Here is a 72,089-nt window from a genome sequence, read left to right as displayed (position 1 = left end):
TTCTTAAAAGGACCGTTGAGGAGCTTAGCACACAGTTTACATTCTAGGTCGTTTGAGGCATAGAGTATATCTTGAATTTATTTTAGAGGGCATGTACTATTCACAAACCTTGTTTATCCAAGTAGTAATTCTATATTTTAAAATACTTATTTAATACATTTATGATGTATTTGGGAACCTCCTATTTTGTAAAATTTAGTATATATTTATTTGAATGAGGATATTTTAATGATGATTTCAATGTGGATTTTAAAGGAAAATTTGGGTTAGCTTCTTCGGTGATTCCGTGTAATGCTTTAATTCTTCGTTTTTAGATCATATCGAATTAGGGTGTTACAATTCAATTCATTAATGTGTTTAAGATCAACCGAGGTGAATGTGTATTTGATGGTTTAAATAAAAGGCTTCATTACAAAATACGTTCTCAAACTATACTACTTTTTCCAAATATGTGTCAAAACTTTTTTCAATCATCTAGATGCTTAGCATTACAAATGTTACCACTTTAGGAGTCCGGGATGTAATGGCCGTTAAAAAATTCTGTTAAGTGACACATATCACAAAATTGGTAATTTTGAATTTTAAAAAAAATAAAATATATTTATAAAAACCCAAATTTTTTCTAAGTACAAAAATCAAAACCTATATAAATTCAAAATCACTAACCCTAATCTCCCATGCCAGCCACAACCACCATCGTCAACGCCACACTTACCTTCTCCTTGGTCGACTGTTGTCTCTCTTGTCGTCGTGCGCATGTTGGATCGTCTAAGTGTCACGAATTTGGGGTTTAAGTTTGTTAAAGATCTAATCTTAGGCCGTAATTTTTCCTTTTCGTTTGTCGGAGACGCAACGTTTATGGTCGAGTTTAGTTTGTCGTAGGGTGAAGGTTTTGGTTGGAGGTCTGATCGACATCAAATGGAGACAATCAGCGTGAGGTTTAGGGATTGAAATTGGGGTTTCAATGTTTTGAGTTTTTTAAGTTTTAAAATTTTTGTTTTTTAAAATGTATAATTTTTTATTTTAAATAAAAATTTTGAAATCACCATAACATTACATGTGTCACTTAACAGTGGAATTTAACACCTAAAATGATAATGTTTGTAACGTTAGACACGTGAATGATTCAAAAAGTATTTAGTTACATATTTAAAAAAATAGTATAATTTGAATACTTATTTTATAATTAATCCTAAATAAAATGGTTTGTGGTAAACTTTTGTTGTTTATCAAGATCCCATTTGTCACGTGACTGATGAGATGGATTGAAAGATGTACACAAGAAACGTTCACTCAAGCACTATTCATTTTGTGGAATTTTAGGGCAACACGTTTTTTATAACGAGTAGCATCAATCTTATTGCTTCTATGTACGACTCTAAATTTGTTTTTAATAATTTAGGACATTCAAATCATGCTTATATTTTAAACTTTTCCCTCAGATTACTTATACTTCAAATCTCGAGTTTTTAATATTTTATTAAAATATTTATCATGTTTTAAAATTTCACAGAAAAGAACATTTCAGCATGCTATCTTATTTTAAAAATTATTTCATTTTCAGACCAAACCATATCTGCTAGACCGGACGGACAACGTTACACCAGATTATTTGGGCATTTGATGAGAAAAGGATAGTTACTTGAAGGATTGGAAATCCCGAAACAGCACATGTGGTTGCTGTGAAGGAGTGTTAAGATTTCTTGGCCATCAGAAATTCTGAAAAAATCAAAGGGTGAGGGTTTTTCAAGATATTTTACAAGAAATGTTTACATTTTCCCAAAGTCTCTCAAAGATTCTAACCAAAAAAAAAGGGGGGGGGATTTGTGGAGTATGATCTTTTAGCAAATTGCTTGCAGGTCCACTGACCAACTTCGTAATAAACTAGTAATTGTATCAATATATTGAAATTTACTCGATCAGAAGCAAAATCATTTTAATAAATATCGCAGGGTACACATTCGTAATAAACATAATGTAGTTTTTCAATGCATTTTGAAATTTCTTAATCGGACGTCGAAAACTCAAGATATGTTTATTTTAGACAATACGTGCAAAAAAAAGATACGAGCATATTACGAGAATTTTATTTTATTAAAAAATTTAATATTTTTATTAAATATTTGTAATTAATTTCAGCTTTGTACTTTTCATAATGCATTTAAAGTAATTTAGGATCTTTTTATTATTTTAAGATATTTTCTTTTAATTAGTACATCCACACTAACGAAAAGATGTTAGAATTTTCTCTTTTAAGGTTTTTGGGACTCTATAAATAGACATTCATCTTAGATAAATGACACATTATTTTGGAGATAATTTTTTAGATGTAATTTTTTAGAGAGAGAAAAAGAAAAGATTTGTGACTTGAAAAAAATATGACAAAAATACATACAATAAAAGATTTTTTCTTCAAATGGAAGTTTTTTTTTTATTTATTCTTCTCATTATTTTAGTTCTGTTTAAAAATTTCATCGGATGGGAATAAGCAGATGAACGAGAAAAAGGTATTCGGATAGATTGTCTCAAGTAGCCTTCCTTGAGGTTTCAATGTGGATAATAACAAATTATTTTTTATTATTTTACCTTTTTTTATCGATCTAAATTTTTTATTTGAAAATCATGTCGAAAGAGAGAAACTCGATGAACAAGTAAAATATTTTATATTGAATCTAGATAGATTTAGCCTTCATTGAGATTTCCAGAAAAAAATGATGATGAATCTTAAGTGGAAAAATATTTATTTTTATTTACATTTTTTAGAAAAAAAAATGAATTAATATTTTGAGATTTTTGAATTTATACTCAATTAAATGAGTTGATGACCCAATTTGGATCTTTATTGGATCCATGTGTTTTCACACATGTAGAAGATAATTGTTTCCATTAAATTATTTTGGAAATTTGTTTTGGGTCTCGTTCCCATAATCCCATTTTAATTTCTTTCAAATTAATTTTTTTTTTTTTTTATTCATTTTACATTTTTTTTCTTTTTTAAGTTTGTCTAATTTATATTTTCTTTTCTTATTTTCTTTTTTCCATTAATTTAATGTTACTTTGGGAATTATTATCTTATAAATGTTATTTCTTTAACTTTGTCATAATATAATTGTTATAATTTTATTTTATTTTATTAGTTTTACATTTTTATTTTATTAATTTAATTTCCTTTTATTTCATTTATTTTTTAATTTGATTTTTTTATTTTTTCCATGTTTAATTTATTTTTTTATTGAACTTAACAATTTATTCTAACTTGATTCTTTTTCCTTTTTTCATTAAATATTCTAAAAGTTTTCTTTATTTTTATTCTTTCCTTCTTTTTATTTTCTTAATATTTATAATCACTCATTTGTTTATTTTATCATAAGTATTTGTATTTATTTATTTCAATTGACTTTTTAAACTTTCCATTTTCTATTTATTTAATTTCAATATTAATTTATTTTGTTATATATGGTTTATATTTTTTACGTTGGTACCCGTGACTCATTTACTTTGCTTTTACAGATTAAAAACAATTAGTTGACCATATTCCCATATGTAATGGGGTGAGGGGGAGATAAGGTAGTAGGCTGCCCCCAACGTCAGGTTGAGAGCAGCTTCCGTGGAAGACCTCCGACAGTCAGAATTATAAATTGTCCACTGTGAGACTCGATCCCACAACCACAAGGTTAAGAGCCTTGCTTTTACAGATTAGAATTAGTCATATTGTTTTTAAAAATCATAACTTCCTTTGTCTCACAGTTACAAATTCTCAAAGGTAAGTAACTTTAATCTTCTCTTTAATTTGGCCTCAAACTTTATTTTTAATATAATCACTCTTTACTTCAAATTGTTCAAAGTTTTTTTATTATATGCATGTATTTTTTTATTATTTGCATTGTAATTCTAACAAGTTAATTAAATTGATTATTTTATTTTATTCTTTTAAACTTTTTAATAATATTCTACGAAGCATTTTTTATTGCATGACGTTTATATTTAATTTCAAAGCATGATAGTCTCATCTGCATCGAAGAGGGCTTTCCTAATCCACCTAGTATGCCTGATTTTGATAATTTAAAGTAAATAAATACTCTCAAGTGAAACTAATCAAAATAACGACATCTTAAAATTAAAAAAGGATGGTAGAAAGAGAAATATCTTCATATTTAGATTTATCGAAAATGAGCCTCTCGACCCTATTTGATGGTTTATTTTTTGTACTTATCAATATTTGAAAATTCTCCATCTATCTTAAAGGCTCGATAATTTTATTTAATAAGAATTTTGCTTATTGCATAACCTTAGATAAATTAATACGATGACATTGATATTTCTTGTTTCTTTCTGAATATTGAAAATCGTCACTCTACTTTATATTAGACGGTGTTTCCGGTTTGAAATGTTGAAATACCGACAATTTAACTTCAAATTTTTGAGAAGAAGATTAGTGATTCACCACTTTGGTTGAAAATTAGAGGGATGTCACTCTACCTTATATTAAGTGGTTAACTTTCTCTAGTGAAATGCATGAATCGTTATTTTTCTCTCTTTAATTTTAATAGGTTAAATGACATTGTATTCATTTAACTAAAGAGTGGATCATTAATTAAATTAAAATTAAAATTAAAATTTATAAATTTCATTGCAAATTCAATAATTAATCGACTAGGTACTGATTTCTGGGTGTTGTGGATGCGCTAATTCTTCCCCACACATAATCGATTCTCGAACTTGTTTTTTCTAGAACATAAGCCTAAAGTTTTTTTAATAATTTTTTTTAAATTTTATTAAAATGACAAAATTTTTGGGTGATTCAATCACACCTTAAACAAAGATTGGTGGCAACTCCCTCGAATCACGTTTTTGTTTTAAAACCCAATTTTAGTCGAAGGAAACCCCTTAAAATTAATTTCTCTATTTTTAAGACATTGCGACAGCTTGATAACTCCAATGGGGAGTTTAGAGAGTCACGCCATTAGTTGATTAATTATTGTCTTTGCAATGGAAATTAGGAATTCAACTTTATTTAATTTTGATCATTTTGGTTGTTATTGTTTGTTTGCATTCATTCTTTTGTATTGATCTTTTGTGTTGTCAAACAATTATTCTAAGTCCAGAATGAATTATTATGACATGCTTAAGATGCCCGACAGGATTACTAAGTATTCTTAGACGGTTGTTATGGCAATACTACTAAGCGTTAACTACAACCCTTGGTTTGTCAGACTGTTGTTATAGCAATACCTCTCAGCGTAAACTATAGTCATTTTCTATCCTACTTAAGCGTCCATCCCTTTTAGTCGATTGAAACCAGCTCCTTATCTCTAAGGTAGATAAGTTCAAACATCACCATCTCGGATCCATTCCATTGTTCCATAGATCTATCTTAATTCTCTTGAATCTAAGAATCACTATCTAGACAAAATACAATCTCTCGACATTCTTACATTGCCAAGACATGTTTCACCAAGACCCCAGGCAATCTCTCGAAGCTCTTACAGTGTCAAGGTAAAATATTCAAATAATGAACAAAACAGTCATAAGCAAAATCATAAAGCCGAAAATAATTGTCTAGGCAAAACAAAGATTAACACCAAGTAAGACAATCATGGTGCTATAAAAAAGTCATCCAAGTATCATCGTTTAATACAACCCCAAATACATAAAGAAGTTAAGAACAAAGGAAGAACGACTCCCAAAATCGGGGGCTCTGTCGTGACAATTCTGATCAGCACCGCGCCTGCCTTGGTGATTAGTCTCTCTCGAGACCTTATCACCGCTCTGCTAGAGCCTGGCTATGGAGGACACCAAGGAAGATTCGTTGGTAAACGATGGGGAAGTACTACAGTTGCTAGCTCACACTTTCAGTAAAGCTCTCTAACTTCCTTTCCCCCTTTCTTTGGTAGCTACGGTTAAATATTTATAGAGGGGAATCTCCTAGGGTTTCACATGCGTGGAGATTCCTTAAATAATAGTTATTGTATTGTCCATACTAAAAAGGAAAGGTTGCTAGCGGCTGTCAGAATTTTGAGGGCTTGCTTGCACGTGAAGGAAGTCATCTAGCTGGCTTGTGACACAGGCAATTTCATATCCGCTTCAGACTTTCCAAATAAACCTTGCCTTAACGAGATAAATCTGCTCCACACGTTCTTTAACTTCTCTATTCCTTTAGCCCTTACAAATTACGTTATCGCGACTGAAATGTTTTTCCTTCGTAAATTTCCTGCACATTCATAATCCACACAAACCTTTTATCCTCAGCAGCATCAGTTAAACCAAATAAATCTTGCGAGGCAAAACTTATCCACCACAAGCAAATATAACCTAAATGCTACTAAAATATTGTGCATACTTTGTTTAAACAAGCAATAACTTAAGTGAAAAGACTAGAAATTGAGTCTTTTTACAGAGTTATCACTTTGACAAGTAACAAGATTACACCCCCTAAAAATAGATCCCTTTGATCTTTCACCCAAGATAAGATCCCTTGATTTAATGCCAAAAAATCACTTGATTATAATTCGTCGAAAGATGACTACAAAGTCACACTCTATCCCTCTCAGGCATAAAGAAGATCTTCTTTCGATATAAGTTACAAGTGAAGTACGAGTCTTCTTGCAAGCAGGTAAGATAAGGTGTTCGTTATACAAAACATTGCTAGACCGTTTAGATTGTAGTTTTATACTGAATCGCTCACCACCTGAGCTTTTTTACACAAAATCCTTTCCATTACTTTAGTTTATCAGGTCAACTCAATCTGAAGACACACTCTCATACTCAAGCATGATCCTGTCTCCCTGAGCCAGGTGCAGAAACTAGTCCCTCAACTCATCCATATAGACATCTCTAATATAGTTCTTGTTGGGATTTTCGGAAGCTCGAATCGATAACCGGAACGGTTTGTAAAGAGGGGTCAGAACGGTTTTGTGTTTAGGGAGTAAGGAGATTGAAAGATAGAGAATTGCATAGCAATTTATAGTGGTTCGACTTTCTCAACCAAAGTCTACGTCCACTACCTTAGCTCCTCACCAAGGATTTTCCAACAAATTCACTAATTTGTTCTTTCTTTTGAGGATAAAGAGTAACCTTACAAACTCCCTAGTTTTTCCGGGCTAAACTAGAACCTTTCCCTAGCTTTTACACGGGATAAGCTAGAACCTTTCCCCTTTACAAAAGGATAAAATAAGTAAACAAGAAAACCTCTCAAAGGTAGGTGTTTACAAGAATTAAGCTCACAAGAACAAAATATTTACAAGAGAAAGATGAAATAAGAATGAAAAACTCTTCTCTTGTGTTTGATTGCTTGGATGATTGTTCTCTTCCTTCTTCAAGTTTCCTTAGCTTGTATTTATAGTTTGGAATGTGTTTGATGTTGTATATAGCCGTTGGGGATGTTTTGGAGCCATTTGGGGATGATTTTTCTACTCAAAAAGGCTGCCATAACATGATGCATCGGTGCACTATCAAGGTGCATCGATACCCCTTCATTAAATTCAAATAAACTAGTCGTTGCAGCCTTTATGCATGGATGCATGGCAGGATGTATCAATGCATGCATTCGATGTTTGAGTGCATGGATGCATTGCATGATGCATCGATGCATTAGTACAGGTGCATGGATGCACTGCATGGATGCACTACAGGGATGCATGGATGCACTTTGTCACCCTTTAGCGTTTTGGTTCAAATCTGATTTTAATTGACTTTGAATTATTTTTGAAACCTTTTAAAACTTTGAATAAATTCAATTAAGTCCAAAAATATTTTGTAAATTCAATTCAAGTCCAAAAACATTTTGCCTTAAATTGTTATATCAAAACATAGTTCAACAATCTCCCCCTTTTTGATATAACAAAACATTTGAAAAATTGTTTTTGGCAAAACTCCCCCTTAATAAATTGTTTAATGAAAAATATATCAATTGTTAAAAATTGTTGGAAAATATATGAAAATGTTAAGCTCCCCCTTTTTCATTTAGAAATTGAATTTTTCAAACCAAACTTCTCTCCCTTTTTGTTATATCAAAAATAATTCGATCTTTGAAGTTCAAAATAACTTTGGAGAGTAAGTGATAAATTTGACATTTAAAAATCATTTGAAAAATTAAAGCTCCCCCTCAATAAATGCATTCCAAACAAAATTTTGCTTTAAGAAATTGACACTTAAACAAAATTGAATTCCAAGCTTAACTTTTAAATCAAAATTTTCGTTTTCAAAACTTTCAATTTTTATTTTTGAAAGCTCTAAATCCTTTTTCAAAATTTCATTTTGGCTTTCAAAATCTATTTTTGTTTTCAAAAGAAAATCATTTTCATTTTTAAATTTTGAAATCATTTTCTTATATTTGGAGTTCATGGTCTCAAACTCTGAATATAACCTATTAAAAGCATCTTGTAACTCATCAAACGTATATGAATTAAATTCAATTGAGTTAGAAGATACCTCGGGCTCTTCACGAGCCATTAGAGACACAACCTTTGTTGGTTCTTCTTTCTTATTTCCATGGATTTCCTCGAGCTTATTCCAAAGCTCATTGGAACTTGAACATGAAGAAACTCCTTCATAGATTTCAGGACCAAATGCACACAACACCATGTGCATGGCCTTGGCATTAAGTTGAGCTTTCTTCCGTTCTTTGTCACTCCGCTTCTCCTTCTTATTTGGAGAAGAGTAGCCATTCTCGATTATCTCCCATGCATCAAGATCATTGGATTGGATGAATACCTTCATTAATTTCTTCCAATGATGATAGTTGACTTCATTGAAGTATAGAGGCTTGTTCGTTGGTAGGGAGTCTTCCATGTGGAACGAGCCGGAGGTAGAAGCCATCTTCTCGGTTGTGTCAGGAATTGGTAGAGCTTCTTTGAGGATCTTCTCAAGGTGGTTAAACCTTCTTAATGAGTTAGGCTCTGATGCCAATTGTTGGGATTTTCGGAAGCTCGAATTGACAACCGGAACGGTTTACAAAGAGGGGTTGGAACAGTTTTGTGTTTAGGGAGTAAGGAGATTGAAAGATATAGAATTACACAGCGATTTATAGCGATTCGACTTTCTCAAACAAAATCTACGTCCACTACCTTAGCTCCTCAATAAAGGATTTTCCAACAAATTCACTAATTTGTTCTTTCTTTTGAGGATAAAGAGTAACCTTACAAACTCCCTAGTTTTTCCGGGCTAAACTAGAACATTTCCCTAGCTTTTACACGGGATAAGCTAGAACATTTCCCCTTTACAAAAGGATAAAATAAGTAAACAAGAAAACCTCTTAAATGTAGGTGTTTACAAGAATTAATTCACAAGAACAAAATATTTACAAGAGAAAGATGAAATAAGAATGAAAAACTCTTCTCTTGTGTTTGATTGCTTGGATAGTTGTTCTCTTCCTTCTTCAAGTGTCCTTAGCTTGTATTTATAGCTTGGAATGTGTTTGATGTAGTATATAGCCATTGGGGATGTTTTGGAGCCGTTTGGGGATGATTTTTCTACTCAAAAAGGCTGCCCATAACATGATGCATCGGTGCACTATCAAGGTGCATCGATACCCCTTCATTAAATTCAAATAAACTAGCCGTTGCAGCCTGCATGGATGCATGGATGCATGGCAGGATGCATCGATGCACTAAGTGCATTCGATGTTTGAGTGCATGGATGCATTGCATGATGCATCGATGCATTAGTGCAGGTGTATGGATGCACTGCAGGGATGCATGGATGCACTTTGTCACCCTTTAGCATTTTGGCTCAAATCCGATTTTAATGGACTTTGAATTATTTTTGAAACCTTTTAAAACTTTGAATAAATTCAATTAAGTCCAAAAATATTTTGTAAATTCAATTCAAGTCCAAAAACATTTTGCCTTAAATTGTTATATCAAAACATAGTTCAACACTTCTCTCAGAACTCCGACAGAAAGTACTCCCATGTGGGGTTCTCTATCTCCATTTCCATCTCAATTGTTTCCCGTCAATCGATTGCATCACCCTTCAATAATGTGGTGATGTACTCTAACTTGGACTCAAAGGTGAGGTGCAGTTGGCACAATGTACAAAGTGTCTCCCTAAGCCACTGATATGATGAGATGGTCATCATTCCCAAATTCATATAAATAGGTAGTCTTGTACTTACGGAGCCTCTCGATCGGGTAATCTTGAGGCGCTATATCAGGCAAATATGGAGGTACATGTTGAGGAGGTGGCATGGTAGATACATTAGGAAAAACACAGACTATCTACCTAAGGGTCGATGTCAAGTCTCGGAAGAATATCGCCTCATAGACTCCTACATCTGTCGGTATCTCATACTCAGAATCCAAGATGAATTTATTATCGATATCGCCAGCGAGGGAAGCATGACTCCTTACTCTACCCTCATTACTAGGAATGGGACTGTCGGACATCGTCTAAGTTTGCATTCAAAAATTAAAGAGGGGTTATTATCGTAATTCCAGAAACTTAAGTATTTTTTATACTCTAGGGGCATATAATCATAGAGACACTTACTGACTCTGACCCATGGGTCCTAAGAATGACTAAACTTGGCACTATGATACTACTAAATGTAACATCCTAATCTAATCTAACTCGAAGATCGTACGATTAAAAATATTACACATGCCATCAAAGTGGATAACCCAAAATTTCTTTCGAATTATTTACAAAACATCAATAAAATCATTCTCTATAACATGAATAGAAGATCGTAAATCAAGGTTTAAAAAATATATGAGTCTCCAAATAAGTACGAAATACAACCACTGAGTTTAAAATCAAAACAGAGTTATGACTCGCATTAATACAAGGTCCAAATAAATACATGCCCTCTAATAAACTCAAGACTACTCTGAGAATGACCAATTTGGAATGTATATGTATGATAGGCTCCTTGTTAATCCTATACTAACTTGCGTACAGAAACATATTACGAACGTTGAGCTCATAAGCTCAGTGCCATGGTAATAACTACGCAATACAACTTGCACTAATTACATGAACATGTCAGAGCGTAAAGTCATGGGTATGCAAAAGTATAGAAACAAATATGAAATAGGTCTAGTGGTGTAGTCGAAGAAATTTTCCTATATCTCAGACAACACACTAGCCTACCTAGGTTACTCGATGGTCTCTGTAATATCCCAAATATCATATCAGGGATTATATCGAAAAAAAATTTAAAAATTTAAGATTTAATTTAATAAGTTATAAAAGATGAGAAAAATGATTTGGAATAGTGTTTAGACTAATTTAAATCATTAGACAAGTTAATAGGGCACTTTGGTCTTTTAAGAGGGAAAATGAATTTAAAAGTATATATTAGGGATTTTAAATAGGAAGAAATGAGAAAGTAAAGCATTCCCTATTCTTCTTCTTCACGTTGGTGTGCTCTCCTCTCTAGCATAAGGTAAATTTCCATTAACTAGTGTTTCCTTTAAATTAATGGTTGCTTTGGTAACATTAAGTGATATATATGCTTAAGGAAGGATTAGATGGGATTAAATCGATAAGATAAAGAGAAATAAAGGATATTTTAGAAAATAGGTTTTGAAATGTTAGTATATGAGTGTTTATTAATGTTTATTGGTAGAATTGACTTGTTAAAGAGATAAATGAGAGATTAGAAGCATTGGGTGAGTTTAAAACCAAGTTAGAAATTTTGGTGTGATTCTTAGAATCAAATGATGTTGAGGAATACTAGATGTTTTAAGTAACTAAATGAATGAAAGTTAATATGGTTAAGTAAAGAAGAGATTGGTAGTATTGTGGGAGGTAAGCATAATGAAATTTAACCCTATTTGTGTAATACTCAGGTGGAAAACTGGAAAATCTGGGCATGGGTATCGGTACTGATAGAACGGTACCGATACTATTAGCTAAAATAAGATGAATCAACCAAGTAGTATCGATATTGATTCAATCGGTATCGATATTGGAGGGGGAGTATCGATACCAAAGGGAAGGTATCGATACCATTTTAAAACAGAATATAAAAATAGTATCGAATACCATAGGAGGGTATCAGTACCATAGTATGGTAGTATCGATACCATGGTAGGGGTATCGATACTAAGGAACTAGAAATTGTATTATAGGCTAAGATTACTGTAGAAAAGTTAATAATATGTACTTTTGAGCAATGTTTAAGTATAATTGTTAGGAAATATACTAACAATTGATATTATACATGTATCTAATGGATATGGAATAGATCGAAATCATGCGCCTGAGTTAAGTAAAGCAAAAGGCAAAGGCCAAGTTCCGGAGTAGAAGTTTGTGCGTTTTGCATATCACACCAAGGCGATCAGGTAAGTACAATTATTGAATGCAATCTATCTAAAGACGATATGCAATGAGTCCAATTAGAATGTTTAAATTTTTAAAGTATGTTTTACAGTAGTTACTAAATTGTATTTAATGTATGGAAAGAATATTATGAATGAGTTTTAGGTGGCGTTTGATTCGCTGGAATGTTTCTGAGCGAATTGGAATCTGTAGGAATTGGAATCTGAATCTGAAACCTATTTGGTTGGCAGGAAATTGAATTGGAATCCAATTCCATATTCTATTTGGTTCGCAGACATGTCAAATGAATTTGATTTTAGTAATGTAAAATGACAGAATTGCCCTTCTTGTTTTTTTTTTGCTTAATTTTAGTTTTTTTATAACTTACATGTAGCAATATATTATAAAAATTTAAAAATATTAAATTTTCATTTTATTGATTGATTATTCATTTCAATAAATTATAAAAATCATACTAATAAACATCATAAGTTAAAATCATCCTAATTAAGGATGGACATGGGTCGGGTTGGGTCGGGTTTTTGGTCCACCCGACCCGACCCAAGAACAAGGGAACCTCCACCCGACTTGAACAAGAGAACAAGGGATGGCCATGAATCGGGTTTTTTTCACGTCGGGTGAGGTATTTTTCACCCTAAACCTGAACCCGACCGAATATCACACTTAAAAAAACCCAAACCTGATTTTTTTTAAAAAATCCGACCGATCTCGAAATTTTTTAATAAAAATCCGACCCGAATACCAAAAGATTGACGAGGGTATTATGGTTAAATTTCACATTCCCTCCTCCAAAGAATTTCAATTCCATCATGTTCTAGATGGAATTTACTTTCCCGCCCTTGATGGAATTGGATTCCAATTCCCCCTTTGAAATCTTGAACCAAACATGGGAAAGTGGTGGAATTGGATTCCAATTCTCCCTAATTACTAGGGATTCCAGCGAACCAAACGCCACATTAGAGTATGAAATGCTCTAGAACGAAAGAACAAAAGAATAATACATATGGGTGCATTATTGGCATGAAATGATGCCAAAAGAATAATGCATATGGGTGCATTATCGGCATGAAAGAATGCCAAAAGAATAATGCATATGGGTGCATTATTGGCATGAAAGGATGCCAAAAGAATAATGCATATGGGTGCATTATCGGCATGAAAGGGTGCCATAGCTAAAATGCATACAGGTGCATTATCGGAATAAAAGTATGCTATAATTGAAAATGCATAATGGTGCATTATAAACATGAATGGAATATAGTTTAACTGAGAATGATTATAAATCCTTAAAGAATATACAATTCGATGTAAATTAAATAATATGACATATTTATGTATACATAAAGGTTACTTTACAATATTGTATCTCACTAAGTAAATAATTAACGTGTGTTACTTTCAAGCGAAGATAAGAGCAGAGACTGATCCAGTAAGGAGTGCAACAGTATCAATAGATATCATTCATTAAGGTTAACTTGCCGGTAACATTTGGATAATATTAATCATTTTGGAAACTTATATGGCATGTAATTAAATTTAACAAAATATTTTGTAATATGTCTTAATGAATACTTACTTATTATGTTAATTTATGTAGAATTAAGTTTGCAACAAACTTTTAAAGGGTTTTCAAAATGAGTAAATAGTTTTTAAAGTGATGTGACATCTATATTCGTATACGAAAACGTGTACGGGATATGGGTGTTTAGTCACGCGGTAAGAACAAGAATTTTACGTGCATCGAAAGATTACATTCCTAGCCCACATGTAGGCTCTCGAGTATTGGGCACGATTTGAAATTTTTTGTGCATTTGATTCGTACTTGGCCAACAAAATCTGGATATAACATTATGGAGGGCAATCGTCATACTACTAAAGTAACTTGGGTGTCATGACTGTTTCCCGAGCATTACACAATGGCTAGTATGGTGTCATTTTAACTTACGTGGTTTTTAGTTGTTTTTGTAGTTATTTTGGTTTTTTCACTTGTAATCTTGTACTTAAGACTTCTATGGCCTCAACGCTCCCAAAATCGAACACTTAAATCAATTGGGTTAATTTCCCAATTCATGATGATGGTATTTGTACTATGCCAACAATATTGATACTAGCCCTTGGGTATCAATACTCACCGTGAGTATCGATACTAAAAATAGCTTTGAATTTTTAGAAAAACTTACGGTATTGATACTCTAGTGGGAGTGTCGGTACTCCTATGGGAGGGTATCGATACTACTTTGAGTACCGATACCAAAAATAGATTTGATGTTTTAAAGAAAAAAAACTTAATATCAATACCTCTATGGGGAGTATCTATAATCTACAATTGGTATTGATACTCTACGAATTAGTATCGATACTACCCTTCCAAAAGCCCCTTAATGTAACTTGTTGAAGAATAATATTGGTATTATTCTTTTAGTAGCGATACTCATGCCCAAAAATACATTGTTTTGGGCATGAAATTATGGTTTCACCTCACCCATTCGACCTAATAAGGCTAATAAACTTTATTAAAGTCTTATTTGAGGTTTTAGGAGTTAAAAGAAATCATCTTTCATGTTGAAAAACATCAAACATAGAATCTACCAAGAACTACTCAAGCATGCTTCATGAACTTAACTAACCATTTATGAACATCTAATGATCTACATATGGTATGGACAAGTTAGAAACGTGTTACCTTAATGCTAGGTTGCTGGAAATGTCCCCCAAATTACCCAAGGACTAGCTTATCCTTGCCCCATTGCCTTAAAGCTTTGTCTTTTCTCTTTCACTAATCAAGACAAGGAAAATAAGTTGTTAACTCATTTTGGAACTTTGGGAAATGGTAGAAACAATTTCTATAACTCAAATCTCTTCAAAACGAACTAAAATCCTAAGGTTACATAAACTCCACTAAAACCCATTTTTGGTTAACACAACTAAAACTTGCAAATGATGGCTTGAATTGAATCTTGGAGGAAATAGATTATAGTTCTTACCTTGAGAGTTTCAGAGGATGCTTGAAATTCTTAAAGCTCTAAATGTTGCTTGTGCTTGGAGAAGAAGAAGAAAGGTGGAGTGGAGAGGATGAGACAAAGATAGGGTGAAAATGAGAAGACAATTTTCAGATGTGATATTATCCCAATGAATGGGATTTCAACCTTTACTTTGAAAAATATGTTATTTACTCATTTAGTCCTTCCTATTTTGGCTCATGATTAAAAACATCCCTTTTAACTCATATTGGGCTCATCCTAAGCCCAAACTAAAACCCACTAGGATCAAGCCTTTCATGAGCTAAGGAAATTTTATTCTAGAGCCCGATGGAAAAAAAATCCAAAACTCCTAACCCAGAATTTGTGGTGTTACACATGGTATGTCCGATTATGATAATTTAAAGTAAATAAATACCCTTCAGTGAAACTAATCAAAATAAGGACATCTTAAAATTAATCAAGAGGGTAGAAAGAGAAATGTTCTCATATTTATATTTATTGAAAATGATCCCCTCAACCCTATTTTGTTGTTTAGTTTCAGTACTAATAAATATTTGAAAATTCTCTATCTATCTTAAAGTCCTAGTAATTTTCTTTAATAAGATTTTTGCTTGTTGCATAACCTTAGATAAATAAATACAATGATTATGATATTTCTTTTTTCTTTCTGAACATGAGAAATTGTCACTCTACCTTATATTAGGTGGTGTTTCCATTTGGTTTGAAATTTTTAAATGCGGACAATTTAACTTAAAATTTTCTAGAAGACGATTAGTGATTCGCCACTTGAGTTAAAAAAGAGAGGGATGTCACTCTTCCTTATATTAGGTGGTTAACTTTCTCCAGTTAAATGCACGAATCGTTAATTTTCTCTCTTTAATTTTAATAGGTTAAATGACATTGTATTTATTTAACTAAAGAGGGGATCATTAATTAAATTAAAATTTGAATTCATAATTCCATTGTGAAGACAGTAATTAATCGATTAGGTATTGATTTCCAGGCGTTGTGGGGGTGCTAATCCTTCCCCACACGTAATCGAATATTGTACTTGTTTTTCTGGAATACAAGCCTAAAAGTTGTTTTTGATGATTTTTAAAATTAAATTTCATTAAAATGACAACATTTTTGGGCGATCCAATCACACCCTAGACAAAGATTGGTGGTAACTCCCCCGAACCACATTTTTGTTTTAAAAACCCAATTTTAATCAAAGTGAACCTCTTAAAATTAAGTTTTTGGTTTTTTGGGACATTGCGATTGTTTCAACTTGGAATTTAAATGATAAATTATTTGCTTTAATAATATTTATTTAAGACTATAAACGAATGTAAAATATTATATTAAGAATCAATTTTTAAAATTTTAAAAGAAGAACAAACATTTAAAATTTTAGGGAATTAAAAACAGATTATTAATAAAAAAAATATAAATAATATATTATAATTTTAAATTTTACGGAAACTATCATTCCACCCACTTTTTCTAAGTCCATCTTTATTTGGATCATAAAAAATAAAATATTTAATGAACTATTTATAGATCATCATATATTTATGTTCATTTATTAATCTTTTTATATAAAAATTATTTACGTTTATTTTAATTATTTATGATATAATCATTAATACCAAGAGTTAATCATCTTATATTTAAAAAATACAGAATAAACGTTTGTCCATGCTTTATTAAATATTTATGAACATATATTTTTGAATAATTCATGAAAATACTCATAAATGAATTTAATTGAGGTCCTATGTCATCATATTAGGGTTTTAAAAGTATAATATATTAAGTAACAATAAATTAATCTAGTAATGAGATATTAGTTTTTTTCAGAGGAGTTTGATATTCGAATTTTAATAAATAATAATATTTTTTATTAAGCTAAAGTGATTATAAAGTAGTATATGTTCTAAGTACTCTCAATTATTTGACAATAAACTCTCAATTACCCTGCTACAGTTGTTGGTGCTCGAACTCGTAATCTCTAGGAACAACAATGATTTTTTAACCACTAAGGCAAATTGGTTTGTCGATATCGCCAGAGAGGGAAGCACGACTCCTTACTCTACCCTCATGACTAGGAATGGGACTGTCGGCCATCGTCTAAGTATGCATTCAAAAATTAAAGAGGGGTTATTATCATCATTCCAGAAACTTAAGTATTTTTTATACTCTAGGGGCATATGATCATAGAGACACTTACTGACTTTGACCCGTTGGTCCTAAGAATGACTAAACCTAGCACTATGATACCACTAAATGTAACATCCTAATATAATCTAACTTGAAGATCGTACGGTTAAAAATATTACACAAGCCATCAAAGTGGATAACCCAAAATTTCTTTCGAATCATTTACAAAACATCAATAAATCATTCTCCATAACATGAATAGAAGATCGTAAATCAAGGTTTAAAAATACAGGAGTCTCCAAATAAGTACGAAATACAACCATCGAGTTTAAAATCGAAACAGAGTTATGACTCGCATTAATACAAGGTCCAAATAAATGCATGCCCTCTAATAAACTCAAGACTACTATGAGAATGACCAATTTGGAATGTATATGTATGATATGCTCCTCGTTAATCCTATACTAACCTGTGTACAGAAACATATTACGAACGTTGAGCTCATAAGCTTAGTGCCATGGTAGTAACTACGTAATACAACTTGCACTAATTACATGAACATGTCAGAGCGCAAAGTTATGGGTATGCAAAGTATAGAAACAAATATGAAATAGGTCTAGTGGTGTGGTCGAAGAAATTTTCCTATATCTCAGACAACACACTAGCCTACCTAGGTTACTCGATGGTCTCTGTAATATCCCAAATATCATATCAGGGATTATATCAAAAAATTTTGAAAATTTAAGATTTAATTTAATAAGTGATAAAAGATGAGAAAAATGATTTGGAATAGTGTTTAGACTAATTTAAATCATTAGAAAAGTTAAGAGGGCACTTTGGTCTTTTAAGAGGGAAAATGAATTTAAAAGTATATATATTGGGGATTTTAAATAGGAAGAAAGGAGAAAGTAAAGCATTCCCTATTATTATTCTTCACGTTGGTGTGCTCTCCTCTCTAGCATAAGGTAAATTTCCATTAACTAATGTTTCCTTTAAATTAATGGTTGCTTTGGTAACATTAAGTGATATATATGCTTAAGGAAGGATTAGATGGGATTAAATCGATGAGATAAAGCGAAATAATGGATATTTTAGAAAATGAGTTTTGAAATGTTAGTATATGAGTGTTTATTGATCTTTATTGGTAGAATTGACTTGTTAAAGAGGTAAATGAGTTATTAGAAGCATTGGGTGAGTTTAAAACCAAGTTAGAAATTTTGGTGTGATTCTTAGAATCAAATGATGTTGAGGAATACTAGATGTTTTAAGTAACTAAATGAAGGAAAGTTAATATGGTTAAGTAAAGAAGAGATTGGTAGTATTGTGGGAGGTAAGCATAATGAAATTTAACCCTATTTGTGTAATACTCAGGTGGAAAACTGGAAAATCTGGGCATGGGTATCGGTACTGATAGAACGATACCGATACTATAGGCTAAAATAAGATTAATCAACCAAGTAGTATCGATATTGATTCAATCGGTATCGATATTGGAGGGGGAGTATCGATACCAAAGGGAAGGTATCGATACCATTTTAAAACAGAATGAAAAAATGGTATTGATACCATATGAGGGTATCAGTACCATAGTATGGTAGTATCGATACCATGGTAGGGGTATCGATACTGAAGAACTAGAAATTGTATGATAGGCTAAGATTACTGTAGAAAAGTTAATAATATGTACTTTTGAGCAATGTTTAAGTATAATTGTTAGGAAATATACTAACAATTGATATTATACATGTATCTAATGGATATAGAATGGATCGAAATCAAGCGCCTGAGTTAAGTAAAGCAAAAGGCAAAGGCCAAGTTCCGGAGTAGCAGTTTGTGCGTTTTGGATATCACAGCAAGGCGATCAAGGTGAGTACAATTATTGAATGCAATCTATCTAAAGACAATATGCAATGAGTCAAATTAGAATGTTTAAATTTTTAAAGTATGTTTTACAGTAGTTACTAAATTGATTTAATGTATGGAAAGGATATTATGAATGAGTTTTAGGTGGCGTTTGGTTCGTTTGAATGTTTCTGAGAGAATTGAAATCTGTGAAGGAATTGAAATCTGAAACATGTTTGGTTGGCAGGAAATTGAATTGGAATCCAATTCCATATTTGTTTGGTTCGCAGACATGTCAGATGAATTTGATTTCAGTAATATAAAATGACAGAATTACCCTTCTTGTTTTTTTCTTAATTTTAGTTTGTTTTATAACTTACATGTAGGAATATATTATAAAAAATTTAAAATATTAAATTTTCATTTTATTGATTGATTATTCATTTCAATAAATTATAAAAATCACACTAATAAACATCATAAGTTAAAATCATCCCAATTAGGGATGGCCATGGGTCGGGTTGGGTCGGGTTTTTGGTCCACCCGACCTGACCCAAGAACAAGGGAACCTCCACCCGACCTGAACAAGAGAACAAGGGATGGCCATGGGTCAAGTTGGGTTGGGTCAGGTCGGGTTTTTTTGGGTTGGGTCAGGTCGGGGGTTTTTTGGGTCGGTGGGTATTTTTCACCCTAAACCTGAACCCGACCCGAATATCACACTTAAAAAATCCGACCCGACCCGACTCGAACCTGATTTTTTTTAAAAAAAATCCGACCGATCCCGAAATTTTTTAATAAAAATCTGACCTGAATACCAAAAGATTGATTAGGGTAGTATGGTCAAATTTCACATTCCCTCCTCCAAAGGATTTCAATTCCATCATGTTATTGATGGAATTTACTTTCCCTCCCTTGATGGAATTGGATTCTAATTCCCCTTTGAAAACTTGAACCAAACATGGGAAAGTGGTGGAATTGGATTCCAATTCCCCCTAATTCCAAGGGATTCCAGCAAACCAAACGCCACATTAGAGTATGGAATGCTCTAGAATGAAAGAACAAAAGAATAATATATATGGGTGAATTATTGGCATCAAAGGATGCCAAAAGAATAATGCATATGGGTGCATTATCGGCATGAAAGGGTGCCATAGCTGAAATGCATATGGGTGCATTATCGGTATAAAAGTACGCTATAATTGAAAATGCATAATGGTGCATTATAAACATGAATGGAATATAGTTTAACTGAGAAGGATTATAAATCCTTAAAGAATATACAATTCGATGTAAATTAAAAAATATGACATACTTATGTATACATAAAGGTTACTTTACAATATTGTATCTCATTAAGTAAATAATTAACGTGTGTTACTTTCACGCGTAAATAAGAGTAGAGATTGATCTAGTAAGGAGTGCAACAGTATCAGTAGATATCATCCATTAAGGTTGACTCGCCAGTAATATTAGGATAATAGTAATCATTTTGTAAACTTATATGGCATGTAATTAAATTTAACAAAATATTTTGTAATATGTCTTAATGAATACTTACTTATTATGTTAATTTTTTGCGGAATTAAGTTTGCAACAAACTTTTAAAGGGTTTTCAAAATGAGTAAATAGTTTTGAAAGTGATGTGACATCTATATTTGTATACGAAAACATGTACGGGATATGGGTGTTCAGTCTCGGGGTAAGAACAAGAATTTTACGTGCATCGAAAGCTTACATTCCTAGCCCACATGTAGGCTCTCGAGTATTGGGCACGATTTAAAATTTTTTGTGCATTGGATTCGTACTTGGCCAACAAAATCTAGATATAACATCATGGAGGGCAATCGCCATACTACTAAAGTAACTTGGGTGTCATGACTATTTCCCGAGCATTACACAATGGCCAGTATGGTGTCATTTTAACTTACGTGGTTTTTAGTTGTTTTTGTAGTTATTTTGGTTGTTTTCACTTGTAATCGTGTACTTAATACTTCTATGGCCTCAACGCTCCCAAAATCGAACACTTAAATCAATTGGGTTAATTTCCCAATTCATGACGATGATATTTGTACTATGCCAACAATATTGATACTAGCCCTTGGGTATCAATACTCACCGTGAGTATCGATACTAAAAATAGCTTCGATTTTTTTAGAAAAACTTACGGTATTGATACTCTAGTGGGAGTGTCGGTACTCCTATGGGAGGGTATCGATACTACTTTGAGTACCGATACCAAAAATAGATTCGATGTTTTGAAGAAAAAAAAACTTAATATCAATACCTCTATGGGGAGTATCTATAATCTACCATTGGTATTGATACTCTACGAATGAGTATCGATACTACCCTTCCAAAAGCCCCTTAATGTAACTTGTTGAAGAATAATATTGGTATTATTCTTTTAGTATCGATACTCGTGCCCAAAAATACATTGTTTTGGGCATGAAATTGTGGCCTCACCTCACCCATTCGACCTAATAAGGCTAATAAACTTTATTAAAGTCTTATTTGAGGTTTTAGGAGTTAAAAGAAATCATCTTTCATGTTAAAAAACATCAAACATAGAATCTACCATGAACTACTCAAGCATGCTTCATGAACTTAACTAACCATTTATGAACATCTAATGATCTACATATGGTATGGACAAGTTAGAAACGTGTTACCTTAATGCTAGATTGCTGGAAATGTCCCCCAAATTACCCAAGGACTAGCTTATCCTTGCCCCATTGCCTTAAAGCTTTCTCTTTTCTCTTTCACTAATCAAGACAAGGAAAATGAATTGTTAACTCATTTTGGAACTTTGGGAAATGGTAGAAACAATTTCTATAACTCAAATCTCTTCAAAAAGAACTAAAATCCTAAGGTTCCATAAACCCTACTAAACCCTATTTTTAGTTAACACAACTAAAACTTGCAAATGATGGCTTGAATTGAATCTTGGAGGAAATAGATTATAGTTATTACCTTGAGAGTTTCAGAGGATGCTTGAAATTCTTAAAGCTCTAAATTTTGCTTGTGCTTGGAGATGAAGAAGGAAGATGGAGTGGAGAGGATGCGACAAAGATGGGGTGAAAATGAGAAGACAATTTTCAGACGTGATATTATCCCAATGAATGGGATTTCAACCTTTACTTTGAAAAATAGGTTATTTACTCATTTAGTCCTTCCTATTTTGGCTCATGATTAAAAACATCCCTTTTAACTCATATTGGGCTCATCCTAAGCCCAAACTAAAACCCACTAGGATCAAGCCTTTCATGAGCTAAGGAAATTTTATTCTAGAGCCCGATGGAAAAAAAATCCAAAACTCCTAACCCAGAATTTGTGGTGTTACACATGGTATGTCCGATTATGATAATTTAAAGTAAATAAATACCCTTCAGTGAAACCAATCAAAATAAGAACATCTTAAAATGTTCTCAACCCTATTTGGTTATTTAGTTTCAGTACTAATAAATATTTGAAAATTCTCTATCTATCTTAAAGTCCTAGTAATTTTCTTTAATAAGATTTTTGCTTGTTGCATAACCTTAGATAAATAAATACAATGATTTTGATATTTCTTTTTTCTTTCTGAACATGAGAAACTGTCACTCTACCTTATATTAGATGGTGTTTCCATTTGGTTTGAAATGTTTAAATGCCAACAATTTAACTTAAAATTTTCGAGAAGAAGATTAGTGATTCGCCACTTGAGTTAAAAATGAGAGGGATGTCACTCTTCCTTATATTAGGTGGTTAACTTTCTCCAGTTAAATGCATGAATCGTTAATTTTCTCTCTTTAATTTTAATAGGTTAAATGACATTGTATTTATTTAACTAAAGAGGGGATCATTAATTAAATTAAAATTTGAATTCATAAATTCCATTGTGAAGACAGTAATTAATCGATTAGGTATTGATTTCCAGGCGTTATGGGGGTGATAATCCTTCCCCACACGTAATCGACTATTGTACTTGTTTTTCTGGAATACAAGCCTAAAAGTTGTTTTGATGATTTTTAAAATTAAATTTCATTAAAATGACAACATTTTTGGGCGATCTAATCACACCCTAGACAAAGATTGGTGGTGACTCTCTCGAACCACGTTTTTGTTTTAAAATCCCAATTTTAGTCGAAGTGAACCCCTTAAAATTAAGTTTTTGATTTTTGGGACGTTGCGATGGTTTCAACTTGGAATTTAAATGATAAATTATTTGTTTTAATAATATTTATTTAAGACTATAAACGAATGTAAAATATTTTATTAAGAATCGATTTTTAAAATTTTAAAAGATTAACAAACATTTAAAATTTTAGGGAATTAAAAACAGTTTATTAATAAAAATATATATAAATAATATATGATAATTTTAAAATTTTACGGAAACTATTATCCCACCCACTTTTTCTAAGTCCATCTTTATTTGGGGTCATAAAAAATAAAATATTTAATGAACTATTTATAGATCATCGATATATTTATGTTCATTTATTAATCTTTTTATATAAAAATTATTTAGGTTTATTTTAATTATTTATGATATAATCATTAATACCAAGAGTTAATCATCTTATATTTAAAAAATACAGAATAAACGTTTGTCCATGCTTTATTAAATATTTATGAACATATATTTTTGAATAATTCATGAAAATGCTCATAAATGAATTTAATTGAGGTCATATGTCATCATATTAGGGTTTTAAAAGTATAATATATTAAGTAACAATAAATTAATCTAGTAATGAGATATTAGTTTTTTCAGAGGAGTTTGATATTCGAATTTTAATAAATAATAATATTTTTTATTACGCTAAAGTGATTATAAAGTAATATATGTTCTAAGTACTCTCAATTATCCTGCTACAGTTGTTGGTGCTCGAACTCGTAATCTCTAGGAACAACAATGATTTTTTAACCACTAAGGCAAATTGGTTTGTGCTCAAATTTTAATATTATAAATGAAAAAAAAATTGAGTTGGTGAGAATTAGGGATGAAAACGGCTCTAGTTTTTTGTTAATCCAACTCGAATCGAATTTTTGGAGTATAAATTTGATCTGATCTAACCCGATCTAGTATAAAATAAGAACTTAGTTAAAAAAATTTAAGAAAATTATGTCATTATCCTCGGGTCGGGTCGAAATTTTTACCCTCGACCTGACCCAATCTCATTCCTTAAAAAAATCTGACCCGACCAATCCGAATATATTTTTATTTAAATCTAAACTCGTCAGATCAGATCAAATCAAACCCCGTCTAATTCGAGTTAAATTACCATTCATAAGTAACATCATTCCATAATAGATCTATATAGTAGTTAATCTGAATTTGTGTATCACTAAATCAAATATAGAATATTAAATAAAATATATACTTTATTAGAAAGTATAAAATGGTTAAATTTGTCGTCGTTCACAATGATTCCAAAAGCAGGAATTTTATATATAGAGAGAGAACGAGTTCACGAGAAACGATACGTTCCATGGTGCTTTCCCGCATCGCATCGAATCGAGGCTGCTTATCTTATCCCTTTTTTCCAGTAACGCATTGGGCTTAGAACTCGCTTGTTCAGATTTAGGCACCCCAAAGGGTACATCGTTTATTCGTTTTGGAAGCATGGAGATTGCAACAGCTTTATTATGTGCTGCCGTTTCATTCGCATTGTATTATGGTACATCAAAACGATGCTAGTGGTGCCATTTCATTCGCATTATGCTCCCATCTTTAGCAGAAATCCATTGATTTTTTTAAGTAAATGGTATTATAAAGGTTACTTTTAATATCCCATGGTTAAAGAATGTATTGTTCTTTTTAAAGATGAGTTTGAATAATTAGTAGGACGTGTATGTATTATCAATTTTTTTGAGCAAATGTTATCAGCCCCAGACTAATAAAAAAAATACATTGAATTTGACTAAAGAGAAAATTTTGATCTCCGGAGGATATTAATCTGAGGTTTCTACAGTTTAGCTCCTTGAAGCATTACTTTACAAAATTTTGAATTCCATTCCCTTCCATCAAAATACATACTTTTTTCCTTCCCGAATTCTTTGAAATGGAAACAGTTATGGAGCAAAAAGTTTTCTGACTTTGCCAATAATTCTTCTGCACACTGGGCACACCTTATTTTCCTCATCATAAATCCTGCAAAACAAACACATAATTAGATTTCTGAAGCTATCATTTAACACTGAGAAAGAGGGTAAAAAAATCACTTTGTTCCAACAATTACCTTTGAGCACAATCATAGCAGGTGGCACAATGTCCGCAAGGAACAAAGAAACAATTCCTTTGTTCATCATAACAAATTATACAAATCCTTGCATCATATAAATCCTCACCACTACTGCAACTTCCTGTTTCTACGTCATCTTCACACGTTCCATACGTTATCGGTATCACCTTTTCAGGGCGTAAAGGCTCAGTCTCAGACTCGGTTGTTGCCCTCGCATCCTCCCGATCACCGTTCTCGTCACCTAACTCCGTCAAGTACTTAAGAAGCAGCACAATTACAACCACCATCACGGCTGCAAGAAACCATTTATGAATTTCGGTTTACATTTTAGTCCATAACAAAATAGAGATTTTCCAATCCTTACTAAGTACTCACCTAGAATTGCAACATAAGTCGCTAAACGTGCAAAGAAACTAAGGGCGTAACACCATTCAACTTGATCATCCTGTATCAGATCATACGTTTAGTTGCGAGTTGAAGATTAAAGAAGCGATACGGAACCGGCAACCGAGGCTCACCTCGCTTGATAATATCATGAATCGAGAGTCGTCATGGTGGAGTTTTGGTAGATTCATTGCATTTAGAAGGGAGCACATCTTTATAGACTTTCTTTTCCTGTTACCTTCTTGTCCTTCTTCCTACTAGTATCTGCAGAAATATGCATGCTGCTGATTTGCACAATGATGAATCATTGAGAAAAAAAGAAGCTCGAAATACAAAATCAAGTGCTCGAAATGGTATAAAAAGCATTGGTTCATTTACAGAGAGAAAATGTACAACCAGGGTTGCCAGTGTAAATATGAAAACTTCATCTGTATTACCTCAAAAACACCATGAAAGAAACAGAGCTCAAGTGCAGATTCTTTGAGAAACAAAAGCTGCATTTTCCATTGAACATGACCTGATCTCTTCGAAAGGGTTTGAGAAATTATAAAGCTGGAGATTGTGCTGCAATCAAGGAAGGAAAATAGGACAGCCCTTTTCATAATCGATATTTAGACGGTGAAATTTAATGGAAAAAAAGATTGGTAGTTGTCCAAATCCACATGGTGCACACAACAAACACCTCAGACAAGGCATAACAGGTGAATGCACTGCCAAGTCTTTGAGCTTTGACTAGTAGGTTATACCTCATAAACAACGTTAATTTTAAGCATATATATTGAACGTTAGATTGAACTTTGAAAGGTAATTAAATTAAGTACTTTGAAAGGTAAATAAATTAAGTTCAGTTGTAGTTGATGAATTTGAAAAATTCTTTCTGATATCGTAGGAGAGAAAACTAGCCGGTAATAATCGACAACAAAGGCAGTTTTCCCCCTGCCTCTTGAACTATTGAAAGAGAAGATCGGATTTCTTGTACATAACAAAATATGATGGATGGGAGATAAATTTTAATAGTAAGGCTATACAACGCTCAACCTTGTTATGACTGCGACTTGATTAAAGACATGGTTATACTAACTCCATTGGAAAGACAATGGAGTTTTCTTTTGGTACAAAAGTGTCATAATTTGAACTCATACCATACACGAATCAGTATCATAAATGAATCCACAATTGACACCAATTCAATTACAAGATGACAAAAAAAATATTATCATTGATCATTTCAGTGGTTACTTAGCTCACAATTACAAATTACCAACTACCAAAATTCAGCATGGAATTACAAAACCTACGCTATAGTTACAGTTTTCCCCCCTTTTCGCTACAATGAAAATTCCTAATTTTAACTTGGTTCTTTTAAGAGCTTGCAGCCAGCCATCTTCCCCACATGTAAGCTACAATCCATTAAATAGAGAGGGAAGTTTCTAGGTTTGTTACATTCTAAAGTCTAAGATGCATAGCGTATTGTTTGCGAAACAAGCGGCAATCTTGACACCTTCCTTGTTCCAACAGACTTCAAATATTCCGCCATTGCCAGTGTATGTTTTCACAATCTTCCCTTCCTTCAAGGACCAGATGTGCATGGACTTATCAAGAGATCCACTGGCTAGATACTCCCTGTTTGGGCTAAATGCAACCGAATATACAGGGTCCCTAGAGGGTTAAATTAATAAACTCAGTTAAAAAAGAGTGCAATGCAGTTTAAATAGAAGAAAGGAATAAATAACAGCTTGATTAATTGCTCATTTCAGCATCAACAAGGCTAGTAGTGACCTTATGATGTATATAATTATATAAGTATTTGACTTCTGCCACCGATTAACTAGAAGAAACGAATAAATAACAGATTTGAGGGATGATACCTGTGTCCATTCAAGCTGTAGAGAAGTTTCCCTAGTTCCACATCCCACAGCTATACAGTGGATTTAAATGATGCACTACATAAAAACCAAAAGGATGAAGAGAATGTTAAACCGTGATTCATATAAGCTCAGGCGACATAGTCTACACATTACAAGCATTTCATTTATAATTAGTGTTCATCTTGAACGGCATCCTAAATTGGGATCAAATGACCGCCAATACAGGCTTTAGAAACAATGCCTCTGTCACAACCCACTTTTGTATTGCCTGAAATATCAATTAAAATTTTGAAAATTATCATCATCAAGTATGTACTGCAAAAAGAGGGAGAGAGAGAGTACACAAGTATAATGGTGATAAAACGTTGAGAGGAAAAGACAAATGTATAATTACAGATCTTTATCGACAAGTTCAAAGTTGAAAAGATTATATGTAGAGGATAGTATTTTGCTATTTGAGACAACTAAGTCGAGCGGGTCTATCAACTGACTTTAAATGTAAGACCTAATAAGAAGCATAACTTAGTTTTACCTTGCAAGAACTAGCTGCTGGTTAGGATTGTTCGTCCCTGGCCCAGTAGGACTCCATCTGATGGCATATATCTCCTGCAGAACAATTGTTCAAAATTCCCCCTAAAATTACAAATAAATGCACCCAGACATGCACAGACAAATTATATAAAAAAATTTGGAAGCCCAAAACTACCTTTGAATGCTCCCTCAGATCATGAACATACTTGTCCTGCTTCATAAACCATATCTGCATCAAGAGTTTCTATTAGTTGAAACATATAAGAAAAGAACAAAAACCAATATATAAAGCTGCAGCTACAAAAGAAACCCAGACAAAACACCAACAGAAATAAAGGTAAAATAATCCAAAAATGTAGCATGCTATTTTAAAATTAAATTATATGTATATATTTTTCCAAAACAGAAAACAACCAGACGAGGAACAACGAAACAAAAATTTATATCGTCATGAAGGATGCCTGCTAAGTAATGAAGAAAAGATAGCATATGTATAACCTTTGCAGTAATATCATCAGAACAAGAAGCCAATAGTGAACCTGTACGATCCCATTTGACACAATTTACTTCACCCTGAAAAGCAAAATGTTTGATATATAAAAAGAAGGCTAGAGATCAAATTTAATTCAAAAGCTTTACTTATCAAAATCCAAAATAAAACATTGTTTTTAGTTACGAATTAAAGTCCATTGGTTGCATTATTGAAGACATAAGGCTAGTTCATTGTTGTAAAAATTCCCTACCAATTTGTTTTGCAGAAAAGCAAAAGAGACGTTAGAAAATGAAATATTTAGCTCTTGAAACTCTCCTATGAAGGAGAAAAAGATTTTAGAATTTATAGAGACACAACCAAGATGTATAAACATGCATTTCACACAAAAAAGCTATGAGATGTATTAAGGATTTCCATATCATTTCATACAAGAGGGAAGATGGGGTTTGGAATTTCCAGATCAGGCTGAACCTTGATCGCACCTAAGTGTTATTAATTCTTTTTTTATCAGATGCAGGTAACAAAATTTAATCTAGAAATGGAAGGAAAAGAAAAAAGTGAGTTGGGGAAGAGATGAATTTTATATACAACCTACTAGCTGCATCAAGATTAGCATTAGTTAAAATCTAGAAGAACCAGGGTTAGGCATTTCATGGTCAGTTTGAATCTTTTTTGGATCCAACAGTTAGCCCACTTTTTTGACCAAAACTAACTAACCAACCAAGAAATTTATGAGATTGTTTTTTATAAGAAAGCGAGGCCTCGTTAAAACCCCTTCATAACCGTCAAAACACTAAAGTATCTCGGTGGACATTCGAAGGAGGAAAAGAGTGCCTCAAAATTTTATTACCATCAACCAATAAAAAACAATACAAAATGACCATTACAACAACACCACCTTACAGCAGAAATAAACCTCCTAGAAAAACCAAAAAAATACAAGCTCATTAAATTCCTATCTTAGCTAATTCATCCATCTCACAATTCACAACTCTATTGACACGTCTTTCAATAACATTCCTATCTACTACCAAAGTCCCAATTTCCTTCACTAGCAAAATAAGTAAAGTAGGACAAGAACCCGAAATCTTGATCCAATATAAGGCTTTGCCGCAATCACTCTCCAAAATAAGTCTTCCCCTTGAGTTCCAATTCGAATTCATGAAGTATAATAAACCAGATTTGATAGCCAACAGTTCTGCCAAAATTGGAGGGTTGGAACCAACACTTTTAGAAAAGGTCTCCAGCACCGTACCATCTTCATACCTTAGTAAACCACATATTCCCCTTTTAATCCAAAACTTATCCACAGCCCCATCAACATTTATCTTGAATAAACCCTTAGGAGGAGGGCATCAAGACAACGAGCTAGCGAAGGTTTATTATAACACATCCATGAATAAGCTAATGTAGGATTACCCACAAGACAGTAAAAAAGAATTGGGACAATAGGAAATTTCACCGAGAATCAAGAAACCAGTCTGTACCTTGTTAAGAAAAACAGTAGTGTGATGTATAGCTTCATTCCTTAAAAAATAATCTTATTTCTGTACTTCTAGACCGACCATAAAATTGCCCCTAGAATAAACAACAGAATTTTCGAGCGAGGCACCAGCAGCATCCAAACTGAAACTAGAGCAGCTGGACTTTCTGGAACAGCAAAAAGAACATCCCACATCTTCAAAAAAATGGACTATAATTTCCAAACTATCGAGCAAGACACAAACAAATGAGAAACCGTTTTCAGATCGAAACTACACAGAGGGCATAGATTATCCATGATCCCAGAGCCTCTACGTTTCAGCAGCTAACTTTAACTCCTACCTTCATACGAAAAAACCTGACAGACAAAAACTTCCACCCGAGGATGAGTCACCCCAAGCCAAATAAGGTTTGACCAAGTTAAATCCACATTTTTCTTTTTCATTTAATAATTTTAAACAAGATATAATGGAATAAGTGCCTTCTCTATTTCCTGTCCTAACATAAGTGTCTTCCATGGAAACATCAACATAAAAATTGCAAAGAATATAATTTAATTCGAGCCAAAACTCCAACTCCCAGTCTGCAAGATTTCTTCTCATCTGGATGTCCCAAAACCATCCTGACTGACTTTATTTTCTGAAATTAGAAATTCTTCCCCATTTTTTTAACAGAAAGAACATACATCCTTAGAAAGCAGTCTTTTAAAGGCATACTCCTTACCCAAACATCATGCCAACCCATTTACTCACTTTTTAACGAAAATAATTTCTAAGATAATCCCCAAAATCACCCTTAGCCAAACAACTTTTAACCATCCCTTTCCAAATCCAAGAAGCTTTAGAAAAATCTGATCTCTTGACTGAAATAGCCTTCGAATCTACATTGTTCTTGTTGCAAATCCCCCTTTTCCACCACGAATTAGATTCGCTTGCAAATATCCACTACCATTTGCCCAAGAACGCTTTATTTAACAAATTAAGATCAGTAATCCCTAAATTGCCTATATCCTTAGTCTTAGAAACAGACGACCAATTGACCAATGTATCTTTATCTTATAATTCGAATCTCCCTATAAAAAATTTGCATAATCAAATTCATTTTTGATAAGACATAAGATGACAACCTGAAAATAAACAAAAAAAATAAATTGGTAGTAAGCATAAAACTGATTTAATCAATAACACCCTCCTCGCAAGAGAAAGGGAAACTGCTTTCCAACCCGATAACTTCTCATAGAACCTCCGAATAACCGGTTCTCAGAGAGCCATCGAACTCTCGCTTGCTCCAACGGGTAGCCCTAAATAATCTGACAGAAGAGAAAGCACTAAACAACCAATCGAATCAACCCACTCATTCAAAACAGTAGCATCCACATTAATACAAAATTCTACTTTTGGACATGTTTAATTGCATCCCAAACATCAGCTCAAACAACGAGAGAACCCTAAACACATTCTTTAATTCCCCATCCTCTGCATTACAAAAAATGATAAGGTCGTCAACAAACTGTAAATGTGGCATCATAAAGGAATTAACTGAGTCGCCATTCTTGAAAACCCTAAAAACCCAACATTAACCGCCTTAGCCAGCATTAAACTCAACACCTCTCCCACCAAATTGAATAGCATCAAAGACAATGAACAAACTTGAAAAAGACCTCTAGCAATCGAAAACTCCTCCGAATGAGACCCATTCACTAAAATAGAGATAAATGCTGAAGATATACATGATTTTATCCAATAACACCACCTTTGTCTAAAACCTATATATTCCATTATTTTCAACAAAAAAATTCAATTTACCGAATCATAAGCTCTTTTGAAGTCAACCTTAAAAACAATACATTTTCGACCTTTCTTCCTCCAATAGTAAATTCCTTCGTTTGCAATCAGCGAATAATCCAGTATTTGCCTTCTAAAAATAAAAGCAAACTAAGAAGGTCCAATTATCGAATCGATGCACACCCTTAACCTTCTCGACAACACCTTGGACAAAATCTTGTAGAGTCCTCTGACCAAATTAATAGGCATGTAGTCTTCCACACTAACCGAATTTACCTTCTTGAGGATGAGGGTTATAAAAGAATGGTTAACTCCATTTTCCCATTGTTTCCGTCTAAAAAAGTCTTTAAAAAACTTACAATACCATCTTTTAATTATGGCTAGAACTTCTTAAAGAAACACATATTCAAGCCATCTGGACCAAGGGATTTATTGTTGTCGGTAGAGGCAATAGCCTCCTAAATCTTTTCCTTTGTAAACTGATTCTTCAAAAAAGTTCCTTGTGCCTTAAACAATATAGAGAAATTCACGTCCATATCCTCCACCTCAATCGTATTATCCAGATTGTATGCCTTTTTTAAAAAAACACCACACAAACTTTTATTTTCCCAGGGTCCGAAATCAACTTATCATCAACCTTCAAATATTTGATAAAATTCAATCTCCCTCTATTCGTCGCACAATGATGAAAAAATCTAGAATTTCTATCACCATCCAAAAACCACTTAACTATAGACGTTTGAAACCAAATATGCTCATCCTTCCTATATAACTTCTAAAGCTCCTTTCTAGCTTTAGCAACATCTTTGATTGTAAATATGGAGGACCCCTGCTATATAGTTTCCATATCATGGATGGAGCGTTTCAGGTTAAAAATTAAGCCAGTTAGCTCAAGGTGTCTATTTTTTGCCCATTTTTTATAGCTGCTTTAGACCCCTTTAAAACACTGAAAATTCTTTTTTTCCTATCTCCCTTTTGAAGTTTCTTCAGTTCATGTTCCATCATTTCTTTAAAATTGTCTTCATCTATCAGATAGTTGAAGAGTCTAAAAGTCTTAGTTCCCCAATTCACCCTGCTGATAGAAACCAAGGATCGACCAGAAACCTATCCAACCTGGCAAAGGTCAAAGACTCCATATTATTGCTCCAAGTAAAACTACCTCCAACCAAAAGAAGATCGTTTAGATTAGCTTGATGATTGAATTCACTGAATACTCTCACTGAAAAACCCATTCTGATGACCACCCAATTTCTCTTCCTTTGATAAATAGGCGATAAATTCACCCCCAAACAAATTGGACAATCTAGCTGAACAACAAAAGAGAGAAGATCACTAAAAAAAACACATCATTTTCTGTGTCTACTATCGGTCCATACACATTAATAAGACAAATCAGACCTAAATATGCCTTTAGATTGCCAATAATATCCATAAACCTACTGTATAAATATTTATAGTGCAGATTAAACACCTCATCATCCCACAATATAACTAAACCTCTCGCTGCCCCTTCTGCTGGAGACCAGAAGCAACCCTGTAATAGATTTCCTCCAAGCCTTCTAACAAGAATTTGTTTCATCGAATCCACTATCGATTCTTGAATAAATAATAAAGATGGCTTCTTTTCCAATATCAAATTCCTCATCACTCTTAACTTCTCATTCCTTCCAAGACCTTTTATATTCCACGATATTATAGCTAACTTTTACATTATAAATTAAATAAAAAGATACCTATTCACCCGTGGGCCTTAATTCTCTTCCCCTATACCCTTCAATTTCTCTTTAGCAGTAATATTTTTAACCAAGGTTTTTTCCCCTGTGCCCAATAAATTGCTAGCATTCCAAAGAGCATTCACCTTGTTCTTCTCCTCCGACCTACGTGGGGAAGCTCAAGAGGAAGACTGATCTTCATCACTCATGACGCTTTTTCATCTAGATCTATAATATACCCTCCTGAAGAATCTGTTATCTCTCATTCCTTCTGAGACACAACTTCATGTGTTGTGCCTACGATTTGAGTTAGAATGAGAAAACTGAGAAGAAATATGCTTATGAGAAATTGTGTTAATCTCTTCCAAGCCTTTAGTTTCCTTTGAAAATGGCCCAGACACACTGTGATTATCCTCTCTCATTCCAGGTGGTTTTAAAGAGCTATGCCTTATTCTCAACCCAATTTGAGAACCACTTTTCCCATACTGTTTCAAACCATTCTGATCAAACCCATCATCAGAAACAAACCTGATGCCCCACAAAGGTTTTAATAGGTTGTGTTTCTCCAATCTTGAAACATATATCATATTGTAATTAAAACTTGTTGCGAATGAAACATTATTCCGCCAATCAATATCAAGGTTAGACCTAAGAGGTAAAAAAGATTAAACTCAAGGAAATGAATATGGGCTATGCAACCAAAAACCAAAGATTAAAGTTTATTCCAATGGTCCACCTATGTGAAATTTAAACTGATGTTTCCATTCCTCTGCCTTGACATCACACATAATTGTCGTTTTATCACAGCTTCCCATAAGAAGATAATTTCCTTTTTGTTCCACTTTATAGAAAATATAGGTCCTTTGTATTTACTCAATGCATCACTTACTTCACCTAAACTAAGAAAGAATTGGGTGACAGAGAGAGAAAATGTGTCAAGGATGATGAAGTGTAGAATTCTCACAATCAGTCCAAAATAGCAATGTAATTATAAATAGCTAAAAGTATAACAAGTTCAGTTAAAAATACAAATAAACATTTATTTTAGCAGGGTAATTAGCTATTAATTTAATAAAAGAGAATTATCGAGCACCAAAAAGCACATGGAAAAACTGAGTTAGTATATCTGAATAGTCTCAAAGTCTCGTTTAACAAATAGATTTGTGGCCTTTAATTTCATGATATAAAATAGAACAAATAAAGTAACCTGACTAACCATTTGTAGTCCAAATCCTTACTTGGCCATCATATGAACATGTTACGAGTAATGTCCCCTCACCCTGAATACACAGGAAAAAGGAATCATACTTATTCTATATTGAAAAAAATGATCATAAGATAAGCAAGTACATAAAGTTCAATTTATAGAATTTCCAATAAGTTCAGTCACTGCACAAGAACAATTAAAAAGACACTTTAAACAACAATGTAGAATAACGATCAAAAGGCAATCATTTATAGTTTACTCTGCCATTTCTAGAATTTCCAATTAAGTGTACTTATTGAGAATACCAATTAAAGATACACACTTTATATATAAATAATTGCTTCTTACAGAAAAAGACACCATTGCAGAGTAAAAGTTTTGCATTAGTTGAAATCCTTATGAGCCAAACATCAAACTAGTAGAATTACATGGTCAACTACTGGTGCACATAGGGGACTTGGATGGTCAGATGTATCCGGCATCAAGGAGATCCTTCAACTGTTTGTGCATCTCCTCTAACTCAAGTGAAGCCATTCGATAAGGGGTTTGAGAGGGTGGCTCCACATTCGGCATAAACTCAATCTTGTGATCTAGATCGCTCTTTGGAGGCAACTCGGTAGACATCACATCTTTAAATTATCCTAAAGCGTGACTCACCACATTGGGAATTCTTTGGTTGTGGCTGGGTTCTCACACACCAAGACAGCCAAGAAGGTCGGCTCCTCCTTGCGCACCACCTTCGAGAATTGAATTGCGGACAAAACTTTGGCCCCTACTCTGGACCCTCAATTTACTGGAATAATGCATTGTTGCTTTGGATCCAGGATGCACAAATAATCGACAAAAGGAATAGGGAACACATTGATTCAGTCCAAGAAACTTAACCCAAGCACAAAGTCGAAGTCATCAAGAGGAATCATCTTGATGGCTTCCCTATAGGACCAACCTCCAACGATTACCTCAATTCCCTTCGTGACTCCCGCAATTAAAACTTATTCGGCGTTCACAGTTTTGATGGAACCACCTTTCTTCTCCACATGAAGGCCAAGTCTTTTGTCAAATTATTCGGACATGAATAACTCTGAGACACAAGTGTCCACTAGTGCACTCAATTTCTGACCAGCAACGTTGATGTCAACGAACATCAACCTCTTCTTCTTTCGACCCTTATTAACCTCCATGGTGCTAAGGATGAAGCCAAGCTTAAGAGTCCTACTCTCTTCCCCATCTTTCTCCTTGATGGCTGAGAGTTTATTCTTCTGCGGACAGTCCCTCGCCAAATGCCCTTGGCTCTTGTAGTTGTAACATTGGATAATCTGCTTGTCTTTCTTATCAAAGTGCTTACCATTCGATGGCTTGCCAGTGCCACTCGAATCTTTGTCAGATTTGAATGCCTTGTCCCTATCACCACTATTACCTCGAAACTTTGGCATCAATTTAGAGTTCACTTTCTTGATGCCAATCTCAATGATTGAATCGACCGTTGTCAAGGCAATCGAGAGCTCCTTAACACCTCGTCGCCATGGTTTCAACCTATCCATGAAGATGAAGAACTCGTCTTTCTTACTCAAACTCGGGACTTGGAGACTTAGTTCGACAAACTTTCGAACATGCTCCCTCAAAGACCCTTCCTGCTTAGATGCCTTAACTTGGATCGCGCCTCCTCTTCAGCATACTCCGGGTAGAATTGTTCCTTGAATTCAGCTTGGAACTTGTCCCAGATCTCGATGGCAGCGTTCCTACACTTCACATCGTTGCATCTACGTCACCACCACATGAGGGCAACCTCCGATAAGTAAACACTAGTGATGCTTACTTTCTTGGCATCCTTCATGATGCCTATGGCTGCAAAGTATTGGTCCAACCCCCAAAGAAAATTCTCGACATTCTGGGCGGACCTTGTCTCTTTGAACTTCTCTGGCTTAGGGATGTCACCCAAAGCTTTGGGAGCAACAATGGCTACGTTATTCCCGAATACAGCTTTGCACACCAGCAACTCGACCTCCCTTTTTAGCCCTGCCACCTCAGAGTCGGAACCATTGCTTCCTCGACTTCCTTCCTTAAAGCCACCACCATGGCTTTCAAGGGATCACCTCAATCAGTCGTCTTCACATCCAACTTATTTAATGTCTCTTAAACCTCATTCTTGATACTTTTCAAGGACTCCAACTTGCCGAGATCCAATGATATCAGCCTTTCAAGGTCTACAGACTCCAACATGTCCAGCACTTCCTTGGCTTCCATCATGGAACCCTCGAGCCTGGCAACCTTCTCCTAGATGGACATGAGAACATCTTTCGATAGTGCTCTATTCTTTCCAGCATTGCAGGTTTCATTCCCATCGGAACCTGTTGTCTCGCCATGTTGTGGTGTCATCTCGAACCAATAAAAATCAACAAAAATAAGCTCTGATACCACTTGTCACAGGAATAGACTGCTGCTAGCAAGCTCGTGCAGATTTAGTCGATTTCTTGCTTGCAGCAGTCTAACCCCGTGACACATGGTTCCACTGAATTATATATTATAATTTATTTTAATATTTTAATACAAAAATCCTTAAAGTATAATTTATTATTTTTAATAATTTATTTTAATTATTTAAAATAAATAAAATTCATAATTTATATATTAAAATATTAATAGCGAGTTATATAAAATATATTTTTATTATAATTATATTTTTTATTTATATTTTTTATAGTTTTATTATAATTTAAATTGATATAATTCATATATAATAATATTTTTTTAATTTTATTATAGTTTAAATTGATATAATCCTATATAAGTGTAAACATAATTTAAATGTTATATTATAGTTTACAACATAATGTCTAAAATGGACATTTTATCTTTTTAAACTCATGTTTTAACAGTAATCTCAAATAATTAAATTTTAAACTGTACTTTTGAACAACACTGTTAAAAGTTTGTTTCTCCGGTACTTTTAAAAGTTACTTTTCAAAAGTAATACCAAATTAATATTTGTTAGTTTTATCTAATAAAACGATATCGTTTTGAGCTTTTCTAGGCTCCAAAATAATCAAATCAAAATGACATCGTTTTTGTGCGACTTCCACATCAGCAATCGTCGACTATGTCACCGTAATCATCAGCCACGTTAAGTGGTATAATTGAGGTGAAAATTAAAGTTTAGTGTTATAATTAATAAAATTATAAGTTTAGTAGTATAAACCAATTAACAGATAAAGTTGAGTGGTATCTAATGTAGTTTACCTATATTTAAATTGGGCTGTGTTTCCTTTTTAACTCTTATTTTTGAATTGTAGAATATCCCGCTCATTCTCTAATTTTAAAATCTCTTTCAAACGTCTCTTTCCATTACAATAGCAGCGCCACAAAGAAAATTAATAAAAAAGGAAAGAAAGAAGGAAAAGAAATCCGAAGCAGCAAAGCTGAAGTAGAAAGAAAGCAATGGCGACAAACATCGGTATGATGGATGGGGCTTACTTCGTCGGCAGATCTGAGATTCTTTCTTGGATCAACACCACTCTCCATCTCAATCTCTCCAAAGTCGAAGAGGTTTCTTTCTCCTCCCTTTATGTCGTTAATCTTTCCATTTTTAATTGTATAAATCAATAAACTTTTTGATTTTATTGAAATGATTTGTGTTTTCAGGCATGTTCTGGCGCCGTTCATTGCCAGATGATGGATGCGGTTCATCCAGGGATGGTACCGATGCACAAAGTCAATTTTGATGCCAAGAACGAATACGAGATGATACAAAACTATAAAGTTCTCCAAGATGTCTTTAACAAACTCAAAATCACCAAGGTTTTTAACTTTATCTTAATTCTTCAAGGATTTCTTCTTTTGATTTCCTGGTTTTGATTTTTTTTAATAAATTCTTTTTTTCATTGTTTTAGCATATTGAGGTGAGCAAGTTGGTGAAAGGAAGGCCGCTTGATAATCTGGAGTTCATGCAATGGATGAAAAGATACTGTGATTCGGTTAATGGAGGCGGGCTAAATAAGTAAACTTCTTTTAAACCTTAATTTTCTTTGTAATTAGTGTGGTTCTTTTTTTATTATTTGAAAAGTTAATTAGTTTGATTCCAGTCTGATGATTTTTCTCTATAAGCAAAAATATGGTTTCTTTTTCCTATTTAATTCAGGTTAACTAAAGTATTAAAATTTTAGGAATTTTGGCTAACATTAATTGTTTTATATGAATTTAAAACCAAATTCTATGTTAGAATTTGGCATTGTTTGCATGAACCTAGCGACCTTAGTGGTTAAAGAATTGTTGTTATTCCTTGAGGACCAAGTTTGAGCATGTAGGGGTGTTTGAGCACTCAAATGGTTGAGAATATTTGAATAATTTTACTTCCTTGTATTTATCTCATACTAATAAAAAAGGAATTTGGCATTGTTTTTTATTCATCTGTCTTACATCACTATTATGACAGATTGTATAGTTTTCCACATTTGAGAGTTTCAACCTGCTTGTATTAAAGGTTTTGCCAGCATGTGATACTGTCAATCTAGCCTTAATTTTGGTATGTTCATTATACATAATTGAAATTCATGGAACTGGTTGATTTATTGGTGAATGGTTTCTCGAATTTGATGCCGACAATTAATTTGGCCTGAGCTTTAGTATATTCATAATTCATAATTGATTTTCATGAAACTGGTTGTTTTACTTAGTGAATGGTTTGCCGCATTTGAAACTGACAATTAGGCCTGAGCTTTAGTATCTATACTAATAATTCATAATTGAATTATGAATGGTTCACTTTCTGGTGGTGTTCTACTTTTTGAATTAAAAGAAATGAAAAGAACCATGAGTGGTTTTTGCCGTTGTCATATGCAGTTACAATCCACTAGAAAGGAGAGAGGCTTCTAAAGGAGGAAGAGAAACAGGCAAGAAATCAGCTCCTCAACAATCCTCAACCAAGGGTTTAAGTGCTGCTCCTAGACCTTCATCTTCTCATGCTCGAAGGAACAGCAATGACGTTCCATCATCTGCACACCTTTCTAATCAATCAGAAAAGGCATCATCCAAACCATCTACATCAATGGCTGCTTATGATGAACAAGTACTTAATATTCGTTGAGCAAATTGATAATTTTATTTTTTTAAGAATTAAGAAGAATCTGATGTCTTCTCCTGCACAATGTAGATCACCGCTTTGAAGCTATCTGTCGATAGTCTTGAGAAAGAGAGGGATTTCTACTTTGCAAAGTTGAGAGATATTGAGATTCTCTGCCAGACTCCTGAAATCGAAGACTCTCCGGTACTCTCTTTCAACATTCTGATTTATATTAGGAAAATGTTATTTGTGGTAAGATAGTTGTTGAAGTTGATTGTTTAAATGTTTCACTCTATATGTTATTACAGATTGTTGCAGCTATCCAAAAGATTTTATATGCTACAGATGGTGATGCATCAGTTGTGTCCGAAGCTCAAGCCATGGTGGCACTTCACTCCAAGGAAGCGGGGACTTTGAGTCCAATTGCTGAGGCATCGGAAGAGAAATCCACTTGTGAAATTCAAAAGAGGAAAAACATTTTGAACTCTGATGTAGATGCAGCTGGAATCATAACATTGTCTCCAAGGCAAAGGCTTTCCGATGCTTCTGATGTTCACTGCAGTGGGTCACCTCTTATGACTTACTGATCTGCTTGACAATACAGTTTTGTCAAATATAGTTACAGTTTTATATGTTGTTTTTGTAGTCGAACTAGGGTTGTCCAGGACTGTTAAGGACAGGATGTCATCCGGCTTGTCAGCATAGTCTGTTTGGATCATGTTGTGTATTTGGAAGGTGAAAGAATACCGTGCTATTATATTCATATCCATTCTGCTTCAGTAGCTAAGGGTTCTGCAGCAAAAAAAGAAAATTTGGAATGATATATGCACCTTGGTTCAGCTTCTCTTTTTGCTTATTTTTGTTATGGGAGTATGAACGATTAGTTTCTTTTTACTGTCTAATTATAGTTTTCATGATTTTAAAGTCTACAATTTCTTTAGTTTTGCATTCTTAATGGTTTCCCCTGCGAGTACATAATGTGCCTAACTATTCTGAGGGGTGCACTGGATTTGCAGCATATGTGTAGAATGATTGGTTTTGACAAGATAGACTTATCCAAATACACTCATGGCCTCCGTCTAAGCTACCATTGCCTCTATTGTAGGCTTTGCTACCACCTCTCCAATGTTGCTGGCGCAGCCTCCCACATTGGCATTGGCGGCAAAAGCGCCCAGATAATGCTACAGGGATTGTTTAATTCCCAATCTAACGTGCTCATCCGATTATTTCCTTAAATGGGGTGTTTTCTATAGTAGATTTATGATATCTCGGCGTCTTCAGGGTTGAATCAGATTTTTTTTCGGTCTTGCTTGGGATCTCCCGGCGTCTTTAAGGTGTTTGGATTGTTTATTGGATCTCTAGGCGTCTTCCATTAAAAAATTTGGTATTTATACACAAATATCACCTTAACATTAATTAATTATTTGTTAGACACTGTTTAAGAATATTTTACGGATTTAACAAAATTTTAAATACTTTATATAAAATTAATCATATTTTGTTAGTATTTTATTTAATTATTTAATTATTGTATTATTTAATTATTTTATTTAATTATTTTATTTTTTACAGTTATAAAATGAAAAGTGATCCTTCAATAATTATATATGTATTTATCGGTTTTTAAACTTTTCTCTCGGCTATAAATACGTTCTCCACTCGTAAACATTCACAACAATCCTCTAAACTAGAATAATGTCGTCGCTTCAGTACATATATCCACGTGTTGAGAGCGTATTTATAGCCGAGAGAAAAGTTTAAAAGCCGAGAAATACATATATAATTATTCAAGGATCACTTTCTATTTTATAACTGCAAAAAAATAAAACAAAATAATACAATAATTAAATAAAATACTAACAAAATATGATTGATTTTATAGAAAGTATTTAAAAATTTGCTAGATCCGTAAAATATTCTTAAACAGTGCCTAACAAGTAATTAATTTATGTTAAGGTGATATTTGTGTAAAAATACCAATTTTTTTCATGGAAGACGCCTAGTGATCCAATAAACAATCCAAACACCTTAAAGACGCCGAGAGATCCCAAGCAAGACCGAAAAAAAATCTGATTCAACCCTGAAGACGCCGAGATATCCCAAGCAAGATAAAAAAAAATCTGGTTCAACCCTGAAGACGCCGAGATATCCCAAATCTACTATAGAAAACACCCCATTTAAGGAAATAATCGAATGAGCACGTTAGATTGGGAAATAAATAATCCCTGTAGCATTATCTGGGCGCTTTTGCCATTGGCGGCAAAAGCGCCCAGATAATGCTACAGGGATTGTTTAATTCCCAATCTAACGTGCCTGGCATTGGCATTGCCTTTGCAAACAAATCAAGGACACATATTCATTACTGAATACTTGCAAGAAATACGAACTATATGGTTAGTTTTTATGACTTAATCGACGTAGTCAACTCCAAACCAGCTTAACATCTATTTGGTCAGTTTCTGTGGAAGTATTCATTACCAAGTTTAATTGTAATAGAAAATCCTGATAGAAATGCCATGACAGCTTCTGAAATCACTTATAAACCAGCATTCACTTGGGCAACGCCATTGGTAAACTATAATGTTAAACAACTTGACATCATTTTCATAGATAGAGTAGTAAAAGCTGTTATTATAGTTCTTACTTTCCTATGCTAATTGTTCCATTGTTAGGAAATTGAGTAATGATGCCACTGCCACCTCTGGCGTGGGCTTTTATGAAGGCCTTGATTGGCACTGATAAACTGGTAATTACCATAACCTAAAACGTAAAAACCCTGGCAGGGCTTTCTGGCATTTTTGGGTCAGAATTTGTGACATTTTGCATAAAAAAAACAAGTGAATGAATCCAAATCCTGAAAAACAGTACCTGATGTACAATGAGAGCCATTATAGCAATCACAAGGTCAAAAGGCCTGTAGATGGTGGTTTCATATGCTCTTATTTTTTTAATTAAAAAGTCTGGATTCAATGTGATCCAACAGCTCTGTGAATAATCTGTAAAATTATTGTCTTGGTGAAAAGACGAGATTTCCTTTGATATGGTGACAATTCTCTTCGGTTTTTTATGGCATGCAGAGGTTCGAGCACTGTTTGGATGGCTACAAACCTGAAGGAAAACACACATAATTGAGTCTTTTACTACTTTTTTCCTGGAATGAAAATTTGATGAATCCAGTTGGGCAAAATTAACACAGATTATACTGTTTTTGGTGTTAGGTACATGTGGGGGAAGTCTGTGTTGATGACTTGGTGTAAGTTTGGAAGTCATAGTGCCGTCAATTCCATTGTTTCTTTGCCGGTAGGTATATACGACCACTCACTGTTGGCAAAAAAAAAACTCACGAGAAAAAGATACAAAGCTCTGCAGTGTTACTTGTGAGCGAAACACGCCCTTCTCTCAAAACAAAATACCCATAAACAGAAGAAAAACCATGAAGAATGAGTCTTGTCATGGTGGCCGGTGTTGAAAAAAAATAAAATTTAGAAGGCGATTAAATTACAACCTAAACATGTTTCATCACAGTAACTGCGAAATATTCAGCAACACCCCATGAATTCCTACCAAACTATACAAGATATATGAGTTGCTTTTTTGAAATTCAGCTACCACGTTTATAAGGCATCAATACCTTCTGTAGCTTAGTCCCACGCTGCCTACTTTTCCCCAAACTTCAACACTTTGTTGGTAATTTTTAAATTTTCTCAACTTAATCTTTAAATTTATTTATTTTTCTTTATGTGATGTGATTTTAAATCATGCCACATATTTAGTTGAATGTTATTTTTTAATGGTGTTTTAACATAATTTTAAAGTATAATGTCATTATAAGTATTAAAAGTTTAAATCTAAGCTTTTTTTTATTAAGCTAAAGTGATTATAAAATAACATCAGTTCTAAATATTCTCAATCATTTGATATTAAGTACTCGAACATCAAAATAAATTTGCTAAGTTTAAAAATTTTATTTTTAATGGTCTACGTAAATTCACTTCAGAAATTTAAATAAGTTAAAGACTTAACTATTAAATATTTAAAATGAATAAATTTAATAATAAAATTAATTTTTTTCAGAGTACCAAAATAAAAATATAAATAAAATTGAGCAGTATTCGACTTTAAGGTCAAAATCTTGTGATAGGGGTTAAAAGTAAAATCTCAAGTGTTAGTGCGTAAAAGATGGTGTCATATCAACCAATTGGCAGTCTGCAAAGATTAAATTTCAATAGCTTTTGTTGACTTTCATATGGACTGATTGAAATCATTCATAAGTTGAACATAGATAAACGAATTATAAAGGAAATTTAAATTATTAAAAATTATAGATAAATTATAAATTTAAGTAGAACAACATAAGAAAATTATATATGAATACAAACATCAAAATAATAAATAAATATCATATTAAATTTAATCTTGAAAAAGAATAAATCAAAATAACATCTAAATGATTGATAACGTACCGTAAAAAAGTGTTTAAAAATAGATGATAACATGTCATAAGAATAAAATTATTAAAATTTTAAAAATAAAAAACAAACAAAGATATGATATGATATAAAAAATAAAATAAAATATGTACAGTTAACGTCTAACATTAAAACCAATATCACCATTTTATCAAATATAAACAAGAGAACGCGGCTAAATAGATTTAAAAAGAAAGTAATTTTAGTTTAAATTATATATATATAATAAAAATTATAGATATATGTTTAATTTACTTATAACGTAAATTAATATTTCGAATAATCATTTTATATATATATTCTTAAAATTTCAGTAGTCTTGACATTTTTCTAATCTAAGATTCAACTCCCCTAAGAAGCAATGGAGTACTAAACTTTCCGTAGTTGTATTCGACCACATCTCAATTGTGATCTTTCACGTGTACCATATTATCATATCAATCAGGTACAAAATTGTTCATGGAAAAATAAACAAATTATAACTTTTTCCTTTTCAGATTTTACCCACAAATGCTCTGACTTTTACTTTTCTTCCTTTTAAAAAATCAAAGATAAAACAAAAATTGCATTAAAAAATGTTTCTTTTTAAGAGGTGCATGGATTTTTCAGTATAATTAAGTGGTATGATATGTCTGTTCATATTGAAGTATATAAATATTATTAAATTATATTAAAATAATATATATATTATTATTATCATAAACTTGTTTTTCTGAGTAAATTGGAAATACCAATATCTTTGCCTGTGAACATAACCATGATATGATTCATGCATGAAATAGTACATACTCGGTCCTTGAAAATCTAGAGTACCAGAACTGCAAAAAATTGTACATTCTTCCGACTGCAGTTATGGGCAATATTATACTATAAAACGTGAAAGTCTTTTCACATGCATATCTTCTTATACAAGTGTACCACTTTAAGATTTGAGTGATTAAAGAGAATTTAATTATTTTTTGATGCTTCGGATTCAAACAATATAATCTTTTGTTGAAGCAAAGTAAGAAAAATATTGAGAAAAGTAGAGGAAAATAAGTAGAAGTAGAGAGAACTCTAACTTTGATTAATGTGTTTGTATATATATTTGATGAGTACAAGAGTTCATTATAAAGGGGTGAGGTATGCTGTTGGGATAAATGAAGCTTAAATGGACAACCAAAAATGTGCCAGAGGGGTGAATTGACAATATAAAGTTTAGGGAGTAAGGAATATAAAGATATGGAAATTTGCACAATGATTTATAGTGGTTCGACTTATCAACCAAGTCTACATCCACTACCTAAACTCATCACTTAGGATTTTCCAACAAATCCACTAATTTGTTATTTCTTTTTCAAAGAAAAAGAGATAACATTTACAACTCCCTAGTTTTTCACTTGGCTAAACTAGAACCACTCCCCTTTAACAAAGGTAAAAGAAATGTAAACAAGAAAACCTCACAAGGTAAGTGTTTACAAAATTAAACTCATAAAAACACTAATATTTACAAGAGAAAGAAAAATAAAGATTGAAAATCTTTTTTTCTTGAGTTTGATTGCTTGGGTATGTGTTTTCTCTCTTCTTCAAGTGTCTTTAGCTTGTTTTTATAGGTTAGAATGTGTTTGTGGCCGTTTCTAGCCGTTGGGGAACATTTTTCTGCAAAATAAAATTGCCAAGGACAGGGAGTATCGGTACTCCTTTAATGAGTATCGGTATTTCATTTATAATTTTTAAATCAACTAGTCGTTATTAGCCGTTGGGCTTAACCAATATCGATACTATGCTCATAGTATCGATACTATTGTGTAATACTCCTTTGAGTACCGATACCTATTTTGCATTCTAGAATTTGAACAATCTAGTAATATCGATAATACCTTGAGAGTATTGATACTTATCTTACCTTTGGTATCGGTACCACATGAACAGTATCGATATTGTTCATATAACATCAATACTACATACCCTGAAAAACATTTTATGCTCAAATTCTAGTTTAATGGACTTTGAATCATTTTTGAAAACTTTTAATAAATTCAATCAAATCCAAAAACATTTTGTCTTAAATTTGTTATATCAAAATTTTATAAAACATGATTCAACAATCTCCCCCTTTTTGATATAACAAAACATTTAAAAATTTGTTTTTGACAAAACTCCCCCTTAATAAAACATTTAATGAAAAAAAAAAGATGTGTTTTTGGAAAAATGTTAAAGCCCCCTTTTTCATTCTTGAAATTGAATTTTTCAAACATATACTTCTGTCCCTTTTTCTTATATCAAATATAATTCAAACTTTTAAGTTCAAAAATAACAATGGGAGTAAGTGACAATTTTAACATTAAAATAATTTAAAAAATCAAAGCTCGCCCTCAATAAAAGAATTCCAAACAAACATATGACTTTAAAAGCTTGACACAAAATAATCGAATTTCAACAAAGATGAAAAAAACATGTTAGTAACACAAGAAATTCATATATCCAAGTCTAATAAACTTTATGCAATATTAATTGTTGAATTTAAGTGCATGTAAATAAAGTTATCCAAAAAAAAAATGTTATGCATTTGAAAAATTGATATCAATTGTTTGAGATATATCATTTGCAATAAGTCACATGCATAAATATTTAAATTAAGGTCAAAACTTAAAATATGTAAAAAAAACATTAAAACCAATTTTGACCAAAATTCATTATGATGAACAAACATTTATGAAAAATTGAACAAACATTTACGAAAAATCATTAAAATTTTAGGAAATGTTCATCACAAGTCCTTTCAACATACATGAGATAGAAAACATAAAATTATTTAAAATCAAAACTCATGCATGCTTAAACTAAATGAGCAACCAATTAATCAAAACAAAATCATTAAGCTTAGAGGTTACCCATTCATTTTCAAGTGTGGCTAGAGCATTTCAGTATCTTCATTTTCATCACCATTGCTCCCACACACCTACAAGAGACATTTAAGTGGGTTTTGGTATCCAAATTGCTTTGGATCATTGAACATTAGTTTCAATGCCCCTTGTTCATTTTGGAACCCATACTTGTTTATTTTAAAACGTTTTCCTTTCTTAAAAGGACAAGTATGTTCCAAATGACCATGAAAATGACAATGTGAGCATTTTTCCATTTTTAAACGTAATGAGTTGTTTTTAGAAATTAATTCTTTTTCTTTTGTTAAACTTTCAAGCTTAACTTTCAAATCAAAATTTTCTTTTTCTAAATAATTGATTCGAGTTATTCGAGTTTCTATACTAATTTTATTATAATTATTTATAGTATTATGGCAATGATTTGTTTCAAATTTTTGACTTCTCTAACCATATAAAGATATATATATTTTATATTCTTTTCACATTAAAATGTTATTTAATATATCAAATACAATCTAAAATTATGAAATATATTCATAATATTACATTTTAAAGAAATTATTTTGAGGAAAAATATTGATGAGAGTATAAAAGAGTCAAGGAATTGATGGGAAGAAAGAATTTGCAAACAATTGTAGTCAAAAGAACAAATTGAGTAAAATGAAAAGTTAAGGAACTAAATAAAAACATAAATTACATTTTTAGTAAACAAATAAGAATTGAAGTTACATAGATATTCGATTGTGGTATATGAGCATGTAGTTAAATTTTGGTAAAAACGGACTTAAAATAAAGGTTAGAGTGAAGAAATAAGGAAATTATAAAAAATTGAGGGACTAACTTGAAAAATAGAAAAAAATTATCAAAAAGAGGAATTGAAAGTACATATGTGTTGTACGATGGTTTAGGAACATATAGTTCAAATTTGGTAAAAAAAACATACTTAAGATAAGGAAAATATAAAAAATTGAGGGACTAAATTGAAAAATAGAAAATTTGTTATCAAAAAGAGGAATTCAAAATACATATGTATTTTTTGATGGTTTAGGAGCATGTGATTCAAATTTGGTAAAATCATACTTAAAATAAAGTAGTAATTGAAGAAATAAAAACATTATAAAAATTTGAGGGACTAAATTGAAAAATAGAAATTTTTTTATCAAAAGTGGAATTGAAAGTACATATATATTCTATAATGGTTTAGGAGCATGTAATTTAAATTTGGTAAAAAACGAACTTAAAATAAATGATGAATTGAAGAGATAATAAAATCATGGACTAAATCGTAAAATTGTCAAAATACTTAGTCAATTTTTTGTTTTTTTTTCGAGTAACACCAAATTTCAAAATTTCAACTTGACTCGTACTAAAAATAGGATTGATAATTCGAGTTGACTCGAATAATTTAAAATTTAAAAAATTAACTTTTCGAGTTGAGTCGAGTTTTGCTTACTCTAAATCTCGTGTCACCTTTTTTCTTACTCTAATTCAGTCCAAAAATATTTTTCCCTTAAAATTGTTATATCAAAATAGGTTCAACAATTTCTCTAATGGTTGAGGCATGGTTAGAAATGCACTTGATCCTTGGTTTAATTCTAATTAGTGTTCAATGTCACTTTGTTTTATTTTCCCTTAGTGGCATGTTGTCACCATATTGGTGAAAATATTATCTAATTAAAAATATTAAAAATAATTTTTAAAAAATCATCCAATTATGTTGTCACACGAGTCACCTTTGACATGCGCGTCACATGATTAAAGGATTAAATATATTAAATTAATTTAAAATTATGATCAATTTGATAGAATAAGTAAATAATAAGGATTAAATATATAATTAGACCAATTTTATTGTCTTTTTCTTTTCTTATATTGCATCTCTATTTTTTTTTCAATAAGTATGTTTGTATGAAACGTTTAAATATGTCTTTATGACACGTTTTCTTATGCCTTTGTGACACGTTTTCTTATGCCTTTTGACATGTTTTCGATAGTTTAGCCATTTTTTATTTATCTTTTTATAAGGGTTGATTTGACATCGTTACAACTGATCATAATGATGCTTATTTGATATCTTGTCAGTATTCCCTGCTTTGTATCCTCGGATTGGATTTATATATCCGATTTGCATTCGTGGATATATTTTCACGTCGCTCGAGTTTGATTCATGGTTTGTTGGTGGTCTTTCAATAGCTTGATCCCTTTTTGTGATCCGTTTGCCAATGAGATTAGTTTTATTTGTATCTTTTTTTTTTGAGTTTCTTGACTAGATTTTTAATATTTCATTGTATGGTCCTTTTGTGTTCTTAAGTTGCTAGTTTTATTTAAATGGTCATAGGAAATTGTCCTAATTATGTTCTTAATTTACGATTATGATAGTAAATTTTCATTGTAACTTGATATATTTTCTATTTCGAATAAAATTAGTTGTTGATGTAAAAAAATAGTTGAATGACATGATTGACAAAATTTCAAAAATAGTGGTTAAAATGAAAGGGGTAATAGTTAGATAATTACTGATATAGTTTACCCATAAAAAACCATAAAAGTAGATCCGGTTTGAACGAACCGGTATATGCCGCGTAAATCAGAGGCTCGAGGAAGCTTACATAGTTTGTTCTTATGAAAATACAAATATTGTCCGAGGAAAGGGAGAAAAAATAAAACAGAGACGAAAAGGAAGGAACTTGTTTTAGGAACAAAAAAGAACTTTATTTTTCAGAATAGGGTCCCCCGATGGAGACCGGACAAAGCGGCGGTGCCCTAGGCGGTGACGATCTATCCCCGTCGTCTCCCGCGGCAGCCATATCACGGTGGACTTTCGAGGTGTCGCGGCGATACCAGCACCTCCTGGACAAGACGGTTCCTCACGTTCTCTACCGTTGGATCGGATGTCTGCTGGTGGTTTTGATCTACGCCGTACGCGTGTACTTTGTGCAGGGATTCTACATCATCACCTACGGCCTCGGCATCTACTTGCTGAATCTGTTGATGGATTCCTTTCTCCTCAGGTAGACCCCGAGATGCAGGATGGCCCCTCGCTCCCCACTCGCGAATCCGATGAGTTTCGCCCTTTCGTTCGCCGACTCCCCGAATTCAATTCTGGTTTGTTTTAACGGCTTTAATTTCGTAAAATGATTGTTCTTAATGTTAAATTAGGTTTCATTGATTTGAACAATCAGAGATATTTTTTGTGATTAAAACTTGCTAGATGAAAGATTGTCTCCTTTTTTGGCAGTATTCCAAACTTTAGGATAATTTAATTTATTCTGATTTGAAACCGGCAAAGGATTTTAGAAAGTTCATTTGAGTGGAAAAAAGAAGCCTCCATTGCATGATGATAAAACTCACTCGCAGGCCACTATGGCCATGGGGGAAGAATTTGATCTTGAAGTTTTTTTTATCATTGCTGATATATGAAGAGATCGTGAATTCTTATTATAAAATGAAAAATATAGGGATTCGGAATCAAGTGTTTCCAATTTTAAGGCACATTCTGAAATCTAAGCTGATGCTAATCGAATTAGTTTTTTTTTCTTGCTCCCGAATTATGGTACCCGGACTACATATGCGTAGTATTTAGAGGATTGTACCTTCCTACCTGTGTCAATCATAAGCGTCCGGATGATATAGCTCTTGAATGTCCAATGCTTATGCATTCAATGTAGATGAGAATGATTAGAAATTTCAATCTGTTCCTTCCATTTCCAAGGTACATGACAATTGGAGCTTGTTATTTTCATATAGGCTTTAACACATTCACACTTGTCTGCTGGATGGTGTCTGTTTGTAGAAACTTGTTTTGTAAAGTGTTCAGCTTCAAGGGTAGCCTTACCATGTAATAGAACTAATGAAAAATTCAGGTTAATGAATCCAATTTGATTCTTTGACTTTGAGTTTTTCTAATACCATAGAGCGCTACACTCTTGTTGAATCCTTTTTGAGCTTGATGTGAAACAAAGATCAGGAGAAACAAGCAGCTTCTTTTTCCGGCATCTTTTTTCTTCTAGATTCTCTTGTTCTTTGTCTATAGCTGTTACGTAATTTAAGCTGCAGGGTGCCATGAAACGTAGTTATTTACTTTCCAAAATGTTTTGCTGAATGCTAAGATATTTGTCTATTATGTGGCCCTTTTTGTGTGAAGGTACTCGATTACAAAGGCTTTCTGCATTGCTTTCGTGATGACACTATTCAGTGTGTTTGATGTGCCCGTCTTTTGGCCAATACTCCTTTTCTATTGGTTAATGTTATTCATCCTAACCATGAAGAGACAGATACTACACATGATCAAATACAAATACGTTCCTTTCTCATTCGGGAAACAGGTATTTCTGAATCCATCTTCCTTTGCTACTGAGAGGTAGGGTATTCAGTGTCCTATTTCTCCTTGGTATATTCAATTGCATGATCAATTGTATTGTTCTTTGTTTCTTTTGTTAGCGATATAATGGCAAGAAGGTGTCTTCAACAGAAAGCACAAACCTTCCCAAAGATTAAACTCCTCAGGTGTGTGTCTGTATTTATCTCTGTATAATTTACTGGTAATACAAGTGCACTTATAGGACCATCAGTTGCACATTGAATATTTTTTAATTTTCTCCTGCCTTTTACTGGATTAAACTTTAAGGTGTAGTGGTGAAGTTTAGCATTAGATAAACCAAAGTTATCCACACAGAAAACTTTGTATGGAAGGGACCTGCAACATTTTCCGTCGCCTGTAACTTCATCTGATGACATGTATTTTTATTTAGATAACTACTCAATCAGGCATTGCAGTTGGCTTATATGAAATTATAGTTTTGAATTGTACTTTTGAAATATCCTATCATTCAATTCATAACTTTCACCTTTATTTAGATTAAAGGATTTGTGAGAACGGTGATGTTTGTGGTGTATTGTCGATACCCTGTTTCTTGATTTCTTTAGCTGTTTACTTGTAATGGAAGTCAAAATCCCAACCTTGTAACTTGCAAACTGACTTTCTCAACAGCCTGTACTTGATGCTCCCTATTACAAGATTTATGTGTAAGTGTGTAAATCAAAGAAGAAAAAAATCGACGACTCAGCTTACATACTTCCTCAATGAAGCAGTTAATCAAGCACCCCAAGAAACTATTGATGGAAAAAGGAAAAGGAAAAGGAAAAAGGTAGCCGAAACTCAAGAGGAATGTAAGAGACATGCATGTATAAAATCGGCTGCAGTGAGAGGTAGTTATCCATACGTACCCAACCCAACACCCAATAAGACCATCTGCATTCTCCCTCGTTACTCTAATTTCTCGGTGCAGCAGTTGCAGCTCGGGCATAGCATAGATTCCCAGCTAAGTTATGTTCAAAACGCCTAATTGCGTTTGTCTGCTCTTGCTTCATCGTACGTTCTTTTACTTGGACGTTTTGATCTGGATGTTCATGTCTTTGTAGTATGTTTGACCGTTGGTTCTTGGAGGCCTATCACTGGATTTCCATTAGCAGGGAGTTCGGAGGGAGTATCTGGCCATGGAGTGCGTTTCGATGGAACAGTGATCTCCAAAGGTGGGTCTATTATTCATCTGCATGGCATGCAAAATAATGAGCGACACAATACTAATATAAGGAGAATAGTCTGAGATATTCACCTAGGAGGGAACTTGCTATTAGCACGAGCTTCAACTCGATGCCACCAGAGCAAAACTTGACGTCCACAGCTTCCGACTGGTTCCACCACCGAAGGGTCTTTAACCAAACTCAATGGATTCTCAATTTCCCCATCCAATGTATCGATGTCCTTAATCCAGTCTGGCTTATCTCCGTCTTTCCAAAGCAATCTAGAATTCAAAACGAATCCCGACCACTCCAACATCTTAGGCAGCACGGTTGCTCTGTCATGAATATAAGCAGAACTTTTTCCAGTAAAGGGCGACGTGTTAAACGTATGCCACCCTGCCAACATATTAGACGCGTTACAAGCCGGACCTTGAACCAACATTGGAGGATTCTCCTCTTTCTTCTGATTGGCCATCTCATCGGAATTAGCCGAGTTAGCAAGTATTCCAACCGGATTTAGCATCCGTTGCTTGAACCCGACGTTAATGGTTTTCAAACCGGATTTAGCAATAAGCGCCGCCGTTTCTTTGCTGATGCCACCAGCTTCCACAACAACCCATACTAGATCGTAAGGGACCAGCATTAGTGCGTGCATGACACCTGTCAAATGCAGAGCTTGAAAAGTCCGTACCTACGTCGTTATGACCACGATGATTTTCCGGGGATCCTTCCTACCGAATTACAACCACTGCTCCGTTTGAATTCTCTCTATAATCCGGTGCGCTTTCATGACCTCTACAGGGTTCGGGTGCGGCCACGTGCGGATCCGGATCCTGTGCCGCCCGACAACCACACGCGAATTAATAGTCATTTTGTTAAGCAGCAGAAACGGGATGTTGCCGACGGGGTTGGTGGGCAGAACGAAGTGGAAATCCAGCGTTCTGGCGAGCTCGGAAGAGGAGTGAAATGGCGACGTGTAGAAGTTGGTGGAGGAAGCGGAGAACAAAAGGAAGACCAAGCGAGAGAAACGGAAGCCGAGGACCAAGCTAATTAAGCAAGAGAGACCATGAAGGACGAGCCAGAAAATAGCTGCGGATGATTTGATGGCGCTGTCGGGAGACAAATCCAGCGGCATTGATGATCTGAAGCTGTAGCTTCGACGGTTGAGATAGCTTTGCTGTAACGCCGATAGCTCATTTTTTATCTCAACCCGAAGCTCCGGCAACAGAGAGGATGATGAAATGAAGAATTAAGATGAAATTATTTGTTGGAATTTGTGGTTGGTTGGAATTTGGTGTGGAGGGTGGATTTAACGAGTTGATAAAAGAATGTTTTTTTTGTTGGTCTGAATACTTTGAAATTACGGGATGAATTGATTTTGGAGTTGTTTTCGGTTTCCTGCTTTCGGTTTGGTGTTTATATATATCTTTCTTCTTTGTGTTTATTTATTATACTGTGAAAGTGAAGGGATAGAAACAGGGTTGGAGAGGATACACAAATTTATCCTGTAGCTAAATATACTTGATTTATAAAAAATTATATGAAACATTATTATATGAAACATATGTACACGACTTCACAAATTTTATCTTATAATTTCGAATTAATCAAGACTAAATTTTAAAAAACTGAAATGAAAACAAAAAAAAATTACTTTAAAAGCCATTTATTATAATTTCATCCATTAATTACCGTTGAAATTGATTTTATTGCGATTGATTATGTGCCTTCTATAGCAAACTCTTCCATCTTAAATTAAGCAACCCCATGCAATTTGCAATTGCTTTTATATTAGTTATACTTAAATAAGTTTTATCAGTATTATATAAAAATTAATTAAAGTATTATTTATAGTCATTTAATAAATTTACTTAACAATCCTAAAAACCCATTAAAGAAATTATGAGGATGTTTAGTAGAACTTTTTATCAAACCGTGAACCAAATTTGGCATTTTCATATTATTTTATCTTCCTCATTCCAAACAAAAATGAAGAACACCCACCAACTTGAAAAGAAAAGCATCATCTTTTATTTTATCTTATTTATTTATTTATTTGGTGTTGTTGAACTCCATTAAACTTAAAAAACTATACCAGTATTAGAAAAACTTAAAAAAAAACTATAAACCACAAGCATATGGTATAATCATTATGCCGTTAAAAAAACCTCCTAATTCTATTATAATTAATTAAAGCACTCATTGTCTTTATTTATACATAAAACAAATGTGTTTAGCATATGCCATTAGGTCAAAATTAAATTATTCGTTTTTATTTGAGTTAAATAATCAGAAAAATATTAAATTTAATAATTATTTAAAAAACAAGTAGTAAGGGATTATTGGTTGGCTAATTAGAAAAGGTGGGTTGAAAAATGGTAGAGTAAGAGAGTGATAGCCGATTGATTAGCTGAATGAAAGGGATGAGTGAGGCCACTAATATGAGAGTGGTAGCTAACACCTATGTTTGAGTAAAGTTTATATTAAATACTAATAGCATATACATGACAACTAGTATAAACGAATAAATTAGATGGATGTCATTACTGATAGTATATGTGTTTCTTGATAAATAAGATACCAAGCACTCCTTACTACGATTTGCTCTTTACCTACGCGTGAAAATCATCACACACTAAGTATACACTTAGTGAGACATAATCAATAATACAAGGTAAACCATAATAATAATAATAATAATAATAATAATAATAATAATAATAATAATAATAATAATAATAATAATAATAATAATAATAATAATACAAAACATATCGTATGAGAGTATATGTATATATAAAAGAAACTTATACCAAGTTATTTCCAATTCAGAGATAGTTAAAATCATCAAGTTATATATAATCATTTTATGCTAAATCACTTATAATAAATGGAAAGTTTAATTTTCTCACTTATTTGTCATGATTTGCACTTTTCAAAATTTATTTCTGTCATAATCCAAGGTATAAATGAGGATGCAAGGTATACGAGTCACTGAGAATGCATTTTTAGTGTAAGTCACTTGTATAGATATCATCAACACTATGTCAATGTACCATTAATCAAGAATACCATAGTACCATAAACACTCTACTATGAGTTAAAAAATATTTATGAGTTATTAATTTTAATTAAATCTAAGTCATTTATTTATTTAAATCTAATTATTATAAATTAGTGTAAAACTTATTAATTTTACTAGTGTGAGTGGATCCTAACCTTCTCTCTCTATATAATTAGAATTTAATTAGAGAGAGAATCTTCAGTAACCATGTTGCCAACTACATGTCATTTATAGTATGAAACTAATTTGGCCTTCGAACACGATAAAAAATTAATTAAGTATGTATTTCATAATATTTGTCACGTCATTAGTTATTATGGACCATCGCATCAATATTTGAACTGCTACATCATCACCATAAATTATCACATCAATATTGTAACGGTCAATAACAAAAAACGTTAGTTGAAGGTCACATTGAGTTTATTTTCTGGTAAAATGTATCTTAGACCCTTATACTTTTAAAAGAAAACAATGTAACCTTCGAATTATTATGAGTTTATGGGTTTGAAATTTTGGATTGAAGTAAAAGATATATTAGTTTATTGTAAGTTAAAATATATTTATTTATGAGTTGTAAATTTTAATTAAATTTAAGTCATTCATTTATTCAAATATAATCAATATATATATATCGGGTTAGGATCCAGTTACACGATGTAAAACTCTTTATTTTTACACAGATTTAGGATAGTTAGATGAGTGAAAATAAATGGCTCGGATTAACTCCTTGTTTTTTCCCCAAGTGAACATCTTCACTAGGGGTGGCAACGGGGCGGGGACGGTTTTGCATTACTCAAGTCGTCCCCAACACTTGCGGGTACGATTTTGGGAATCCCTATTATATGTTTCGGGGATTTTTTTGTCCCCATACCGATCCCTACGGATTTCAGTTAATCCTCATCCAAAAAAATAAACAAACATTTTTGAAATCAATGTAACACCTAAAACTTGTAATATATCAAATTGTCTTAAATTGGTCTCTATCTATAATATGAAAGTTTCAAACGTCAATATTATCTAATACCCAATATATATGTACAATCTTAACCATTTTCAATCTCAACAAATCAATGTATATTAAAAGAGAATATCTAAACTTCAATTTTAGTTCATCTGAGATGTAACAGATGCATCATGTAATCTCACAATCTTATCATATATATATATATATTTTTATTAAAATATATATTAAGGGTATATAAGTAAATGATTATGAATATATTTTTTTAAAATTTTATAAAATATCAGGGATTTCTATAGATATTTTTTTGGGGATTTTCACGGTTATTCACAAGGTACAGTTTGGATATAATAATCCCCGTCCCCATCTCCATTTGAGCTTCGAGGATAAAACTTCCCCCATCCCCATCCCAGTGGGTGAAGATTTCGGTTATTTCCCATCTCGTCGATTCAGATCCCCACAATTTTCGGGTTTTCCCTACTCGATTGCCACCCATAATCTTTACATATCCTACTGTTAATCTGAGTAATTTATTTTCACTCATCCAACGATCCTAAATCTATATAAAACTAAAAGAATTTTACGTGTAACTGGATCCTACTCTATATATATATATATATATATATATATAATATAAATATAATATTCACCAAATTAACTTTATGCGAGGTCACCTCCTCTAGCTCAGGGATCTCCAAGATGCTTTCACCCTTTAAAAGGTCAAATTTAATAGCATATCATTCATATGAGTTTGCTTTTATGTAAGAATATTTGTGTTTTTCAGTTTCATACATAAAATTAAGAAATTATTATATCTAATATAAATTAAATTATTTAGATAAATAACTTGAAACGATGATTCTTTATAAGAACAATTAATGAAAAGATGAATATTTATTTTGTAGGATAGGATGAAACCCAAAAAGTTGTGGTTAGAATCTGGTGAATAAAATTTGGACATTTTAGTTCATTATCTTTTCTCAACTTATGGGTTTAAATTTTAAGACTTTAGACATAGAAAATTGTTGAGTGGCCGCAATTGATGCAGCGGACTGGTACGACCAGACATCATCATCATCATCATGTGATTGTGAATTTCAGTGATGAAAATGTATAATACATGATTTTAATTAATTTTTTTGGATTTGTAAAAATAACCAACGAGTTCGAAACGTGATTTAAAATTCGCAACGCGAACTCTAATTTCGTAACGCAAATTTGGAATTCGCAACACGAATTTCCCAAATTCGTAACTCAGTTTTCAAATTCGCTTTTCGAATTCGGATTTTGCAACTCAATTACCGATTTAGGTAAATACGGTATAAAAAAAATCCACAACTCGAATTCGTCAATTTCGCAACTTGAATTCGCCAATTTCGCAATTCGAATTCGTCAATTTCGTAACTCAATTACCGATATAGGTAAACACGGTATAAAAAATCCGCATTTCGAATTCAATTACCGATGTAGGTAAACACGGTAGAAAAAATACACAACTCTAATTCGCGTTGCAAAATTGGTGAATTCGAGTTGTGGATTTTTTCTACCATGTTTACCTATATTGGTAATTGATTTGCGAAATTGGTGAATTCTTTTTCTACCGTGTTTACCTATATTAATAATTTAGTTGCGAAATCCGAATTCGAATTACGAATTTGAGAAATTCGTGTTGCGAATTTGGAAACTGTGTTATAAAATTGGAGTTCGTATTGCGAATTTGAAATCGCGTTGCGAATTCGTTGGTTATTTCTTCAAATCCAAAAAGAATTGGTTAAAGTCATATATTATAAGACATTTTCGGTCACTAAAATTATCTTCTCTAATGTGAAACTCTAAAATCTATTTTTTTTTTATTTATATATATAGTAGATTACATTGTTTTTTTTAACATGACGAGCATTCGATATATTAGCCGTTAATGGTATCATCTAACAAATATATGAGAAATACAATCAGGAGGATTATCATAGTTATAATAAAATGTGAAAATTAGATAATGCATAAGAAATTAAGGTATCCGCACTCATGTTAGCTGAACCGCGGGTCTCATAGATTTTTAGATTCGAAAGATAAATAAATGTACCAAATATATGGAAGAAAAAAAATTTCAGTTAGTTATATTTACTGTTTCTTTAATTGAGTAATTAATTTGCTAAAATAAAACATCTAATTGCATCACTAACATTTTAAGATTAGTAATGATTTTTTTTTATAATTTAATTATTATATTTTATTTCAATATCTCCTTTTTCTATCCGAAACTATTCCATCTAGAACTTAGAGAGAAATAATAGTGTATGTAAATGTTGAAAATAAAATAAAAAGTTCTAAAATTTGAGAATATATTATTCTTTATTAGTAATTAAGATGACTTTGAAAAGAGCATTATATATGAAAAGACATATGCCCATTGATGTTATTTTTTTGTGTGAAATTCAAACATGTGAAATCATCTCTTGATCTCCATGTGGTGGATGAAGAATCACACAACAGAGTAGTGGTCAAAGTTAAGTTCTCATGCAATTAGTATCCAAGAAAATTTAACTTATTATAATATAGTCCTGCTGGGAAATGTCAATATCAACGAATAAGATCTTTGCAAGGGCTGCCAACTGCTCTACAAAACAATATTCCATTAATTGATTATTGTTTTAATAATTTGATTATTGAGTTCGTTAATATAATTTTATCTTTTATATCGTTTAAGTAACAATTATATGAAAATATGTAAATTTATTCTACTTTTATTGTCCTTTTCTTATAAAATAATTTTTTTTATTTTAAAAGAATTTTATCTATTGAATTGATTCATTTATCTTCGTATTTCTTTTCCTTTTTTTTTGTCTTTTCATCATATTTAAATTTTGGAACTTCTCATAATAGAAATTAGAGTTTGTTTGATTTTGCAAAGATTATGAGAAATGTCCTTTTGTATTTTTAAATGATTTATGTAAAATGTTTTTCATGGTTTTATTTTATTGATATAATTATCATTGATGATTTATTGATTAATTAATTTAAATATAATATTTTATAAACCCATTATAAATTAAGTTTTTTAATTCATTTTTCTTCTTTTACATCATCAAACATTTAACCTACTTTAAAAAAAATCACACCTTATTTCGAAAAGCAACTTTGATATTTTATTTTATTTTTTTAAACAAGTTTGATTGATGTTGAATGAAATGATCAACTGTGTTCTGGCTTGAGGGTCTATTATTAGGGATTGTTCCTTATACGTAATAAGTTTTTGTTTCAAAAAGAAGTGTTTAATCTTTGCTTTATGTAATTTTTAAAGATATCTTTTTTAAATAAAAATCTTTTTTAGAATAAATAATAACCAAATTAGTTTTCACAAAAACGTATATTTCATTATTTAATGATTTTCGACCGAAACTTATATTTCATTAATAAAATGACTGGCTACCAAATTAATGTTAAAAAGTAAAAATAAAATAAAATTGACAGACTCAATTAAAAACTTAATCCTAATCCATCTTCTTGGCCTTATTCGGCCATCACACAAGTGGGAAAATGACAAAGGTAAAAAAAAAATAGCTGAAAAGCATAGAAGTCAATTGTTTCATGCTAGCAACAACTTTATTCTCACTCTACTATAATTAATTAACAATTCTGATTGAAAATTACTAGTATCATTAATTAATTATTATTGTAGATCTGACTTAAAATCAATTAATTTTCAATGCGAAAACAATTAACACATAAGAATCTTAATAAGATAATTAAATTAATTAAATCAAGCTCATGACATAATTATTAAGAATTATATTAAAATAAATGAAAACTTAATTAATGATTCTATTATGATCATTGAATATCCCAAAAGCAAAAAATAATAAATGTTATCTAATCTCAATATTGTATAATCCTCAATTCGTCTTGTGGTAATATCAAAACTTGTTTAATTCTTACTGAAAGAATCAAAACCCAAAACATAGAGTATTCTTGTTTTCTTTTTAAGAGAGAAAAAGAGAGTCTTGAAAAAAAACTATCCGTTACGTGAGTTTTAAAAAAATTAATTCTGCTATGTTTTTAAATCACAAAATAACTGAAAGGCTAAAATAATAAAAATGCCCCTCTAGTTTTCAATTACACATAACAACACTCAAACTTATATTTTCACGACATAAGATGAAGATATTTACACCTGATAATCGACTCTTCAATACTATACTAATCACCACGATATGTATAACAATAATTATCAATTACTTAAATTACAAAATTAATATTAAAAATCCAAATATTTAATAGTTTTGACCCGACTTTTCCCCTCTGTGGTAACCTTCGTTAAGACCAAATTAACCCACAATAATCAGATGAAGACAAAATTGTAAGTACATGAATGTTCCCTCCACTAAAACCCTAGATTATTAAAACTAGTCCAAGATATTTCAATAAATAAATAGCAGATGACAGCTTAGTCACGTAATTTGACCATAAGTCCACCCTTTCCCTTTATCAACGGCACTTCTATCTTCATTTTCTTTTCACTTTTTTCCTTTGAATGGTTTTGTTGCAGACATGGCTACTGAGTTGATTACGAGTTACAGAAACAACAACGGTTTCACATCGAAAGTGGAAGAAACCGCTGTTCAAGAAGCTGCTTCTGGGCTTCAAAGTGTCGAGAAACTCATTAGATTACTCTCTGAGACTTGTAATAATCAATCTTCTTCAATCTCAACGAGATCCTCCACGGATTTAGAAATGGACTGCAAAGTTGCAGCCGACGTTGCTGTTCCCAAGTTCAAGAAATTTATCTCTCTTCTGGGTCGAACCAGGACCGGCCACGCCCGTTTTAGAAGAGCCCCGATCCCGTCCCCTGCTTCAAATCAAGATCAGGAAACAAATGTTTATTACCCAACGCCGATCAAGCAGATTCCACTGTCGGTCACTGCTTACCATCATCATCACCAGAGTGGGGGTTTAGAGAGGAAAGATTCATCAAAAATCATCAATTTTTCATATTCTTCAGCTGGGAATTCGTTTATGTCATCACTGACGGGAGATACTGATAGCAAGCAACCATCTTCTTCATCTGCGTTTCAAATCACTAATCTTTCTCAAATCTCCTCTGCTGGGAAGCCTCCTTTGTCTTCTGCTTCTTTGAAGAGGAAGTGTTGCTCTGAGAACTTGGGTTCCGGCACTAAATGCAACGGCTCTTCTGGTCGCTGCCATTGCTCTAAGAAAAGGTACATCCTATATTCATACCTTGTACAAAGTTATCAATTTCATAGCTCTCATTATGTTTAATTTTCTTACATGAGTTTGGGTCTTGTTTCATGTTTGGTCTTGGACAGAAAGCAGAGATCGAAAAGGGTTGTAAGGGTTCCGGCGATAAGCCTAAAGCTGGTCGATATCCCACCGGATGATTACTCATGGAGGAAATATGGTCAAAAACCAATCAAGGGTTCTCCACATCCCAGGTACAATATTAAATTAATCTTCCCTTCTTTAAACAAAGTTGATAGTTTGAGATCAGTTTCCAACATGTTCTTCTGTTTGTCTGGTTTTGGAACAGGGGTTACTACAAGTGCAGTAGTGTAAAAGGATGTCCGGCTCGGAAGCATGTGGAAAGAGCTTTAGATGATCCATCGATGCTTATTGTTACCTATGAAGGCGACCATAATCATTCTCCCTCTGTTGCAGAAACTAGCAACCTCATCCTAGAATCTTCATAGATCAACTTTCACCTTTGATTTCTCAAACATTTCCCTGTAATATATATGCCTAAGCTTTCTCTAATTCAAAGGAAGAAGAAATGGTAGATTTTGCAATTATTATCAAAGAAAGAAAGTGGGATTCAATTCCATTTAACATTTTAATTTGTTTACTTCTAATCTGTTTTCCTTTGCATGAGATGCCTATTACTTCACTTTTTTATTGGATTAATGAAGTTAATTTTCTACGTTTGGTGCGCGTACATGGTGACTCAAAAGTGTCAAAATGAGAAAAAAAAAGGAAAGTTAGGCGAAAGTCAAAACGGGTGGGTGGAGAGTCGATAAATTTGTGGCCTTTAAGGACGGATTGGGACCCAATATATTGTTCATAATTTTGTTGTCTGCCTCCGACGTCAACCTTTGTCATCATTGTCCATTCATTTATTATCAACAACATTGACATAAAATTCATTGACTAACTCAAGAAAAATGTCCAAAGCGGGGTCAGGAGAGGAGCGGGGTTTTAAGTGCTTTTCTGTCTTCGTCAACAATGTTAGTAAAAGGATTAGTTCGTCTTCTCTTAGGCAAGAGTTTCAGATGTATGGTGAGGTGATTGATGTTTTTATAGCGTACAGGAATGTTAAAAGAAGATCTGTTGGTTCTACTTTTGCCTTTGTGAGGTTTGGGAGGAAATCAGAAGCAAATATAGCAGTTCGATGGGCGGATGGTAGGATTATGGACGGTTTTAAGCTCAGAGTATATCATGACAATAGGACGGAAGTTAAAAATAAGAGGGCAGAGGCCGGTAGTTCTCTTAAGGAGTGGAAGACTTCTATGAGGGACTCTAGGTCCTTTAAGGAAGTTCTCGGGGGCTTGAAGGCAGAAGATGGTAAGCTTCGGGTTTCTGAAGATCCTTTGCAGCTCACGTATTGTAAAAGGTCTGTAGATGTGGTCCATGTTCATTTAACTGATAATACAGCTCATCGTCCTTCTCCTTCAAGCAATGCTTCAAATAGGAATATTTTCATCCCTAAGTCGGAGTTCACTTGGCGACAATGGTGCTTGGTTGGTAAAATCAAAAAAATGTATAATGAAGATATTATTCACTTAGCTTTTAGAGCTGAAGATCTCGACGTTAAGGTTAGCCCGTGGCATGATCTTCAGGTGGTTATTCAATTCGGAATGATAAGGATCTACAGGTTTGCTGGTCTAGAAGGAAAGAATGGGTTCGCCTTTTGTTTGATGAGCTGGAACTTCTGGCAGGTTTCGAGAACAAAGTGAAGAGTCAAGTTTGGGTTTGCCTGAAGGACGTCCCTCTTTCAGTTTGGAATGATAAATTCTTTATGGAATTAGGTAGTCTTTGGGGTAATGTGCTTAGGATAGATGAGATTACCTCCAATCGGGACATGTTTGATGTAGCTAGATTGTTGTTGGAAGTGAAGTTTCTGTCTGATATTCCAGAGAGAGTTTCTATCTTGTTTAACGGTAGGTTAGTTCCCATAAAAATTTCAACAGAAGCCTTCGAAGAAGATCTAGTTTTCTTAGATGGAGCCATGTTCGATGGCGGAGCATGTCAATCAATTGCCGATGAAGAGGAGGCTGCTTCTGGGTTCGCAGTTGTTTGTGCAGATGGTAATGTTTCCGAGAAAGAGGCCATGGGGTTGGTGCAGAATGTTTCATTGAGCCACGAGCGTGTCAATAATAGTGGAAAGTTGTCAGACGGAGTGGTGCATGTGGATTCCAACGTAGATCCCTTCGCGGATGGAACAGAGGGCCTTCACGAAGTCCTGATTCGGTCGAATGCTGGGCCTTTTACTAAGCCTGCGGACAATAGTTTTGGGCTTCTGGAGATTAATAGAGTCACAGATCAGTTGTGGCTGTCTCTGTCTATATCTAACAGTTCTAGGCTACAGGAGGTGCCAATTGATGAGGTCTCTTCTCTTCAAGCTTTGGAGCAGGTTCTTTCGATTGAACCTATTGCTCATGGTAATGTTAATTCGTCGATGGCCATTGAGGATTCATCCAAATATACGGCTGAGATCGCATCTATTCCTGCCAAAAGGGGGGCTAATCGGGTTTCTCACAAAGTTGTAAAGAAAGCCAATTCATCAAAAAGAAAGAAGATGAGTGTGAAAGGTCGGGCTGTGTCGTGTAAACCAAAGAGTTTGGGGACAGCAAGCAAGAACTGTGGCGGGGTTTTTTCTGGTCATCTTTCTGATCTTGTGAGAGAAGCCGAGGTATCTTTAGCTACTGCAGAAGCTCTGGGCGTGGAGTTTGCAGCTTCGAGAGAAGAGGTTTTAGAGAAATTGGTGCCGAATGTGATCGGTTAAGTTGCATTATTTCCCCAGGTGCGTTTGTTTTTTGCTGTGTGATTTTTATTCATGGAAAGCGGTTTATCGGTTATAACCTGGAACGTAAGAGGTTTGGGGAAACCTGTTAAATTAAGAGATATTAGGAGAGTCATTGATTCGAGCAAAACAGGTTTTATCCTGCTGCAGGAATCTAAAATTGCGGAAGTTTCTGCTTCTATTGAAAGAAGGCTCACAGGGGGGTCCAGTAGGCATTTTGTGTGTGCTGCTGAAGGTGCTTCAGGGGGGTTAATTTCTTTGTGGGATTCTAATGTATTTAACGTAGGCAGGCAAATTGTTCTGAAGAGAATAGTGGCATTGAAAGGTACACTTGTTCAGAATGATCTGGAGTTGGGTATAATCAATGTGTATGGTCTGAATGTTCAGGGTGAAAGATTGGATTTTTTTGAGCAATTAAGTGTTTTCATTACAAGTCTCGACTCTCCTATTATTGTAGGGGGTGATTTCAACACTATTAGATCTGATTCTGAGCGATTAGGGTCTCATGACTATTCTGCTGCTTCGAGGATTTTTGAATCTTTCATATACAGATGGAATTTGATAGAAGTTCCAATTTCGGGCAGTTTATTTACTTGGTTCAGGGGAACTTCTAATGCGATAGCAAGCAGGCTTGATAGAATCCTTATTTCCACGGAAATTGCTTGTTTGTTTACGCAATTGATGCAATTTACTCTGCCCAGAAGCCTTTCGGATCATAATCCTGTTTTGCTTATAGAAAATAAAGTAAAGAAATTTTTCAGACCTTTCAAATGGTTTAATCATTGGGCTCTCTCATATAGAATTAAAGATATTTGTGCAGTTAATAATGGAAGCAATCTGTTTCAAACTTTGATGTTGATTAAGTCTGAGACTAAGAAGTGGCATAGAGCTACTTGCGTTAACAATTCAGAATCTGTTGAGGAGCTAGGCAGGAAAATTGATTTATTGGAAAAGAATTGGTTTTCGTCTCCCTATGATCTTTCAGTTAAAGCAGAATTAGTGGATTTGAAGATAAGGTTGTGGGCACTTTCGCTGAAGGAAGAACGTGAGTGGTTACAAAAATCTAGACTTAAGTGGTTCAAAGAAGGCGACAAAAACACTAAGTTCTTTCATATTTCAGCAGCGTCAAGAGGCAGAATTAATCAGATTTTAAAATTGAAGGTTGACGATTCGGTAATCAAACATCAAGCTGGTATTAAGCAAGCTTTCGTTCAATATTTTCGCAGGGGGGTTCAATGACGTGAATACTCTCCCTATTAAGAGATTTGATATCCCTTTTAAGAGTTTAAACACTGCAACTAGGAGGTTTATTGAAAGGCCTTTTACTGAAGAGGAGGTGTGGCTTTTAATTAAGTCGGTGGATGGGTCAAGGGCTCCGGGTCCAGACGGGTTCAGTTTGGATTTCTTTAAGAAGTTCTGGAAGGACATTAAAGCAGATGTGATGAATTTTATGGCCGATTTCTACTGGGGCAGAGTCGATGACCCTCATTTTAACAAATCCTTCATTGCCTTAATCTCGAAAAAAAATGACGCAACTCTTCTCGAGGATTTTAGACCAATTTCCTTGGTGGGCAGCATGTACAAAATAGTGTCTCGTGTGCTGGCAAAGAGGTTGGCTAGTTGTGTGCAAGAAGTGATTGGTGAGAATCAATTCGCTTTTATGGCTGGAAAGCAAATTGCTGACTGTTCTTTGATTGCTAATGAAGTAATTGATGAGCTGTTCAAAAATAAGAAAGAAGCTATTTTATACAAGGCTGATTTTAGTAAAGCTTTTGACACTGTTGATTGGCAGTTTCTGAACTTGATTTTGAAGAAAATGGGTTTTGGTAAAAGATGGAGAAAATGGGTATCTTATTGTATTTCGACTCCTTCGATTGCAGTGCTAGTAAATGGATGTCCATCCAATTTTTTTTTTTATAAAGAGGGGTCTTAGGCAAGGTTGTCCGTTGTCGCCTTTTCTTTTTAATATTTTGGGTGAGGCTCTCAGTGGCATACTTTCGAAAGCGACTGAGATAGGTTTGTGTGTTGGAGTTGGAATAGGGTCTGGAAGGGTTGTTTTGTCCCATATTCAATTTGCTGATGATCTTCTTATTTTTTCGGAATCTAAAGATTTGTCAATTAAAAATTTTTATCGTGTTCTCAAAGTGTTCGAAGTAGTGGTCGGTTTGAAGCTTAACTTGCAAAAGACTAAGATCTTCGGGATCAATGTGGAAGAGGAGAGAGTTAGAAGGTGGGCTGATTCTATTTTTTGCGGTTGGACAGTTTTTCCTACGACGTACCTTGGTCTCCCTCTTGGTCATAAAAGGAACTCTAAGTCTTTGTGGCAACCTATTGTCGATAAAATTTCTTCTCATCTAGACAGTTGGAAAGGTAAACTTCTCTCTTTTGGGGGTAGGCTTACGCTTATTAAGCCAGTTCTGGCTAATTTGCCTATTTACTATATGTCCATCTTTTCTATTCCAAAATCAATAGCCGAAAGGTTGAATAAATGTACTGTAAATTTTCTGTGGAATTCTACGTCTGGTAGAGGCATTCACTGGATAAAATGGGGTAATGTTTGTGGTCCAAAATCTCATGGAGGTTTGGGTGTTTTCGACGTTAAATGTAGGAATCGTGCTTTTCTCAACAAATGGATCTGGCGTTTTAGTGAGGATAAAAACAACTTATGGAAAAAGGTGGTGGTAGCTAAGTACAACTACGATCAGGACTCGCTTATCCCCAAATCTGTTAACGTGCACAAGTCTTCTTGGGTGTGGCGTAGTATTGTCAACCCAATATGTTTTTAATAAGGTGAGTCTATTGTCTGACATGAGATGTGTTATGGGTGATGGATCACTTATTGAATTCTGGTCTGATCACTGGACTGAGTATGTTTCTCTCAAAGCTTCCTTTCCTAGAATCTTCGGGATAGCTTCTCTGAAATTCGGAAAGATTAGTGATTTTGGGTATTGGGTTTGCGGTATTTGGGTTTGGAGGATAGAATTGAGGAGAGTCCTCTTCGATTGGGAAAAGCCTCTTTGGTCCCAATTTATGCATGTTTTGAACAGAGCTGCTAACCCAGGCCCAAGTTCGGATAAACTGTTTTGGTCAGGTTCTTCGGATGGTGGTTACAGCCCCAACTCTTTTTGTACTAAGCTGGCTTGTGTTGGCAAATCGATCGATCCAATTTGGAAGAAGGTTTGGTTCAAATATGTTCCTCCAAAAGTTTCTGTTTTTGTGTGGAAAGTCATGCATTATAGGTTGCCGGTTATAATTGAGCTTGAAAAACGAGGAGTCATTTGCAATGATCATCCCCTTTTTTCGTTCTGCAATCAAGAATCGGAATCAATTAATCACGTTTTGTGTCATTGCGGTGTTGTTTGGAAAGTTTGGTAACGCTGGTGTAGCTTGTGGAAATTGAATATCATTTTTCCTAAGAACGTTAAAGATTTACTTGAGGTCTGGTTCTCTCAGTTTATTAGCTGGAAACTTCGGGATTTATGGATCCTTGGGTTCTTTGGTCTGATTTGGAGAATATGGCTGTGCAGAAATTTATCAAGATTTAATGGGAGTTCTTTTTCGGCAGATCAGATCTTTAATGTCGCCTTGATTCAGATCGAGGTTTGGGCTAACGATTTATGGCCGACACTAATTCCATATGCTCAGGATTTTATCCGTAGTCCGGAGGCTGTAATTTTTTCTGGTGGTTGACTACGAGGTATAGCTAAAGTGGGGTGGAGTCACGATTTTTTCATTAGCTATTATGGAGGTTCACAACAAGCGTTGGAGTTTCCTGTTGCTATTCTGTATGTCAATCAATATTCTTCACAAGTTGGGTCTAAGTATATGAGTTTGGGAACTGAAGATTGGAATGAGGTTTCTTGTTTTATAGTCAGCTGCTGAGAAGTGGTTGTTCATGATCGTTTCTGCCTTCAGCTGCACATTTATGGATTGCTGTTGCTATGCTCGTAAGGTGGTCCTGAGGGAGAGACCAATTCAGGTAGGGAATGTAATTAGTTGCACACTGTTGTCTCCAGTCTTGGTTACTTCTTCCTCGTCCTGGTCTGGTTCTATTATTTGTTTCAGTTCGGTTTCATCTTGTTTCAGTTGTTCTTGCACTTTTTATTTTCTGCTGTTTTTGTTGTTAGTACCCTATGCTGTTTCGATTGTATTGCTGTTAGTAGGAGTGGGTTACGGTTTTGGTTTTGTATTGTTTGGCGTAAGCCTGGATCGGATGAATATTTCCACCTCAAGTGATACTCTTTTTCCTCCATTTAGGTTTAGGGAGGTTTTTTAATGAGGCTCCTAATACGAAGTACCCTATTTCAAAAAACAACAACAACATTGACATGTAGAGGATTGGTTAATCAACATTCATTCAAAAATTATTTCAACCCTTTCCTACTAAAATCAAATCCAAAAAAATCAAACACCAATATATCTTGTGAAATTCTTTAACCTCATCTCAATTATTGAATCAAATTATTAATTTGTCTTGGATCTATCTTTAGAGTCTATTTTAAAAATATACCATTTTTTTAAAATTTATGTATTGTTAATAAGAGTAAATCACGATTACATATTCACATATCACAATCCGATAAATTTCACGACTTCAACCTATAATCTAAGTTGAGGAATAAACTCCCCTAACAAATAGACCAAACGTTTGGTTCTAAGATGAGATAATTGATTGCATGTTTTTAATAATGTCATTTCATTTCATTTTATTCAAAAGAATGGTTGTCTATTGGAAACACAAGAACAATTCAGATAAAAAAAATAAAATTTACTTGAAATTATTGTTTGATTTAATTATATTAAAATTTAATTTTAATATCATGTTCATACTTGGATAACTTCACACATATTGTATATATAATCAGAGATGGTCATGGGCTTGATCGAGTTTTTGATCAATTTGGTCTCGATTCAAATAGTGTACATTTCAACCCACCACCTGACAGACTCTAGTTTAGGAAACCTTTACTCAATCCAATTTTTTAGATTGGAAAATCGATCCGACAAAACTCAGACTTATTTTCTTACATTTTTTTTATTTGATAAAAATAGAAAAATAAATGTTATTTTTGAACTAAATTATAATTGGTGATTAAGTTATATTTTATTGTGATTCTAATAGTAAAAGATTACTTGATAATTAGATTTATTTAATAAAGTAGATATTTATTTTTTGCAAGAATTCTAATGGAAAAAAGAATTATTGGTGACCAAGTATTTGGCTCTATAAATTGAGTTTATGTCAGTCTATAGGGATATGCGAGAGATAATTATTTTTGATCTTTGTAACTTTTGGGATTTTTGTAACTTTTGGGGTTTATGATGCAGAGATATTTTTTTAGTAATGTTAGAAGAATATTTTGGAATACACCGAATTCTAGGATATATATATAATGTATTTGTACTCTTCGTGTTCTCTACGTTTATAGTGGAATTTTATTCATCTCGCTCATGGAGGCAAGCAAGGCTCAATCACGTTAAATCTCGTATGTTGTGCATGTTTTAATTTATGTTGATATCGCCTTGGTTATTTTTCCTTTACAAATTCCTAACAAGTGATATTGGAGTTATGGTTCGGATTGTGGATTTTTAAAGAAATTTGTTGCGGATTTTGTTAGCGATTTTAGAGACATGCAAGCTGAATTTGTTGCAACGAGTTTGGTTGCAAGGGAACAATTCTCAACTGATCTAGTGGTACTTCAATGGATATTGAGTAAGATTTAAAGTTGTTGAAGACTTAACAGTGGTGCTTCAACGGATATGTGACTTACGTAAAGATTGAAGTTGTTGAAGACTTGAAGACCAATTTTGGGAGAAATTTAGGTAAAGAGGGAGATTTGTTATGTTTTGACCTAAACTATTATTGGAGATTAAGTTAGATTTTATTGTATTTCTAATGGTTGAAGATTACTTGATAATTAGGTTTATTTAATAAAGTAAATATTTATTTTAGGCAAGAATTCTCATGGAAAAAGAATTCATGGTGACCAAGTATTTGATGTTAGAGTATGCCCAAAGATCAATTATATGATGATTGTAATGATACATTTTATTTATCGATTATATTGAATAAAGGCTTTGATACTATTATTTTTAGTTATATATATGTGCTTAACATAAACTTAAAGATAATAAAGTCCATATAATAATGTAATTATTATTATTAAAAGATCCTTAGTCAAGTATTATTATGGGCATAGACAATAATAATACACTTAAGACTAACATGTTATTAATTTTTGACAATGAGTTGTCATTGACACAGAGATGTCAGCATTGGTACATGATTATATTGTTAGAAAACAATGTATTGGATTGACCCACTATGAGCATATGTCTTGGATTATTATGTGACAGTCACACCATTGCTCATGGTGATGACTATATGTATGATCCTCAGACTTGAGATCATTACTATCTCAACATATATTGTTGTATGTTTTGATACAGTTAAACATGCTTCATAACAGGTTGCTCTATAAAGACTGTTATTGAATATATCTCGATATATGTAGTGGGTGTGTATGATTAATATAGAATTTGTCCTTCATACATAATAGGAAATATATCACATGCCACTTGATTGAGTGAGACAAGAAATGCATGACCATACTTGAATAAGTTGATATGAGATATCACAAATTATTCCTTAATTATAGTACACTCTAGATATCAAGAAACAACAGATGTGCTATACAAGTGTGACTATTCCAAGACTCGTGCCTATTCCAGATATTAAGGACAAAAAGATTTAATACATAAAAGAGTTAATCACGAAGATGATATATCAAATCATAATTTCTTGTAACTTAGGTGACAATGACATATTGCTAGATGTCACTCATTGTTTATAATATTAGAATTGTTCTAATAATTACTACTAACGTTGCAAAAATCTATAGGGTCACACCCTAGGGTTGAAATGAGCAAAGATGTACAATTTGTTGTACGTTACTAAAATATATATCTAAAGTTAATATATATATATATATATATATTTGATATACATATGATTTTAGTTATCCCGAATATAGTAAGTAAATATTAAAAGAATGTAATTCTGATTACAACTCTTTTAATAGATATTTAATTCAGAATAATTAAATAAGAGATTAAATAAACATTAAAGAGTGTAATTCATAATATAAGTCTTTAATGGATATTTAATTTGAATTAATT

At 33.0% G+C, this 72,089-nt stretch overlaps 3 protein-coding genes and 2 pseudogenes across 3 annotated transcripts; 3 read left to right on the top strand and 2 right to left on the bottom strand.

The window, feature by feature from the left end:
• Positions 1 to 25,238: 25,238 nt before the first annotated feature.
• Positions 25,239 to 26,403, bottom strand: LOC120195403 (E3 ubiquitin-protein ligase APD2-like). Its single transcript, XM_039197441.1, has 5 exons — positions 26,299 to 26,403; positions 25,996 to 26,125; positions 25,853 to 25,922; positions 25,475 to 25,769; positions 25,239 to 25,386 (listed from the first exon to the last, which is right to left on the bottom strand). The coding sequence occupies exons 2-5, from the start codon at positions 26,071 to 26,073 to the stop codon at positions 25,308 to 25,310; spliced, it is 522 nt and encodes a 173-aa protein (XP_039053372.1). The 5' UTR covers positions 26,074 to 26,125; positions 26,299 to 26,403; the 3' UTR covers positions 25,239 to 25,307.
• An 11,914-nt stretch (positions 26,404 to 38,317) lies between these two features.
• On the top strand, positions 38,318 to 40,807 carry LOC120195405 (microtubule-associated protein RP/EB family member 1C-like). Its single transcript, XM_039197442.1, has 6 exons — positions 38,318 to 38,481; positions 38,578 to 38,733; positions 38,826 to 38,932; positions 39,775 to 40,000; positions 40,085 to 40,198; positions 40,303 to 40,807. The coding sequence occupies exons 1-6, from the start codon at positions 38,374 to 38,376 to the stop codon at positions 40,579 to 40,581; spliced, it is 990 nt and encodes a 329-aa protein (XP_039053373.1). The 5' UTR covers positions 38,318 to 38,373; the 3' UTR covers positions 40,582 to 40,807.
• A 9,130-nt stretch (positions 40,808 to 49,937) lies between these two features.
• On the top strand, positions 49,938 to 52,190 carry LOC120195424 (annotated as a pseudogene).
• Positions 52,191 to 52,668: 478 nt separating this feature from the next.
• Positions 52,669 to 57,318, bottom strand: LOC120195377 (annotated as a pseudogene).
• A 4,051-nt stretch (positions 57,319 to 61,369) lies between these two features.
• On the top strand, positions 61,370 to 62,727 carry LOC120195325 (probable WRKY transcription factor 15). The gene is made up of 3 exons (XM_039197391.1): positions 61,370 to 62,094; positions 62,203 to 62,328; positions 62,424 to 62,727. Exons 1-3 carry the CDS (start codon positions 61,427 to 61,429, stop codon positions 62,581 to 62,583), a joined length of 954 nt encoding a protein of 317 aa, XP_039053322.1. The 5' UTR covers positions 61,370 to 61,426; the 3' UTR covers positions 62,584 to 62,727.
• Positions 62,728 to 72,089: the final 9,362 nt, after the last annotated feature.

The sequence above is a fragment of the Hibiscus syriacus genome, unplaced genomic scaffold, assembly GCF_006381635.1.
Source record: "Hibiscus syriacus cultivar Baekdansim isolate YM2019G1 unplaced genomic scaffold, ASM638163v2 tig00117012_pilon, whole genome shotgun sequence".
Lineage (NCBI taxonomy): Eukaryota > Viridiplantae > Streptophyta > Magnoliopsida > Malvales > Malvaceae > Hibiscus > Hibiscus syriacus.
The sequence above is the reverse complement of the archived record's forward strand: the minus strand, read 5'-3'. Positions and strand labels throughout refer to the sequence as shown.

Coding starts and splice junctions, on each gene's coding strand:
- LOC120195403 (XM_039197441.1), bottom strand. CDS start 26,073: ATGTGCTCCCTTCTAAATGCAATGAATCTACCAAAACTCCACCATGAC. Junction 25,923..25,995: donor TCATGATATTATCAAGCGAG/GTGAGCCTCGGT, acceptor GATCTGATACAG/GATGATCAAGTTGAATGGTG. Junction 25,387..25,474: donor TGCTATGATTGTGCTCAAAG/GTAATTGTTGGA, acceptor TTTGTTTTGCAG/GATTTATGATGAGGAAAATA.
- LOC120195405 (XM_039197442.1), top strand. CDS start 38,374: ATGGCGACAAACATCGGTATGATGGATGGGGCTTACTTCGTCGGCAGA. Junction 38,734..38,825: donor ACAAACTCAAAATCACCAAG/GTTTTTAACTTT, acceptor TCATTGTTTTAG/CATATTGAGGTGAGCAAGTT. Junction 40,199..40,302: donor CTGAAATCGAAGACTCTCCG/GTACTCTCTTTC, acceptor ATGTTATTACAG/ATTGTTGCAGCTATCCAAAA.
- LOC120195325 (XM_039197391.1), top strand. CDS start 61,427: ATGGCTACTGAGTTGATTACGAGTTACAGAAACAACAACGGTTTCACA. Junction 62,095..62,202: donor TGCCATTGCTCTAAGAAAAG/GTACATCCTATA, acceptor GGTCTTGGACAG/AAAGCAGAGATCGAAAAGGG. Junction 62,329..62,423: donor AAGGGTTCTCCACATCCCAG/GTACAATATTAA, acceptor GTTTTGGAACAG/GGGTTACTACAAGTGCAGTA.